The sequence below is a fragment of the Aquarana catesbeiana genome, linkage group LG12, assembly GCF_042186555.1.
Source record: "Aquarana catesbeiana isolate 2022-GZ linkage group LG12, ASM4218655v1, whole genome shotgun sequence".
Taxonomy (NCBI): domain Eukaryota; kingdom Metazoa; phylum Chordata; class Amphibia; order Anura; family Ranidae; genus Aquarana; species Aquarana catesbeiana.
This window is the reverse complement of record NC_133335.1, coordinates 62,534,859-62,604,807: the sequence shown is the minus strand read 5'-3', so window position 1 is coordinate 62,604,807 and position 69,949 is coordinate 62,534,859. Positions and strand designations below refer to the sequence as shown.

Below are 69,949 nucleotides of genomic sequence, written 5' to 3'. Positions count from 1 at the left end.
CCATACCAGGCCCTTCAGATCTGGTATGGATATTAAGGGAACCCCACGCCAAAAATCCATACCAGACCCTTATCCGGGCACGCAACCTGGCAAGGAAGAACAAGATGGAGGAAGAAGAAGAACACCGAAGGAAGACCAGAAGAAGATGGAAGAAGAAGCAGGGAAAGAAGAAGACATTAATAAAGGAATTGTCAAAAAACGTCTATTGTCTTTTTTTAACATTTTTGACACTTTTTTGTGAAATGGTAGGGGTATGTTTGTACCCCATTACCAATTCACACGGGGGGGCTGGGATCTGGGGGTCCCCTTGTTAAAGGGGGCTTCCAGATTTCGATAAGCCCCCCACCCGCAGACCCCCACAACCACCGGGCAAGGGTTGTGGGGATGAGGCCATTCTCCCCATCAACATGGGGACAAGGTGCTTTGGGGGCTACCCCAAGGCACCCTCCCCATACAGAGGGCATGTGTCCTGGTACGGTTCAGGAGGGGGGGGCGCTCTCTTGTCCCCCTCTTTTCCTGCAGCCTGCCAGGTTTCGTGCTCGGATAAGGGTCTGGTATGGATTTTTGGGGGGACCCCACGCCATTTTTTTTTTTTTATTTTGGCACGGGGTTCCCCTTAATATCCATACCAGACCTGAAGGGCCTGGTATGGAATTTGAGGGGACCCCCACGCATTTTTTTTTTTAATTTTGATTCGGGGTCCCATGCCGTTTTTATCAATGAACTTCTATGTGTATTGCCGGACCGACAATTCATTATAGCTGCGAGTAGTTTTAAATTACTTTTTTTGCTTTAGAAATGTAATTTTGCTGTCAGACTGTTCTAAACACGGGAAACATTCGCCACTTTACAGGCATACTATAGACACCCCCCAGGTACAAAATTTAAAGGAATATTACACTTTTATTGTTTCACTTTAAGCATTATTAAAATCACATTTACCGAAAAAATTGACGTTTTTTAAAACTTTTTTCTGCATTGATACATGTCCCCTGGGGCAGGACCCAGGTCCTCAAACACTTTTTATGACAATAACTTGCATATTAACCTTTAAATTAGCACTTTTGATTTTTCATGTTCGTGCCCCATAGACTTTAACGGTGTTCGCGTGTTCAAACAAATTTTTTGCCTGTGCGCATGTTCTGGTGCGAACCGAACGGGGGGGGGGGTTCGGCCCATCCTTACTTTTTATTAACAAATTCCTTACACATTTCTTGTATAGCCCCCTAAATTACACTGGGATACTTGTACTCTGAAGGGGGCAGAGATAAGAGGTGTGTAGGTATGGAGACAAGGGGTGGTCCTATGGGTGGTTTTAGGGGTTGGTAAGGCGTGGCGATAGGGGAAGGGCGATGAGTTCCTGCACCTTTTTTCTGAGAAAAAAAAGCCCTGCTCATATTACCAGAAATACAGCTCCCCCCATCCCACCTCAACTGCCACCAGATAGGAAATCCAATGGGTTTCCAGTATGAAGGAATATGTGACCTTCTCCCACTGACATTGTAAAAGTCTACCAGTCTATCAGATAATCATTGCCAAGATTTTGGGTATTAGAGAGTAATTAGAAAACAGATAAGATTTAAGTGCCTTTCAACAACTCCAGCAAGAAGAATTGGAAGTAGGCACAGCTATAATAATCTGTTACTGCCCATAGCAAAACAAATAAAAAATCATACTTCGAATAATCACTTGTAATGGGTCCAAAATTAGCCTTATTCATACATAATAACTGTCCCATGATTTGACAAGATCACCATTGCTACAAGTTATGCTTATTCATCCACCACTGAGGTTCTCTGTTTGCTTCACAAAAAAAATTCTGCTGCACTTAAGGTTCTTAAGAGCACAGTGGCCTCCATAATCCTTAAACAGAAGACGTTTGGAACGACCAGAACCCTTCCTAGAGCTGGCCGTCCGGCCAAACTGAGCTATCGGGGGAGAAGAGCCTTGGTGAGAGAGGTAAAGAAGAACCCAAAGATCACTGTGGCTGAGCTCCAGAGATGCAGTCGGGAGATGGGAGAAAGTTGTAGAAAGTCAACCATCACTGCAGCCCTCCACCAGTCGGGGCTTTATGGCAGAGTGGCCCGACGGAAGCCTCTCCTCAGTGCAAGACACATGAAAGCCTGCATGGAGTTTGCTAAAAAACACCTGAAGGACTCCAAGATGGTGAGAAATAAGATTCTCTGGTCTGATGAGACCAAGATAGAACTTTTTGGCCTTAATTCTAAGCGGTATGTGTGGAGAAAACCAGGCACTGCTCATCACCTGTCCAATACAGTCCCAACAGTGAAGCATGGTGGTGGCAGCATCATGCTGTGGGGGTGCTTTTCAGCTGCAGGGACAGGATGACTGGTTGCAATCGAGGGAAAGATGAATGCGGCCAAGTAGAGGGATATCCTGGACAAAAACCTTCTCCAGAGTGCTCAGGACCTCAGACTGGGCCAAACGTTTACCTTTCAACAAGACAATGATCCTAAGCACACAGCTAAAATAACGAAGGAGTGGCTTCACAACAAAAAAACCCATGGCCATCCACATGTGCCCAATGTGCCCAATCTGTGCCAATCAGTACCCACAAATGGGCACTGACTGGCACCATTTTAAATCAGTGATGCCCAGCAATGCCACCCATCAATGTGATCAGTGCCACCAATCAGTGTCAACAGTGCCACCCATCAGTGTCCATCTGTGCCACCTATCAGTGCCCATCCATGCCCACCAGTGCCCACCTATCAGTGCCTATTACTACCCATCCGTGCCACCTATCAGTGCCACCCATAAGTACCCATCAGTGCCACCCATAAGTACCCATAAGTGCCCATGAGTGCGGCTTATGAGTGCCCATCAGTGCCGCCTATGAGTGCCCATCAGTGCCGCCTATGAGTGCCCATCAGTGCCGCCTATGAGTGCCCATCAGTGCTGCATACCAGTGCCACCTATCAGTGTCCATCATCAGTGCCCATCAGTGCCGCCTTATCAGTGCCCGTCAGTGCAGCCATATCAGTGCCCGTCATTGAAGAATAAAATCTACTTATTTACAAAAAATGTTAACAGAAACAAAGAAAAACTTGTTTTTTTTCAAAATTTTCTGTCTTTTTTTATTTGTTGCGCAAAAAATAAAAACCACAGAAGTGATCAAATACCACTAAAAGAAAGCTCTATTTGTGGGAACAAAATGATAAAAAATTTGTTTGGGTACAGTGTTTTATGACCGCGCAATTGTAATTCAAATTGCGACAGTGCTGAAAGGTGAAAATTGGCTTGGGCAGGAAGGTGCCTAAGTGCCTGGTATTGAAGTGGTTAATGAGGAAAAAAAATGAACTTTAATGATTTTAGCAAATGGCTGCAATATAACAAAGAGTGAAAAATTTAAGGGGTCTGAATACTTTCCGTCCCCACTGTATATATATATATATATATATATATATATACTATGCTACCAAAAGTATTGGGACATCTGCCTTTACACCTTTACACACACATGAACTTTAATGGCATCCCAGTCTTAGTCTGTAGGGTTCAATTTTAAGTTGGCATATCCTTTGCAGCTATAACAGCTTCAACTCTTCTGGGAAGGCTATCCACAAGCTTTAAGAGTGTGTCTATTGGAATGTTTGACCATTCTTCCAGAAGTGCATTTGTGAGGCAAGGCACTGATGTTGGACGAGAAGGCCTGGCTCGCAGTCTCCACTCTAATTCATACCAAAGGTGTTCTATCAGGTTGAGGTCAGGACTTTGTGCAGGCCAGTCTAGTTCCTCCACCCCAAACTCGCTTATCCATCTCTTTATGGACCTTGCTTTGTGCTTTGTCACATGACCGTGCAATTGTCAGTTAAAGTGACGCAGTGCCGTATTGCAAAAAATGGCCTGGTCAGGAAGGGCGCAAATCCTTGAAGTGGTTAACTTTCTTCATATGGGGGCCTCAAGTGTGACCCCCGACATAACCAAAGGGCCACACATTATATTCAGTGAATATAATGCTTCAGAAAGCTGATAGACTGCATACATGCAATACATAGTCAAAGGCTATGGGCATGCCGCAGATTGGGTACTAGAGGTTTAAATCATTTATCATATAATCCTTTAAACCCAGATGTGATTTATGGTAAATAATATTTTCAGTGGTTCTAATAATTATAGATAATTAGAGACCTCATACTTGTAAAATCATTGGAGAGACATTGCTCTATGCATAGTTTGGAAATATACAGTATTGTTATGTCATATTATTTAATCAATACTTTGGAAATGACGTAACAGTATAAATAAACCTTAGATTTGACACACATGCATAAAAATGTAAACCATTTCATGATTTATAGTGAAGTGTTTTTCAGTGGCTCTAATTAGGTCACATCACAAGCCCAACCCAACCCAAACCAACCCAAACCATTTCAGATGACAGGTTTTATGACTTGTAATGGTATAGTCACCTTGGGAGGTCACATAACACATGTGTGTCAGAAGGAATACTCTTCAATCCACTTAACCATCTCTGGACTCATGTCAACAGGCATTGTTTTCTTGTGTTTCCCATGCATTTGGAATGCACGTCAAACACAGGCCAGCAAAATCCCATTGACATTAATTGAGCAGTATGCATGGCAGATCAGAGGCTGTGTTTCACCTACTATGTGTTTTATTGCTCTACAGGACTGAGCTAAGTGCTAAGGCTCAGGTATAAATAAGATATTAACCATTGAACAAGAAAAAAAAAACCTTTTCCCTTCTGAAATGACCAGATGATACATTATTTTCTTGGAGTTGAATGGCCATAGTGGACTTTTTATTACAAAACCAATAAAATACGGTATTAAAGAGAACAGGCTCAATGCTTATATTACAATCAATGCATAACCAATGACACAGTCAGATTAATCCTGCCAGGTATAAGGTCTTTGAAGATCGATATAATTCTGAAAAAACGGTTGTATCTGCCACACCATAAACTATACGGTTCCCAGTTGCCATTACACAGCCTTGGAGACTAATTAACCACTTACTTACTACCAGATACAACCTAATTATAATCCAACATATTAATAGAAAGGGACACCCATACAATAAATGGTCTCAACCCATAATTCTCCACCATTTTGAACCAGCACTGCCTTCAAATGCCCAATAAGACCCTCTGCCAGTTGCTATGACAAAATTAAACAAACCCATAAAAACCCATACGCAGACTAAAACATAACTAAACTCCCACAACCCAACTTATATCCCTCAGCACTGCATAAAAACAGGAAGCTCCCACCAAAATAAAACAAGGGCAGGAGGGTGGGATAAAACTGTCTGATGTGTCACAAGCTCCAACTGAGCTCTGACAAGGCTCCCCTCCTCTCTACCCCTTACTGGACACACCCTTCGCCCTGGACCCTCCAATCCGGTAAGCTTGCTGTCCCTTTCAAAATATCACCCCACTAACCCTCCACCTCCTCTGCCAGCCCCAATCATGCTGGCTCTCCTCCTAGTTTCACTTATATCCAGGCCATTACTTTTCATCAGCATGTCCTATTGAGGTGCTAAGCTGTGTTTGCCATTTAAGCACATGCATTTGCATTTGCATTTGAATAGTAAGTACCAGTCAAAGTGAGTCCTTACTGATTTAAGGGCAGTGGTGGTCTACCGTCCTAATGCAAGTGTGGTCCCTGACATCAGCAAAGGCCAGACATAACATGCAGTGATTGTAATGCTAGAGAAAGCTCTCAGACAAGCAACAGGAGATGGTCAAAGATCACGAACATGCTATAGGAGTTCAACAAAATGGTGACAGTCTGCATACAGACACCGACTTATTGTTGCATAAATGTGTTCTGTAGAGAACTCCTCAGCCGCGTTTCACTTTTTTCGGGACTGAGTAGATTAACCACTTGACCAGCCAGTCCATAATATCCATGCGCCGGCCCCTGATGTCTTTGTGGGGCACTGGTCGCATAGATTTTTACAAGTTTTTTTTTTTAAGTACACGATTAGAGCCTAAGGCTCTAATTGGCTTTAAAAAGGTTGGGCTCGGATGCAGACCTCACCTACTTTGACATTAGCGAATCGACGAATCAACATTCGCTATTGTCTTCCTGCTTCACCTCCTGGCCAATCAGGAAAGGAAGCGGGTCTTAAGACCAGATTGGCAGAGAGGAGAGGCCGGGAGGAGAAGCCAGAAAAGCCGCCCCCGACGCCGCCCACGACCTGGATGGGGTAAGTATGGACCTGGCGGGGGGGGTTTGTTTGCTGCCCCCCACAAAAAAAATAATAATTCAGCCGCCACTGAAGATGTACCTACCTCCATGACCAGGCCATTTTTTTGCGATACAGCACTACAATACTTTTACAAAGCAATGCTGTACCCAAATAAAGATTATGTAATTTTTTTCCCCACAAATAGAGCTTTCTTTTGGGGGTATTTGATAACCTCTTTATTTTAAATTCTTTGTGCTATAAACAAAAAAAAGACAATTTTGAAAAAAAAAAAAACAATGTTTTCTACTTTCTGCTATAAAACATATCCAATAAAAATTGAAAACAATCAAATTTCTTTATCAGTTTAGGCCAATATGTATTCTGCTAAGTAATTTTGGTAAAAAAAATCTAAATAAGCGTATATTGATTGGTTTGGGCAAAACTTATAGCTCCCAAACTATGGGATAGTTTAATTAATTAATTAATTAATTAATTAATTTTCACTAGTATTGGCGGTGATTGGCATCTTATAGCAGGACTGCGATATTGCAGCGGACATTATGACACTAATCAACACTTTTGATACTTTTTGGGGACACTAATATAGTGATCAGTGCCAAAAATATGCACTGTCACTGTACTAATGACACTGGCTGGGAAGGGGTTAACATAAGGGGCGATCAAAGGGTTAACTGTGTGCCTAGATTGTGTTTTACTACAGAGAGGGAGGTGCTTTTACTAGGGGGAGAGATGGAATTTATTTCCTGCTTTGCAGGAACACAAATTTCATCCCTTCCCCCCTGTCAGAATGGCAATCTGCCTTGTTTGCTGAACCAGCCAAGATTGAAACAGTGTATGGCCTGGATAACAGAGGTACAGTTATCAAAACTGTTTAATTTCTTAATCTGCCACTACTTTGATTTATAATACAAAAAAGGGACAAATACTTTTTCTGTAAGCAATTTGCATAATAAATGTTGCAGCTATACTGAACATACTGTATCTGCACATTTTAAAAGTGCTCCTCAGTGCTTTTAAATTGGGAGTCCAGCGACCAATCTTTTTTTTTTTTTTTTTAGGTCATTGAGACACTTTGCTAATCCCAAAATAATACTCACAGTTTGGGTGTAATATTTCCGCCTCTGTCTGTTTTCGTACTGAAGAATAACTTAAAAAATGTGATGCTGGCTGTTTCCATCTTGCTTGTGGGCATGTGAAGCCCACAAGCATTGATTTCCTGGATACGGTGAATGCTGTTCATTCACAGCTTGTTCACACGCATGATCATTGTTTCCGCACTGAATCTTGGGAAGCCTGACACTAAGCTCCCAGGATACAGTGCGGCGCCGGGGAAAGGCAATAAACACGCCTACTCCCATGGGAGGAGAGACAGGAAGTGCCACAATAAAGTACAATATAAAGGTAATTGCAGCGATAAAAAAAATGTTCGTGCGGCATTTGAACATCTATGCAATTAACTGAAGGGGGTAAGAGTAAGTTAAAAATTTGAGTGGAACCCCGCTTTAAGCTATGAGACATTTTGAAGGTTACATTTCAGCACTTATGGCATTTACATAGGACATGTTAATTTGCTCAAAACACATGTGCGCTGTATTTGAATTTTTTTTGCTTTTTTTTTGCTTGGTATTCATTTCTAGTGTTATTAAAATGCACTGCAGTGCATTGTGATGCGCTACTGTGCATCAAAAAGTGATGCACAAAAATGCAAACTATTAGTTTTTTTGAGCACACACCAACACAGCACATTGGTTTGAACCAAGGACATAAGAATATTTGTTTTTTTCTTGTAAAGCATCCCAATGCGGCTGGTATAAAGTCACAGTTATGACACAACAGATGAAAGAGGCATACAGATATTACAATAGAGCCCTGGCAGTGGCTGAAGCCCTAAATGGGTCCCCAAAAAGCCCCTGGTTCCGGGCATTAGACATGTGCAGGATGAAAAAATTTGTTTAGTTTAGTTTCGTTTCGATTCGTTATTTAACTTAATTCGTTTAGTTAAATTCGTTGCATTCATTACATTCGTTTTCGGAATTCGTTTCGTTTCGTATTCGAATTCGAAAAAATTCGACCGCATTCGAAAAAATTCGACCGTATTCGAAAAAAACTATCAAATTCGAAAAAATTCTAACACATTCGAAAAAAACTGTCAAATTCGAAAAAATTCTACCACATTCGAAAAAAACTATCAAATTCGAAAAAATTCTACCACATTCGAAAAAAACTATCAAATTCAAAAAAATTCTACCACATTCGAAAAAAACTGTCAAATTCGAAAAAAACTATCAAATTCGAAAAAATTCTACCACATTCGAAAAAAACTGTCAAATTCGAAAAAATTCTACCACATTCGAAAAAAACTGTCAAATTTGAAAAATTTCTACCACATTCGAAAAAAACTATAAACTTCGAAAAAAACAATAACTGAATTTGAAAAAGTAAACTATATATAACCATTTTGCGAAATTTGAAATTCGTATAGAATGAAATCGAATTCCAATAGAAAAGATTAGGATAGAATAGAAAGTATAAAAGAATAGCATAGAAAAACAATAGATCAGAATAGGAAAAAATATAATATATTGTATTCTAAGCTTTTCTATTTGAATTCGAATTCATTCTGTACCAAATTCCAATTTTGGAAGATGGTTAAATATATATTATATTTTTTTTCTATTCTGTTCCATTGTTTTTCTATGCTATTCTTTTCTATTCTATTCTAAACTTTTCTATTCGAATTTGAATTAATTCTATGCGAAATTCGAATTTCGGAAGATGGCTTCTAAAATTAGAATTTCGTATAGAATGAATTCGAATTTGAATAGAAAAGATTAGAATAGAAATAGAATAGACTAGAAAAACAATAGAACAGAAGAGAATAAAATATAATATATATATTTTTTTTTCTATTCTGTTTCATTGTTTTTCTATGCTATTCTTTTTTATTCTATTCTAAACTTTTCTATTCGAATTTGAATTCATTCTATACGAAATTCGAATTTCGGAAGATGGCTTCTGAAATTCGAATTTCGTATAGAATGAATTTGAATTTGAATAGAAAAGAATAGACTAGAAAAACAATAGAACAGAACAGAATAAAATATAATATATATATTATATCTTATTCTATTCTGTTCTATTGTTTTTCTAGTCTATTCTTTCTACTCTATTTTAATCTTTTCTATTCAAATAAATTTTATACGAAATTCGAATTTTGGAAGATGGTTTTATATATATATATATATATATATATATATATATATATATATATATATATAAATATATATATAAAATATTTTTTCTATTCTGTTCTATTGTTTTTCTATTATTTTCTATTATATTCTGATCTTTTCTATTTGAATTCAAATTCATTCTATACAAAATTTGAATTTCAGAAAATAGTTATATAGAAATAGAATGAAATCAAATTCGAAAAGAATAGAATAGAAAAACAATAGAACAGAATAGAAAGAAATATTTATATATATATATATATATATATATATATATATATATATATATATAAATAAAATCATCTTCTGAAATTGGAATTTGGTACAGAATGAATTCGAATAGAAAAGATTAGAATAGAATATTTTATATTTTTTTCTATTCTGTTCTATTGTTTTTCTATGCTATTCTTTTATATTATTTTCTGTTCTATTCTAATCTTTTCTATTTGAATTCATTCTGTACCAAATTCCAATTTCGGAAGATGTGTGTGTGTGTGTATATATATATATATATATATATATAAATATATATATATATATATATATAGATATATATATTTTTTTTTTTTTTTTTTTTTCCTATTCTGTTCTATTGTTTTTCTGTTCTAGTCTTTTCTATTAGAATTCGATTTCATTCTGTTTCATTCTGTTTCTGTATAACCATTTTCGGAAATTCAAATTTCGTATAGAATGATTTCGCATTCAAATAGAAAAGATTAGAATAAAATAGAAAAGAATAGAAAAGAATAGAAAAACAATAGACCAGCATAGAAAAAAAATAAAAATAAAAAAAATATATATAAATATATATACCGTATTTATCGTCATATAACACGCACTTTTTTCCCCTTAAAATCAGGGGAAAATCATGGGTGCGTGTTATACGCCGATCCCTTGCGATCCTGAGCTGACAGATCTTCAAAATTGCAGACCGTGATTTGAAAATGGCGCCGAAATACACAGAGCCGGTCCTCGGCTCTTCTCGGCCACTTTCGGCTTCACTCGAGCGCCGCCCGAACCTAGCCGAGTGTACTCGGCTAGCTTCGGATAGCTCCGCTCACAGTCACGCCCATCCCGGGCGGTACTACGAGTGGAGCCGAAAGTGAACGAGAGCCGCCGAGAAGAGCTGAGGACCGGCTCTGTGTATTTTGGCGCCAGCGGCACCATTTTCAAATCGCGGTCGGCGATTTTGAAGCTCAGGATCGCAGGGAATCATAGGATTTTCAAACTGCGAGCTGCAAGGCTGCACTGGGGCAAGGCTGCACTGGGGCAAGGCTGCACTGGGATAAGGCTGCAATGGACACTGGGAAGGCTGCACTGACAAGGCTGCACTGACAAGGCTGCACTGACAAGGCTGCACTGACATGGCTGCACTGGGGCAAGGCTGCACTGAGAAGGCTGCAATGATGGGCATTTAAATGTAAGTTTTTTTCCCTTAAACTTCCCTCCTAAAAGTTTTTTTTTCCTTAAAATTCCCTCCTAAACTTGGGGTGCGTGTTATACGCCTCTGCGTGTTATACGCCGATAAATACGGTAATTTTTTTGTATTATTCTCTTCTATTGTTTTTTTATGCTTTTCTTTTCTATTATTTTATATTCTATAATAGTCTTTTCAATTCAAATTCATTCTATACGAAATTCGAATTTCCGAACATGGCTTCTGAAGTTTGAATTTCTTATAGAATGAATTCGAATTTGAATAGAAAAGATTAGAACAGAAAATAATAGAAAAGAATAGACTAGAAAAACAATAGAACAGAATAGAAGAAAATATAATATATATATATAATATATTATATTTTCTTCTATTCTGTTCTATTGTTTTTCTAGTCTATTCTTTTCTATTCTATTCTAATCTTTTATATTCAAATTTGATTTCGGTCTATATGAAATTCGAATTTTGGAAGATGTTTTATATATATATATATATATATATATATATATATATATATATATATACATGGTATATATATATATATATATATATGTATATATATATATATATATATATATATATATATATATACAAAATTATCTATTCTGTTTCATTGTTTTTCTATGCTATTCTTTTCTATTCTATTCTAAACTTTTCTATTCGAATTTGAATTCATTCTATACGAAATTCGAATTTCGGAAGATGGCTTCTGAAAGTGGAATTTCGTATAGAATGAATTCGAATTTGAATAGAAAAGATTAGAATAGAAAATAATAGACTAGACAAACAATAGAACAGAATAAAATATAATATATATAATTTTTTGTATTCTTTTCTATTGTTTTTCTAGTCTTTTCTCTTCTACTCTGTTCTAATCTTTTCTATTCAAATTCAAATTCATTTTATAAGAAATTCAAATATATATGTGTATATGTATAATATATATATATGTATATGTATATATATGTGTGTGTGTGTATATGTATAATATAAATATATGTATATGTATAATATATATATATATATATATATATATATATATATATATAAAACCATCTTCCGAAATTTGAATTTCTTATAAAATGAATTTGAATTTGAATAGAAAAGATTAGAATAGAGTAGAAGAGAAAAGACTAGAAAAACAATAGAACAGAATAGAATAAATTATATATATTATATTTTATTCTGTTCTGTTCTATTGTTTGTCTAGTCTATTATTTTCTATTCTAATCTTTTCTATTCAAATTCGAATTCATTCTATACGAAATTCCACTTTCAGAAGCCATCTTCCGAAATTCGAATTTCGTATAGAATGAATTCAAATTCGAATAGAAAAGTTTAGAATAGAATAGAAAAGAATAGCATAGAAAAACAATGAAACAGAATAGAAAATTATATATATATATATATATATATATATATATATATATATATATATATATATATATAACATCTTCCAAAATTCGAATTTCATATAGACCGAAATCAAATTTGAATGTAAAAGATTAGAATAGAATAGAAAATAATAGAAAAGAATAGACTAGAAAAACAATAGAACAGAATAGAAGAAAATATAATATATAGAATGAATTTGAATTTGAATTGAAAATACTATTATAGAATATAAAATAATAGAAAAGAAAAGCATAAAAAAACAATAGAAGAGAATAATAAAAAAAAATTATATATATATATATACATATTCTATTGCTTTATTATTTTATATTCTACATTATTGTTTTTTTTAGAAAAACGTTTTCTATTTTTTTTTAATTTGATTATGTTTTCGAATTCGATTCGAATATGTTTTCGAATATGTTTTCGAATTCGATTCGAATATGTTTTCGAATTCGATTCGATTATGTTTTCGAATTCGATTCGAATATGTTTTCGAATTCGATTCGAATATGTTTTCGAATTCGATTCGAATTCGTTCGTTTTTTTTTCGGATTCGTTTAAATTCTTTACTTTTGTCATTCGGAAATTCGGATGCATCCGAATTTCCGAATAATGAAAAATTCGTCCGAATTTCGATTCGGAACGAAACGAAATGCACATGCCTACCGGGCATGCAGGGTTCTATTATTAGCCCCGAGCCCGAGAGCCGCTGATCGGGGACCGATCTGACCTGAGCGCGACAGAGTGATATAGCAGGTCCCGCCTTCTGGAGCCTGCAGCGCCTATGATGGACGTCCCACTTGTCCAATGCGTGGACCGCCGGACATGTGACGTCCATCATAGGCACGGCAGGCTCCAGAAGGCGGGAATTACATGCGGCTGCCGCGCCACTGTAAGAAGATCCCAACTCGGCGCTCAGGCGGGCGGCTTTCCTCTCCTCTCCTGTGTCATGGCTCTGGCTGCCTGCTGTCTACTCTATGGGCGTGCCGCACACTACAGCTGAGCTGCAGGAGGAGGTTATGTAACCTGAAGTCAGGTAGGTCAGTGTATCATGTCAGTGTGGGCCAGTCTATGTCTGGTAGGTCAGTATGGGTCAGTTGGTCAGTGTATGTCAGGTAGGTCAGTGTGGGTCAGGTAGGTCAGTGTATGTCTGGTAGGTGAGTGTAATGGTCAGTGTATGTCAGGTAGGTCAGTGTGGGTCAGGTAGGTCAGTGTATGTCAAGTAGGTGAGTGTAATGGTCAGTGTATATCAGGTAGGTCAGTGTGGGTCAGGTAGGTCAGTGTAATGGTCAGTGTATGTCAGGTAGGTGAGTGTAATGGTCAGTGTATGTTAGGTAGGTCAGTGTGGGTTAGGTAGGTCAGTGTATATCTAGTAGGTGAGTGTAATGGTCAGTGTATTTCAGGTAGGTCAGTGTATGTCAGGTAGGTCAGTGTTTGTCTGGTAGGTCAGTGTATGTCAGGTAGATGAGTGTAATGGTCAGTGTATGTCGAGTAGGTCAGTGTGGGTCAGGTAGGTCAGTGTATGTCAGGTAGGTGAGTGTAATGGTCAGTGTATGTCAGGTAGGTGAGTGTAACGGTCAGTGTATGTCAGGTAGGTGAGTGTAATGGTCAGTGTATGTCAGGTAGGTGAGTGTAATGGTCAGTGTATGTCCGGTAGGTGAGTGTAATGGTCAGTGTGGGTCAGTGTATGTCAGGTAGGTCAGTGCGTGTCAGGTAGGTAACACACACCGCCACCCACCCACCCCCCCAGTGCTGGGCTCAGCAACGCCCCTGAGCCCTGGAGACATCTTAAAAGAAAACAAGATTCTGAAATTAAAAGTTAAAATTCATGCAAAACTAACATTTTCACAAAACTAAAACAGACCCAAAGATATTTATTTAGCGATTAGGATTAGGATTTATATAGCGCTGACAGTTTATGCAGCGCTTTATAACATTAGGGCAGACAGTACAATTATAATACAATTCAATACAGGAGGAATCAGAGAGAACCCTGCTCGTTAGAGCTTACAATCTAGGAGGGAGGTTCAAGTTATACAAAAGGGTAATAGCTGTGGGGGATGAGCTAATGGAGAAAATAGTGCAGTTGTTAGATGGAGGCAGGATAGGCTTCTCTGAAGAGGAAAGTTTTCAGGGATCGTCTAAAAGTGGATAAATTTGGAGACAGTCTAACAGATTGGGGTAGGGAATTCCAGAGGATGGGCGAGGCTCGGGAGAAGTCCTGGAGGCGGATATGGGAGGAGGTGAATGTAAAAATCATTATTGTTTTGCTAGAAAATTACTTAGATCCCCCAAATATTATAAAGGAAAATTTATTATCAAATACTTACCGTAATTTTCCTTTCCTGATGGACTCCATGGCAGCCTACGTGTGGGTTAACCCCGCCTCCTCTCCAATGCTATAGGACCCCATTCCCATAAATGAGCACTCACCACTAGCTGCTGCGTTCCGTAACTGGCCTATTCTTTGACCAATGGGTGGGAACTCCGTCTGCCATGGAGTCCATCAGGAAAGGAAAATTACGGTAACTATTTGATAATAAATTTTCCTTTTTCCTGACAGACTCCATGGCAGCCTACGTGTGGGAAATAACTAGCCAACCACACGGGTGGGTATGCTGAACAAATCATAATTTTAATTTGTCCTATCAACCGATAGGATTCTCAACCAAAGTTTACAGAAGACAGTAAAGCAGGCTCTATGCAGTAATGAGACATGAATGTGTTAATAGAGGCCCAAGAGGCCGCTTTGCAAATGGTGTCTAGAGCCACATGTCAAGCCGCTGCCCACGAGGCTGCCATTCCCCTGGTGGAGTGAGCTGTCACCGCCTCTGGAGGAGCCAGGCCCTTAGCCCTGTATGCTTGCTGGATGGTCTGCACTATCCAGGCCGCAAGTGTCCTGGCTGAGGCTTTCTTCCCTTTGTTGCTACCCGAGTGCAAGATAAAGAGGTGATCAGACCATCTAAAGGAGGAAGTAACTCGTAGATATTCCTTAATAGCTTCGCCTACATCCAAAGGGTGAGTTTCAGTGTATCCCGGAGCCTTGAAAGTAGGTAAGACGATCTCCTGATTCTCATGAAACACCGAAGAAACTTTTGGGTTAGAACCCAGCATAGGGATGAGAACTACACGGTCCGGGAAAAACGTCAAGAAGGGCTCTTCATGACCTAGTGATCCGATCTCAGAGACCCTTTTACCCGAGGTGACGGCTACTAAAAAGGCTATTTTTGCTGAAAAGTCCTTGATGGAGAGTGGGTTGGGCCCCGTGATACTGAGTCCAGAGATTGAGTCGAGGACAAGTGGAAGGTCCCACTTGGGGAACCTAGGTTTTCTTTGGGGCTTTAGCCTTGGAGCTCCACAGAAAAACTGCCGAATTAAGGGATGAACCACCCATGAAGTACCGGAGAAAGCCGATAAAGCAGATACCTGGATTCTAAGAGAGCTGATAGATAAGGGTAGGTCAAGACCAGTTTGAAGGAAGCTGAGGATATCCTGAACTTCCGGGTGTCTGAAAGACCTATGCACAGAAGAGCAAAATTCCACAAATTTGGTCCAGATTCTCCCATACACCTTATTTGTGCTAGATCTTCTTGAACTCATGAGGGTGGAGATCACTTAAGAGGCACAGCCAAGGGATTCTAGCCTCTCCCTCTCAAGAACCAGACCATCAGTCTCAGCACTGCCGGACAAGGGTGCAGAGGACTGACCCCTGAGAAAGAAGGTCTGGCCTGAGCGGGAGAGGCACTGGGTCTCGGAAACTGAGTTGGACAAGGAGAGGGAACCAAGGCCTGTTCGGCCAATAGGGAGCTATTGTCACCACTTCGACTGCTTCCACTCGGAGGCTCTGCAGGAATCTCAGGATAACTGGAAGTGGCGGAAAGACATACGCCCTCCTGAACCTCCACTGGTCCGTCAGGGCGTCTGCTCCGAAGGCCTGGCTGCAGCGGCCCCTGGTATAAAATTTCTTCAGCTTGAAATTGCAGAGGGAAGCGAACAGATCTACTTCGGGATTGATTCCCAGTGACAAGATCCATTTGAATGTCTGTACATGAAGGGACCACTTGTTGTTGTCCAACTCAGTACGTGATAGGAAGTCCGCTTGAGTGTTTTGGACTCCTGGAACGAAGACTACTGAGATGTTGGAAAGGTTCCTCTGTGCCCATGATAGAATTGGCTCAACTTCCCGAAGGAGTGTGGAACTCCGAGTACCCCCTTGCCTCTTCACATAAGAGACCGCTGTGGTGTTGTCCATCCTTAACAACACTGACTCCCCTTTCAGAAGGTGAGAGAAGGACTGTAGGGCACACCAGGTCGCTCGAAGTTCCAGGACATTTGAACCTGGGTCGGCGAGGCAGGTGTCCCACTTGCCCTGAGCAAGGTTAGATCCGCAGAGGGCTCCCCAACCGGTACCGCTGGCATCGGTTGTGACCATGACCCAAGAAATGGGAGCAATGGAGTGGCAAGTCAGAAGGTTTTTGCGCTGAAGCCACCAGAAGCGGCTGTTCCTCATTGTTGATGTTATGTAGATAACCTGATTCTTGTCCCCGTCTTCCATTGCTGTAGGAGACCTGACTGGAAGGGATGTAATCTCCACAAGGCCCATTTGACCATGGGAGTCGTGGAGACCATCGTGCCGACAATTTCCAGGCACTGGGAGGCTTTCAGGCGCGGGGGTGTAGGGCCCAGGAAATTCTGTCTCGAACAGTCGGGATTTTTTGTAGTGGAAGGGAGATGGTGTTCTCCACTGTGTCGAACTGAGCTCCTAGGTATATTAGACGTTGAGCTGGGTCTAGATGACTTTTCCCTAAGTTCAGGAGCCACCCGAAGCTGGAAAGGGTGGAGATCACTTGTTCCCAGTGAGCCAGCAGCTGCTCTCTGTTTTGAGAAAATACTAGGAGGTCGTCGAGGTAATGGTAAAGACGTACCCCTTTTAATCTTATGAGAGCCACTGTGGCTAGGAGAACCTTTGAAAAGACCCGGGGGGACATTGTCAGCCCAAAGAGGAGGCAGATAAATTGTAGATGATAGCTGGATGGTTGACAGGGTTTCCATTTTGAATTTCCCGTGCTCTATGAATGTAGGTCAGGTCTATGACTGGGCGCCAAGAGCCACTCTTTTTCTGGACTAGGAAGAGAGGGGAGTATATCCCCTTGAACCATTCGTCCTTTGGGACTTGTACCACTGCTCCCTGAGTCTTCAGAAGGTCCACATAGGACAACAACACTTGTCTCTGTTCCTCCGAACGAGGAAGAAGAGTGAAGACAAATCTGGGGGGAGGAGTACTGGAGAAGGTCCATCTGTGACCTGACGAGACTGTCCTTATAACCCAAAAGTTCGAGATTGAGGCCACCTAGACATGCCGGAAGAGGAGCAGATAAGCCCCCACCCGACCCACCTGGGCGGGCGCAATCTCAAAAAGACTTTGCCTGCCCAGATGTCTGGCCTTTAGCGGGCTTACAAAAGGATGCCTGCCCTCTGCTCCAATTTTTCCTGAATTCTCGGCCAGGCTTATATGAGCGTGCTTTCCTGGAGCGCTCCGGAGTGCGTTTTCTATACTGGGGTTTCTTCCGTCCAAGTAGATGCCTGTCCTGGGGGAGGAAGCCTGACTTACCACCCGTGGCCCCCGATATGGCATCATCTAACTTGTTGCCGAACAGTGAAGATCCCTCAAAGGGGATTTTACACAGGGTTGCTTGGAGACCGGGTCAGCGAGCCAAGGACACAACCATAAAGCCCGTTTGGCCGTGACCGATGACAACATAATTCGCGCCAATAGGCGGATCAAATCGATGGACGCCTCCCCCTGGAAGACTGCCGCTAATTTCAGTTCTGCAGCTGCTGAACTTCCGGCCAGCTCCTCCGAAACACCCTTAAGAAAGGAATCTACATTCTCCGTCCAGGCCTCCATGGCCTTCGACATGGCTGCTAGTGCCAGGGCCGATTTACAGGCCGTGCCGGCCAGCCCATAAATTTTCTTCTAATCCTGGTCTATCCTTCTTTCAAGACTATCCTTGAAGGACACCGCATCTTCCAAAGGGAGAGTAACATGTTTGGCCAGATGCATTAAGGCTGCGTCCACAAGGGGAGCATTTTCCAGATACTTCACCTCTTCTGACTTGAAGGGATATAATCTGGAGGTTTTATTTGACATGGAGGACTTCTTGTCCATCTTACTCCATTCCGCATCTATGATGTCTTTTAGTTCAGAAAGGAGCGGAAAATTTGAGCGTTCCTTCCCCAGATGTTTAAAGAACTTTTTCTGTTTGGCTGGGGGGGTGGAGGAGTCTTCCCACTTAAGGGCCTCCTTGATTGCCTTTATTAATGGTGAAACCATACTGAAGTCAAAGCCTCCAATGTCCTCTTCTTCCTGAGGTTCATCATCCGAAGAGTCAATAGAGGCAACGTAAGGCTGGGAAGTGCCCGGACCGTCACGGGCCTTGTCAGCCGGAGAGCCAGATAAAGTAGTAGACTGGCTCAACGTGTGGGGTGTATCCATCCCTTTCAGGGATTGTTGCACCACACGTTTTACGAGAGACTCCAAACGCTGGTTCTCCGTCTCTTTTTCCCTAACCGCACGGGCATAGCAACAGTCACACAGTAACTTGCCCTCCGGAACTCGTGTTCCACATCCCCAGCAGGCTCTCCGATCTGTGTGGCTGTCATGGCGGTGGGAGCGGTGTCTGGAGGAGGAATGGGAGCATCTCCTCTGGTGGTGGCTTCCAGACAGAGAGTCTTGTCTGGATCTTGAAGATGAGTGGTATTGTGGCCTGGCAAGGTCTCTGTCATTCTGGACCAAGATCTGAGGGTTCGATCTAGAAGGGCTGGAGAAAGAAAACAAAAAAGGGGGAGGGGGAGGCGAGACATAACATCAGAAAACGCAAGCATTTGCGACTGACCTCAACCCCTCCCCTCACAAGCACATACCTTGTGCGTGAGGGCTGGCCACTTAAAGGCGGTGACTTGTCCATGATTTCTGGACAAAGAGCGACACAGTACAGGTGGTCTGCAGACCAAAAATGCCCTGAAAAAGCCAAGGCACCAGTGAGGGGAATTATAAAATAATCTTGCCCCCAAAATAAATAAATATATATATATATATATATATATACACACACACACATGCCAAATAATATGCATATATTAATATTAATTTTTTATTTAATTTATGTTTTATTATATATTATTTATTTATTTATTTATTTATTTATTTTTTTTAAATCATATCCCAGGAAGAACAACATCAATGCATATTGCCTAGCATAGTAAGGCAGGCACTCACCTGAGCTAGACCAGGGCTGGGCTGGGGAAAACCGCTCCGCTCCCACTCACTGCCAGGGAATTCCCTTTATGCAGAAGCTAGTAGCAGAATTTAAATCCCCCGCCCGTGACGTCATCTCCCCCACCTTGCGCCTGCGCCGTGGGGCGGTAACCGTACTGCGCATGTGCGGCCGCCGAGCGATCCGCCGCTCTGCGCATGCGCGAGCAAAGCCTCGGTCCTGAGGAGGCTACTGCGCATGCGCGAGCAGCGAGGACGGCCGCACCCGGAAGTGCCGAGGCGAGCTGGAACGCACAAGCGCTTCAGCTGCCATGAGGGGTAAAACGGCTGGAAAAACGGCCAAAATAAGCCTCTAAACAATTTGGAAAGCTCTTTGAGGGGAAGACAGAATACATAGATAACAACTGCCATGGAGAAAAACGGACATTGTTGCAGACCCTGCCAGCCCTTGATGCGTCCAACCATCCGGCATACAGAGGCGACCATCCCTCCACCACAGGGGTATTACTCCAGCCTCTTAACGCTACTCGCCCGCCCGTGGCTGGGCCCTGAGCTGCACCGCATGAGGTATGCCACCATCTCGGATCCATCCGATCGGACACGAACATCATATGTAGGTCCATTGGAGGAGGACAAAAAAGGAACGCAGCAGCTAGTGGTGAGTGCTCATTTATGGGAATGGGGTCCTATAGCATTGGAGAGGAGGCGGGGTTAACCCACACGTAGGCTGCCATGGAGTCTGTCAGGAAATATATTTTTTTAGCAGAGACCCTAGGTAATAAAATGGCATTCCTTGCAATTTTTTAAATCACACGGTATTTGTACAGCAAAGTTAGCCCAATTTCTTGTATAATATGAAAGATGGCGTCACACTGAGTAAATAGATACCTAACATGTCACGCTTTAAAATTGCACACACTCGTGGAATGGCGCCACACTTCGGTACTTAAAAATCTCCATAGGCGACGCTTTAAAAATTGTCACAGGTTACCAGTTTAGAGTTACAGAGGAGGTCTTGCACTAGAATTATTGCTCTCGCTCTAACGTTCACTGCGATACCTCGCGTGTGGTTTGAACGTCATTTACAGTCTGGTCCATAAATATTGGGACATCGACACAATTCTAATCTTTTTGGCTCTATACACCATCACAATGGATTTGAAATGAAACAAACAAGATGTGCTTTAACTGCAGACTTTCAGCTTTAATTTGAGGGTATTTACATCCAAATCAGGTGAACGGTGTGGGAATTACAACAGTTTGTATATGTGCCTCCCACTTTTTAAGGGACCAAAAGTAATGGGACAGATTAACAATCATCCATCAAACATTTTCACTTTTTAATACTTGATTGCAAATCCTTTGCAGTCAATTAGAGCCTGAAGTCTGGAATGCATAGACATCACCAGACGCTGAGTTTCATCCCTGGTGATGCTCTGCCATGCCAGGCCTCTACTGCAACTGTCTTCAGTTCCTGCTTGTTCTTGGGGCATTTTCCCTTCAGTTTTGTCTTCAGCAAGTGAAATGCATGCTCAATCAGATTTAGGTCGGGTGATTGACTTGGCCATTGCATAACATTCCACTTCTTTCCCTTAAAAAACTCTTTGGTTGTTTTTGCAGTATGCTTCGGGTCATTGTCCATCTGCACTGTGAAGCGCCGTCCAATGAGTTCTGAAGCATTTTGCTGAATATGAGCAGATAATATTGCCTGAAACACTTCAGAATTCATCCTGCTGATAAAATCTGAACTATTATCTGATTATCAGCAGTCACATCATCAATAAATACAAGAGAACCAGTTCCACTGGCAGCCATACATGCCCACGCCATGACACTACCACCACCATGCTTCACTGATGAGGTGGTATGCATTGGATCATGAACAGTTCCTTTCCTTCTCCATACTCTTCTCTTCCCATCACTCTGGTACAAGTTGATCTTGGTCTCATCTGTCCATAGGATGTTGTACCAGAACTGTGAAGGCTTTTTTAGATGTTGTTTGGCAAACTCTAATATGGCCTTGCTGTTTTTGAGGCTCACCAATGGTTTACATCTTGTGGTGAACCCTCTTTATTCACTCTGGTAAAGTCTTCTCTTGATTGTTGACTTTGACACACATACACCTACCTCATGAAGAGTGTTCTTGATCTTCCGGGTCTTTTGGTGCTGCTGAGCTAACTGGTGCGTTCTTTCTTTTTAAGGATGTTCCAAACAATTGATTTGGCCATACCTAATGTTTTTGCTATCTCTCTAATGGGTTTGTTTTGTTTTTTCAGCCTAATGATGGCTTGCTTTACTGATAGTGACAGCTCTTTGGATCTCATATTGAGAGTTGACAGCAACAGATTTCAAAAGCAAATAGCACACTTGAAATGAACTCTGGACCTTTTATCTGCTCCTTAAATGGGATAATGAGGGAATAACACACACCTGGCCATGGAACAGCTGAGCAGCCAATTGTCCCATTAATTTTGGTCCCTTAAAAAGTGGGAGGCACATATACAAACTGTTGTAATTCCTACACCATTCTCCTGATTTGATGTAAATACCCTGCTCGCTATGGAGCTGGTTCACTCATCTCTGTAGCAGCTGCGCAAGAGTCCTGTGCATCTTTGGCTCAGTTTCAGGACTGAATTCAGGCAAAAATTTGGGCCTGATTTGTCCCTGAAACGGAGAACAGGGACGCACCGGACTCCTGCTGAGAGCCGCATCTGGCATCAGTGTGAACCCAGCCTGAAGAAATCCTATATGAGTTAAAGAACCTATTGGGTCCCTGTTTTCCTTTGGGATCTTTGGGGTTCTGTTGTTGCAGCAAATGTTTCCATTTCTCTAGGTGAATGGTAAAGAGAATTTTGTACTAAGGGATGGGGAAAAAAGACAATAGAGGTATGGCGTTAAGCCGTCAACTCCAACATTCATATTGAAACACAAAAATAGTAAAATAGTATAATTTATTCATAGAAAAATACACAGGGACATATACATATATGTACAAAGAAACATTATAGATCCCTAAGGGATCATGATAGTATAGCAAGTAAATGTAAACAAGCAATCAAGGCCGACATGTTTCGCAGTCAGTTAGACATATCTGCTTCTTTAAGGCTGAATTGCTTCTTGCTTAAATCAAAGATCTCATAGGTCATCTGGGGTGTCTGAATTAAGGGGAGACCAAGAAGAAATACACCAGCGGTATAAACCGCTTGTCAAGGAGCATGTCACGGTCATCGCTCACCAGAGAGACACCAAAAGCAAAGAAAAAGTCGATCTGAGAGTAAGAGCCATATCGTGAAAGCTATTCATATGATATGCTGGGGAGCAGGTACCTTGGGAGACCCAGAGCTGTATGACGCCAGGCAGGAAATGCACTGCACGGACTGTCGTCCACATTTGTCTTTTTGTTGGAACCTTTTTCACTGGATGCACTTGACTTCAGCAGTGTGTTTACTTATACCAGATTATATCCAATTTGATATTATCATTGAATCTGTGGACACTCTCCCTTTGACACCCAAGTGCCTTTTGTGTATGAATATCGTTCATGATATGGCTCTTACTTTCAGATCGATTGTTTTTATGCGTTTGGTGTCTCTGATGACATGCTCCTTGACACGCGATGTATACCGCTGGTGTATTTCTTCTTGGTCTCCTCTCAATCCAGACACCCCAGATGACCTATGAGATCTTTGATTTAAGCAAGAAGCAATTCAGCCTTGAAGAAGCGGATATGTCTAACTGACTGCGAAACATGTCCATATGTGTATGTGTCCTTGTGTATTTTTCTGTGAATAAATTATACTATTTCACTATTTTTGTGTTTCGATATGAATGTCTGGAGTTGACCGCTTAACTCCCTACCTCTATTGTCTTTTTTCCCTTTCCTTACTTTAAACCAGGGATGGCACTCCATGACAACAATTAGTCTTTTGTCTGGTGGGTCTTAAAATTATTTACATGACCCTAGCCTATTCTACTTTAGAATTTGGTACTAGTTGGATAGCTCTCACCACAATAAAAACATTATTTTGACACTAGGCTTCATGGACCTTAGAAGGGTAGTCGTGTTAGAACAACCAGTCTAATAGGCATTACTTATTGTATATAGACAGATAGTATTGTATGTATAGGCAGGACTCTGTACAATTTCCAATAATATTTTTTATTTAGGAAGTCACATAAACATAGCTACATAATACACAGAGAAAAGAAATAGAAATACAACATAATATAAATTAATAAGGTGCAATTTATTATCAGGCTCAGTTACATAGGTGTCTATATGCATGTCAGTGTGCATGGTGTTTGTTTAATTCCATCAATCTGATATAGTCTGTAGTGTTCATTTGATCTGTTTGATTCAGCTATGTGCCATTGTGTCTAGTACAGGTTGAAATTTTAATTTAGAAGAAAATCTTCCAACAGGTTGCTATGTACAGCACAGATTTTTTATTTATTTTTTTACTTACAAGCCTATTATCTCTACTATGCATAGAACAATTTAGTTCAGAACAGACACAGTACATTTTTATTTAATAAATTAAATATGAGAATTCCATTCCATACAGAGAGAATATTTTAGACATATATACATTTCTACACCATTAGTTTAGCTTATATCAAAGTCGAAGATGATGTACTTTTTCAAATGTGGATATAACCTTCCCATCTTGAAAGTCTTCTGTAATGGAGACAATCTTCAAACCTGTCAAGAGACGGATTTTATTAGTCTAACTTACCAATGACAATTACACTAGCCATGGTCCTAATATGTATATCCAAGAGTGTCTACAATCAGATTCTTCCTTCAATTTTATCATTTGAATGGAATAATAGAAGATAGAATTTTATCAGCTGTTGAGAACACCACAAACACTTTTCAGAACACAAACCTTTGATACATAAAGAATAAATGAAAACAATGCATTTACTATATTAAATAATCAAGTGAAAGAAAATATACCTAATTTGCTATATACTACTATATAGTGTCCAGACCCAAATCATAAAATACCAGTTTTGCTCACTTGCCTGAAGGGCGAAAACTGATTGTGAGTTTCTCTGGCCTTTTAACCCCAATCAGCCATGGGTTTATAGAACAGTAAAGTTCACTAAAACCAATGCATATCTAAGCAGGTAAAGGAGTACTAGTTACTAACAGAACATGTGCATTTTCTAATGCAGGCAAAGGATCAGCTAGTGTGCTGATAAAAAAAAAAAAACATATTCCACCATCCACACGAGGTGGATGGAGGAATCCTCCCCGTTGTGGCTGCAGCAGCTGATCGACAAAACTCTTCCACTGTTCTTCCTCAACAGAATTCAATCTAATAAGAGGGAATGGACAGCTTAAGTAGCACCCTCAGAGAATTGCTCTTTTCTGATATGAACTGTAGGTTCTTGATTGGCTTTTAGTGATTAAATGTAAGCTAATGATATAGGTTTTCTCTCCTCAAGAGCTGCTAATTTAAAGGATGCTAATAGCAATTTTTCCCAGAGAAGTAATACAGCTAACTTGATTATCTTTATAAAAGGTTTATGCCATAGAAGCTATAGACTACAGGTTGGCCTTTAGGCTGGGTTCACACCATTGTGAATTGGATGCGGAATCCTTGCATCCAATTCGCAATAGCAGATTTTGACCGGTTCTCTATGGAGCCGGTTCACATATCTCCGCAGTGGGCCCGGGCCCATTTGCACAAAAAATCTGTGCGTCTTTTGGTTCCTTTCAGGTCCAAATTCAGCCCAAAATCCAGGCTGAAATCGGACCTGAAACAGTGAACCAGCACGCACCGGACCCCTGCTGTGAGTCGCATGTGGCTCATATGTGAACCGAGCCTCAGTGAAGCAATCAAACCTTATACATTTATAGACATACATACATAGATATGGAGGCTATTAACAGAGTATATTACTATTTAAATAGGGTTTTTACAGAACTTATAAGGCTCCAAGGAGGAATGGTTAGGCCACAATAAAATAGTTTGCAGTGAATTATCACATTGAAAGATGAATAGGGCAATGAGGGGATGTTGCACATGTTTGGTGGCCCTGTCCCCACCTCACAGGGTTCTGGTCCAGGGTGCTCAGGGTCCTCTATTCCTTGTTCCATTTTCCCATCCACAAATATGCCAAAATTGCCTTACTGCACTGCCTGATCCAGGGGCTATTCTCATACCAACAAAAGCTGGCGTCCTATCTGTTCATAGCTGCAAAACAGGCGATAGCCAGAGCTTGGAAGAAAGCCTCTGCTTCAATTGCCATGGTGAAGAGCATTCGGCCCGACCTTATAATTAATGAAAAAATGTCTAACATCATGCATGATTCCAAATCTAAATGTCTTAAAATATCATTGCCCTGGTGGGACTATGCTCTCCCCACCTTGCATCCAAACAGCCTGGGTCTTTCCTAATAGCTGCCTTGCAACTAGCCCACCCTGCAGGACTTAACCTTTTTTTTACCCCCCCTTTTTTTTCTTTTTTCCCATTCTTCTCCTTAGTCTATCTCTTTCTCTCTCTCTGTTGCTGACACCGGGCTTGTGACGACCCTCTGTCTCCTGCTTTTTACGGAGGCCCTGGGTCTAGGGCCCCCCTCCTTTTTTTGCTGTCATGTGGCTAAATACGCCAGGTTTAAAACCCATTTTGTTTTCCATTAACTACCTACCCCAACTGGGGACATTCTGTGGAACTAAACACATTTTTTTCTTTGATGCAAACTAGTGCACCTGCAATATAGACTTTCCTTGATGGCCCTTGGGCTTGGGAGACATATGTGGACCTTCAGTTTGTTTCCCTAGGTTGCTCAGTGGACATTCATTGCCTACAAAAGTTATCTGTTCACGTTCTCCCAGCCCATGCCTTTTCATTATGATTGATATTCTATACCCCTGCGTGGGTGAAAGGTTGTCATGTTGCCATGCTCATTACAATAAAAATTATTGTACCAGAGAGATAAATAGACTACAGCTGTGATCACAAGAGTTATGTTTAGAGGGTTCATTAAGGCTTAGCTTTTGGGGTGGATTCATCATAACAGTATGTTTCTTAGTATTTCATTAAAGTGTATAATTTTTTGGGGGTGTGATCAATTCCTTTTACCTATATTTCAATTGTCTCAAAAGTTTCGATATCTTTAGCACCATAACTACTTGCACCCCTGTGCCAAAAACATTGCATCTATAATAAATGTATTTATAACAGTATAATAAATTGTACTGTATGTTGACTAGACTAGAACATCTTGCTAAGTCTTACACCAGGCCTAATAAAATGTAATCACACACAGTTTGGCCTGACAGTATTATAACCCCTTTCAACAACACTTCCCTCTGCAGTTTAGGGCCCAAATGGTCAACCATATTAAACTTTACCAGCAAAACTATTGAGTGCAGTTGGCAGCCAATTTAAGCCAATTTCAGTGTATTTCTGTTATTTCATCTATAGCTAGCGTTCATTATAAGACTTAATATTAAAGTGGATGTAAACCCAATTCATGGAATTTGAGCTGGGCACATATATCTGAAGTGTTTTCTTATCTCTCTTCAAAGTACTAAGTCTCGTGGCGTTCTCCTGCTCCGTTCTTCTGTTATCATCATGATAACTTCTGAGAAATTCTCTGTCAACTGTGATAAAACCAGGCTGAAATGCCATGTGCCATGGGAGGTTGCTCCTTAAAATAGATTAGCAGAGAGATGAACTATTTACAAAACAGCTCTGCAAGTCTCTGCCTGTCTCTGCCTATGTGGAGAGGGGGTGTGTGCCTTTCCTCCAATCAGCTTTATTGGCTGTGTGCCCAGACTTTACTTCCAGGAAGAGAAAATCTGTAACACGATGTGCACATTCTAAAGAATATATAAAGCTGAAGACAGCAGATATGCATGTAAAACTTATGTAGGGAGATTTGTTTCATCTCTGTGTAACATCTGAGGCTGTTCACTTCACTGGGTGTATGTGGGTCTATGTGAGGGATTACATCTACTTTAACTTCACTTACCTCTACTACCTGTCGACTGGAGCTTCGAATTGCTATTTAATGACAAAAAAAAAACAGGTTAGTGGGTCATGGATAAAACATACAAATAACTTAAATACACAACTCTATCTTCTCTAAGTATAGTTGAAAATGTGAAGTAATTACCTTTCTATCCCCCTTTATTTACGTGAGCTTTAGTTTTTGAAAAAATGCAAAAAGTTGTTGGCCACAGTAAATTGTGTGGCCACATTTGTTTTCATAGAGGTAGCCCATTAGTAGTGACTTATAAAGGCTATTTGTTCCTACTTACTGTAAATCTTCTCCTTCCATAAGCTGTTTGTATGTTGCAATTTCCATCTCCAGGCCAGTCTTTACATTTGTCAGAATCTTGTATTCATGGTTTTGGAGTTCTAGATCATATCTCATCTGAGCCAAGTCAGCTTGTATATTATTAATCAGTTCTTGAATCTCAGCAAGCTTGGAACTATAACTTTCTTCTGTCTCGCCCAGTGTGCCCTCCAGAGCTGATAGCTGAAATTTACAACAAATGTATTTCATAATCAAATAGATTTCTACAATATCTACCTTAGATGTAGTCATTGTTTGACCAATGACCCAAATACACTATAAGGATTTGTGCTAGAAATTTGTCCTTCTATTGATCGTTTTGGAGTACACTAAACCTTTGAACACCTTTCCTGTTTCAAGTTACTCAGCAATAAATTCTAAAATGACATCCAGTAGACTAAACCTGTATTGCTGATGTGCATGGGACTATGCATGTGACTGTCAGACTCTGTACTAGCAAGGAGGACCTGGGCATATCCTAATAGCCTATCTAGTGGTGAGCGATATGAAGTCATGTATTTTCCTGTAGACTCTTGATTGCCAGACAGCATACTCTTAAGGTAGTACTGGGTATATAAGGTGCTATCAATTTAAGTCATGGCAAGATGAATACTTTCAACTTAGACTGGATAGGCTATTGCAATTTGAAATCTGAGTTGTTGGTAGCTATGGCATACTGAAATTCATTAAGGTAAACCTGTGCTCAACTTAACACCTCTTAATAGGCATACTTGTAAAACAAACAGCTAAATGTGCCTGCACATATGTTGACCTTGAAGAGTTATGAAACCCTGGAAACAGTAACTTCAGACACTGTTGGTTGTTGCCTTCACTACCTTACTATTAATATGACACCATGATAGACACAGTTTCGAACTAAAGTAAAATGCCAGCGATGTGAGGGAACAAGGCAAGCATGTCTTCAGAAAATGAAGATGCAATTTGCATATTAAAGCTCCCAAGGCATTGGTGCTCACTAAATAGCCTTAAGTCCAGGAAGCCACCCTATTTTTGTTTTTATCTCTGTCATCTTGTCAGGGAAGGAGTCACTTATTATAATTATCGGTTCTGCTGGGGCTGGGGCTGGGCCCCAGAGGAGGAGGAGTCACCTCTTATCTGCAGAGCTCTGTTGGGCCCCAGAAGGAGGAGGAATCTCCCATAACTCCTCCCACTGGACCATCTCACTCTACTGCAGTAAATATGGGTGACCCATACATTGAAAGACAGTCTTGATATGGGCACATACTGTATATTAAACATGTATTTTTCTGTTTTAGTTGTACCATTGTCACAAAAGTGGTGCCATTGGAAGAATTGTCCTCTATTCCTGTTCTGGTGAGAACTTAATCTTAGTCTTCAACGCTTTGCCCAGCGTTACCAGGCTAAATACTTATGAACTATTATTGTCAGCTCTATCCAGTGGTCATAATGCAGTATTTTCCTGATCCAAGCCACTCTTATGGATGAAAAACATTTGAACTGGAGAGAAAATAACCTAGTATGATTCTGGCATTCACAGAGAATGAATACTCAAGCAGTTTCACAGAACTAATAGCTCTGCAAATGTTTTATAAACACACCACACCACATAGTGAATTAAGCCCTTCCTTTATGTATGTGTGTTTATGTTTGTACTGCCAACCTACAGTACTTAGCTGAGCCTGTAAGTCAATCTCCAGATGCTGTGTTGTGTGTCGCAAGTCAATGGCCTCAGATTTCACCGTTTCAAGCTGCTCAGCTCCTGACACAATCCGACTATTTAATTCTTCACTCTATGCAGATATTGGAGACAGAGACATCACAGAAATAGGCATCACATGTCAGGTATAAATTATAATAAAAATTTTACATTCAAAAACATATCCTCACTTGTGATGGGATAATGTCACTTAAGTATTGAACACTACAGTATGATATCATTCAACATAACCGCAGTCCCGCTAAAAATCAGTGAACGCTGCCATTACTAGTAAAAACAATAAAAAAAAAAAAAAAAGTCCATAAATCTATCCCATAGTTTGTAGACGCTATAGCTTTTGCGCAAACCAATCAATATAGGCTTATTGGTATTTTTTTTTACCAAAAACCTGTAGCAGAATACATTTTGGCCTAAATTGATGAAGAAATTAGATTTTTTTACATTTTTTATTGGGAATGTTTTATAGCAGAAAGTAAAAAATATTGTTTTTTTTTTTTTTTTCAAAAGCAGAGGTAATCAAATACCACCAAAAGAAAGCTCTATTTGTAGGAACAAAGATTTTACTTGGGTACAGTGTCACACGTCCGTGCAATTGTCAGTTAAAGCAATGCAGTGCCGTATCACAACAAATGGCCTGGTGAGGAAGAGCATAAAACCTTCCAGAGCTGAAGTTAAAGTACCTGTGTTGTTTTCAGGTGCCCCTATGCTCTAAAAAGGCTGTAAAATTATACCTGCACTTTATTACCAATACAGTTCAGTCTCAGATTTAATTTTTAAACCATTTTCTTTTGGCCTGAATATTTGTTCAGTGACAGCCCTAAACATACAAAGTGGCAATGAAGTTGATTTACCAAAGTCAAAAAGACACCTTGCATAGGAAGTTGCACTTTGCAAGGGAATTTCCCCCCCAAGCTTGAGTGCATTTGGTGAAGCTTTGCTGACTTCTATCATCCAATCCTGTGCAAGCAAAAATGCTGTTTTTTTTTGTTTTGTTTTTTTCTTGCTTGTGATTTTGGTATTCTTTACAAAGTGAAATTTCACCACATTCACTAAGCTCTGGGGAAAATGTCCTTGCAAAGTGAACAGCCTGTTTGCTTTTAGTAAATCAACCCTGTTATTTCTTTACATGCTTGTTTAGTTTATAAGAGGCTAAAGGGCAGAGGAATACTAGGCATATCCCTAATAATAGTTGACAACCCTGCTTCTGTTAGACACATAAGAACAAGACAATAGATTGCATAGATTTAGCACCGGAAAGTTTAGTATGATGGCGAGAAGTCATGAAATAAAATATAAATCATATCATTGTTTCCCCCTGCATGCTCTTCTAGTTAATGGGTTTTGTTGGACTCTTTATCTTCAATGCTTGGTTACACTGTGGTTATATTTGATGTTTTGCAGGTGCTTGGCAGGTAGTTCCAATCTCTGCCAAGTGTCCTTCAAATTCCAAGTCTAAAAGTACATACCAAGCCTAATATCTTTGTTCAAACGTCACAATTTAGGGGTTCGGCTAGAAATTGTTGGATCTGCAGTGTTTGGATTGCAGTTTTCATGTTCTGTGCCTTCTCCTGGTGGTCCCATCTGCTATGTCCAGCCATGGTCCAAATGTCAACCAAAAAACACACTATCCTGAATCTTCTGGATTCAACACAATTTGAGCAAAGTTTTAAAGGACCTTTAATAAAATTAGTATCAATTTACCTGTGTGAAAAACCATTTCTCTACATCATTTAGGTTCCTGTCCATCAAACTTTCATATTCATTTCGGATATCCGACAAATTTTTCTGGAGGTCCACAGCAGGAGCCATGTCCAGCTCCACATGGACCCTGGCACCTAGCTGTTCTTCAAGGTTCTTCACTTCCTAAAAAACAAAACCACTGTAGATGTGAATTACTATAGTTCAAATCAAGCAAGGACTCCATTATTAAAAAAAGAAAGATTAAGGGAAAGGGCTTTGGTGTGAGGAATCTAACATGGAAGGGACTGTCTCAAAAAATGGTAGTTTACACAATAGTGTAAAAAAAAAATCATAAATGGATTGGTGTATATAAATTCAATTGGTAAATATATGTTATTTTCTGCAGGAACCTACCTAAACACATAATTGGACAACAAACACAATGCAAATGTACAGTACATGCTTGTACAGGCTGAACCAGTTGAGAACCATAGCCAGTGACTATGTAACACAGTCAAACATTCAAATCTAGCATGTACATAAATAAAATAGCATTGGCTAACAAATTACACTGGCTTAGGTCTGGGTCACATATGTGACATCTCCTGCAAGAAGTTATCACAATGCCATAATACTTGAGTGCATAATTTTGAAATAATTTAATAGCAAATGATTGTTTGTGATCCTTGTGGCATAGGATTGGTAACTGAAATTAACCACTTAAGGACCGCCCTACATACATATACTGCAGCTGGGCGATCCTTAAGCGCAAAATACCTGTACGTGATTCCTGTCTTCGGCTCTGGGGCGTGCAGTGCCACCGGAGTCTCTCTTCCTGCAGTCACAGCATTTCCCCCACAGTTAACAAGCACCCCCTAGGAGCACACTTTACACTTTGATTGCCCCTGATGTTAACCACTTCCCTGCCAGTGTCATTTTTACAGTGACAGTACATTTTTTTTAAGACTGATCATTGTATTGGTGTCACTGGTCCCCAAAAAAGTGTCACTTGGTGACAGATTTGTCCGCCACAATGTCGCAGTCCAGCTAAAAATCACTGAACACTGCCATTACTAGTAAAAACAATTAAAAAAATAAAAAGTCAGAGTTTGTAGACGATATAGCTTTTGCACAAACCAATCAATATACGCTTATTGGGATTTTTTTTTACCAAAAACCTGTAGCAGAATACATTTTGGCCTAAATTGATGAAGAAATTAGATTTTTTAAATTTTTTTTATTGGGAATGTTTTATAGCAGAAAGTAAAATATATTGTTTTTTTTTTTTTTTCAAAATTGTCGGTCTTTTTTTGTTTATAGCGCAAAAAAAACCGCAGAGGTAATCATATACCACCAAAAGAAAGCTCTATTTGTGGGAAAAAAAGGACAAATATTTTATTTGGGTACAGTGTCATATGACCGAGCAATTGTCAGTTAAAGAAACACAGTGCCGTATCACAACAAATGGCCTGGTCAGGAAGAGGGTAAAACCTTCCAGAGCTGAAGTGGTTAAAGCTATCCTTTCTCAAGTCAGAAAAATTGCGGGTTTGCATTAACGATATATCTTGTCCTAATTAACCAAAACTGACATTTCTAAACATACCAAAAAACTGCATGAGATGCCACAAAGAGTCTTTGGTGTTGGTCTCAGCGGGGGGCATCGATAGTTTCAAGAAACTATTAGATAAGAACCTGAACGACTGCAACATACAGGGATATACAATGTAATACTGACATATAATCACACACATGGGTTGGACTTGATGGACTTGTGTCTTTTTTCAACCTCACCTACTATGTGTAAACCTCCTGTAGTGTCAGAAACTTAGCCCTGAGCAAACTCATAACAAGGTCAGTGCCAGTAGGATTGTGGAATACCATTTATATTTAAAGTTGGATTGTACAAATAATGCTGCAGCGGAGAATGGAGTATACCCATGAATGGACAGAAAGTGTGTCATTTGCAGGATTTCCAGATGAAAATAAATAGAAAAAAGTTTGAAAAAGGAAAGCTAATGAGACCACTACATCAAAAGATTGGTAAACTAATATGTTCTTTGTTAGGGAATTGTGTGATATTTGTAGATTGTCCAACAACTGGATTTATACCTCATTGTGGTTTTTCTTCAAAAGCAGCAGGTCTTCTGCAAGATGCTCGAGCTGAAATTCCAGATCACAGCGTTCAAGCGTCAGTCCATCCAGATGTCTCCGTAGGTCTACTACATCGGTTTCTATTGCTTGACGCAAACTGAGCTCCATGTTATACCTCAATAAATGAAGTGAACATAATTAGATAAAAGAACTTGAACCATGTTCAAACAATATAGAAGGTACCTTATATACTCAAGTATAAGCCGACCCGAATATAAGCTGAGGCACCTAATTTTACCACAAAAAACTGGGAAAACTTATTGACTCGAGTATAAGCTTAGGGTGAGAAATGCGCAGCTACTGTAAGTGGAAAAGAGGGTTAACAATGCCCATTTGCAGCCTCACTTTGCCCATTTGCATGCCTTACTGTGCCCATTTGCAGCCATAGGTCCCCCGAACTTCAAACTCGATAGTTAAGGGTTCCTAGATGCCCCCTAGCTGCAGCCAAAATTTGGGGTCTCTGGACCCAAAGGGTCCCGAAATTACATTGCTGCAGATTGACACAGTTGACCGACTTTGGGGCCCCGTATCTTGGGGCCACTTAGTGCTAGGAACCCCCCTGTCCATCTGCAGCAATGTAATTTCGGGACCCAAAATCAGTTCGGAAAATGTCAAGCACTTTTCTGCAGCAGAGAATGACATTTTCTGAACCAACTTTGGGGCCCCATATTTCGGGGCCACTTGGTTCTGGGAACCCCAGCTTTGGATATGTTGTAGTGCCAGTTCCTAGCACCAAGTGGCCCCGAGATACGGGGTCCCAAAGTCGGTTCGGAAAATGTCATTCTTTGCACCAGTTCAAAAGTGCTTGACTCGAGTATAAGCCGAGGGGGGCACTTTCAGCACAAAAAATGTGCTGAAAAACTCGGCTTATACTTGAGTATATACGGTATGTTAATGCAGATAATATATTATCAGGCTAATACTGTAAGATCAATTAATGAACTAACATTATTCAGAAATCATCAGCTGATGAAGAATACAAGGCTGTGCCTTCAAAACGCGTTCTGATTGGCCAGACAGCGTGTGGGCGGCTCCCCAGTTTGACAGCCCTGGACCACTCCCACCCAGAGACACACAGCTGACGTCTCCATGAACTTATCGAGGCTCCAGCTGCAGCTAACACACGGCACTTTTGGTCCCTCAATAGAGACTTTCTGGTAGTCCTCCTGTGCTCCTGTGACACTACACATGGAAGCTCCCATCTGCTCTAGCACTCTGCAAGTGCTCCAACATTTTTCACGCAAGTTTTTAGTGTTGTTTTATACTTATATACTGAGTAAATTCTTAATCTGTTTAAAGGACTGGTGCTTCTCTCTCCCTCCTTTGCTTTCCTTTTGTTCACAGTGATCGGGTTCCCCAGCCCGTGCCTGAAGCAGCCTTGCTACCTTTACAGCCTCTATTTAGAGACTTTTTTAGAGACTAATTTTTAGGGGTTCATCCCCCAGAACTTTCAGTCCACTCACCATTCATATGGTTGCACCTTCATGTATCAGCATGCAGATGCATGCCTTTTCATTTAAATTTTAAACTTTACTTTTTTTCATCAGATGGTTTAGCGCTGAACATTATACCAATATTGTGTATGTGTTTCCTCCAAGTGTACCAAATGCGCCTGCTCTTTCTACCAACCTCCTCTATTTATAGAAGCTGTACAATAGTTTCCATGAATGAAATGTGATCTATGAATAGAGGATAGGTGGATGGTCCACCTCCTTCATTCATATAGCACACTTCATTCAGAGAAGCTACAGTACAGCTGCTAATGCTGCGTACACACAATCGTTTTTCTCGTCGGAAAAAGATATGGCGGCTTTTGCAACGGGATTCCGCTCAAGTTTGCTTGCATACACACGGTCACGCAAAAGTTCGCTGAAATTACGTCCGTCAAGAACGCGGTGACGTACAACACTACAACAAGCCGAGAAAATCAATCAATCCAATGCTTCCGAGCATGCGTCGAATTGTTTCCGAGCATGTGTAGGGATTTTGCATATCGGAATTGCCACAGACGTGCCACAGACGATCGCATTTTCGGATAGGAACTTTTTCCAACCGAAAAATTAAGAACATGCTCTCAATTTTTTGCTGGCTGGAATTCGGCCAGCAAAAGTCCGATGGAGCATACACACGGTCACATTTTCCGATGAAAAAATCTCATCGGTCTTTTGCGGGCCAAAAATCTGACCATGTGTACGCGGCATTAGAATAGAGGAGGGTGGTGGAAAGAGCGGACATAGTTGTCACTGTTAATAAATGCCTATGACAGCTCCCTTAGCTCCATTAACCTCTGTCACACTAAAAAAATATGGCTATGGGGGAAGGGTGGAGCAATTGAACGAGAAAGCTAATCCTACAGACAGCAGCCGAAGGGACACATCTGATTGACTGTAAGTAACCTCCATCATGTTGTTTTTTTTTTTTGGCTTAACCTAGGGGTAGGGAAATAAGAAGTACAAAGGCTGTTTTGAAAGTAATGCAAAATTGGACATATCTTGTTTATTAACTTACATTGCTTGTTTGAATTCTGCTTGTAGGTAGTAATTCTTCTTCTACAGTAAAGCTTCTTCTTTTTCATTGCAGGTAAATAATGGATCCCAAGAAGAAGCCACAAGCTGTCATTGGCATTCTGACACCCACAATAGACTACAGAATGTTTATGAAGATGACACATTGACAAGAACAATGTCTTGTTATTGGTAACTATTGTCAATGGTGTCACCTCTGTAAACTTTGTAGCCTTCTGTGGATGTCGGACAGCCCGTACCCCTCTTTTAATCAAGAACTCAATGATGGCATGTTGCTTCTGCTTGGAATCCATTATTTACCTTCAATGAAAAAGAAGAATAGTTACTACAGAAGAAGATTTACTCTACCAAAATGTGCAATTCACACAACCTATGTAAGTTATGAAAAAAGTTATGCCTACCTTTGCGTTACCTTCAGTACAATCCTTTTACATTTCCTTCTGTTAAAGAAATACTCAACTGCAATAAATAGGGACTCAGCTTTGAGTGTGATCAATCAAACAGAAACAACAAAACATAGATGTTTGCAGCTTTAAAACACCAACTTTTTTTTTCACAAGCTTATCTTTTATACAAAATAAATAGAGCTTAGCAGTTACTTCTCTTGAATGACACCCTGGCTCCCTTCCTCCTAGGATTCATGTAACACTATTTGTTTACACTTTTTCCAGTAGGAACCCTGGAGAACTTCTATTGTCCCATGTAATTCCCAATGTATTACATTGCTTCTCTGGGCTGTGTTTTCACAGCCATCGAAGTTCTCATGGAAAAAGATCATTCTGCAATTGCTCTACTTATTTTGCATCATAATGTGTATAGCAGTGGTATTATTTATACGAATCTCCAAAGAGGATGTGCAGAAGTTTAAATCTTTGATGTTGCATATGGGTTGATGTGTGAATTTTTGGGGAAGTTTTCATAATTTCATTCCCTACAATCTTTTGTGGTCTACACTTACTTTAGTTGAATATTGTTGTTTGCTATTCATGAGGGAGCTCACATAGGGGTGCCATCTTTAGATGATGTAGAGAATATTCACTCTGGTGCTTGTCTTGTCTTGGTGCTTGGTCTCTTAATCCATGCAGATTTTTTTTGTCTTTTTTAATTCTTTACTTAAACATTTTTTGTACAGACAGACATGGGAGAAACATTAGCCGTTGCATACCAAAAGATATAACTCGCAATTTAAGTCGCACTGTGAGTGAGCACACAAAAGTCATATTCCATGTCATGAAACACCACTTATAGCAGGCAATTGTGTCTCTACCATCCTGACCATACTTCACTTTTCTTAACAGAGAATAGCATAGCAAATACAAAGAAAAGGAAAAGTGAGAAAGAGAGAGAAAAAAAAAGAGAGGGGAGGAAAAGGTAGGGTTTGGAGCCCCTACTCCTCCTTTACTAGCCCGGAGCCATATTCCCTAGAACAAGTATAAAGAGACCAGTAGAACCACTTTGTTACATTTCTTCTCTTTACTTTGCGAAATTGCGGTAATACTCTCCATGGCGTAAATATGAGCTACTTTGGTGAGCCACAGGGAGATTTTAGAGGAGGGTTCTGGCTCCACAGAGCTGGAATACAGGACTTTGCTGCATTTAGAAGGTAGACCAAAATGTTTTGTATTTACGTTTTGAGAGATCTGAGTGATGGAGAAGATATCTGGCTGGGTGAGAGCCCAAGTTGCAATCAGTGAGTTCTTGATAGTGCCTCGCACTGAGACCAAAACCCTCTGTAGTTTTTGTCAAGACCACAAGATATGCAACGTTGTACCTTCAGCCTCTCCACAGTGCCAACAGGTGGTAGGTCAAGGTGCCCACTTGCTGGAGAAAGCAATTAGCGCAGGGAAATGTTCTTGACGAGTAAGGTCAGTACAAAGACAAGGGGGTTGATTTACTAAAGGCAAATCCACTCTGCACTACAAGTGCACTTGGAAGTGCAGTCCCTGTAGATCTGAGGGGAAGATCTGAAATCAGGGGAAGCTCTGCTGATTTTATCATCCAATCATGTACAAGCAAAAATGCTGTTTTTTATTTTCCTTAAAAGTTCCCCTCGGATCTACAGCGACTGAACTTCAGTGCACTTGTAGTGCAAAGTGGATTTGCCTTTAGTAAATAAACCCCAATGCCTTCAGTGAGGAAACATCCTGGTATCATAACGCTCTCCCTCTAGCAGTACAGTCCTTGTGCACTGCTAACCACCACCCCTCCAGTGGAAGCCATCCTCCAATAATACAAGCCCAAGCCAAGCCTGGTGACACATTGTAAACACAAACTATTGCATTGATGTTTATCAGTGTCTACAAGAACTGTGATTATTGTTTACCACTAACCTGTATTCCAATTATATACCAAATAATTATATATCCTCAAGGATTGTGTGTGGTCTCTCCCTGATTGGGTACATTTATTCTTGGGCCTGCCTACACACATACACAAAATATACACTTTAAAACAGAGAGACAAATCATCAAATGAATGAATATGCCTAAAGGGAAAAAAAAATCATTAAAGTGATTCTAATAATCATTTTAGACATGATAGATAGGTACCGCATCCAAATCAATATGGAACAGGACACAAGAAAATGCTCTATGGAAGAGCTGGGATTTTTAAGGTGCCAGTGACTTAGCTCACAACATATAGTGAAAATCAATCAATTTATTCAGTATTTTACAATAAAGCACATAAAGAGACTTTAAAAATACTGGATAATTTCATGTTTGATATCCACATTGTAAATTGGTTACAATTGCTTGTCATGGTGCAACAATCCTGACATGTTTCACCATTCAAACGGCTTCGTCAGGAGATGTGTGCTACCACATCAGTTTCAGAAATTGTTAAGCAAACACTGATCCAAAAACTATTCCTCAAACAGAGGAGAGGAGGAAGACGTTTTATAGCCACATGAGCCACAGAGGAAGGAGCTGTATATTGATAGACCACAGGAGGGGCAAACAGACCAAGCAAAAAGCTTTAAGATCACCCAGAGGTATGCAGCGGGAAAAAACAAAAATCTTTAACCCGATCCTCGGTCTAGTAGCCAAACCCTGAAAGTGACACCAAAAAAAAGGAGGTATTCAAGCTGTAGTATTTCATATACTTGTCTACAGGAGCTCCATCCACCACGCCCATGCCCGTAGCGGCCCCCGATACTCTACTATTCTAATAATCATGGCACAGAAGCAGAAGTAACAAGGAAAAACAAGGATTTTTTTTAATTTTCATCCTGATGCTTTCAGATGTATTTATTGCAGATACTGAACACATTGTAAGTTAGTTCCAGACTTCCAGTCTGCAGGATTCCGGCTTCCTTAATTATAGTTTATATCACCCAGTAATGGCTGGGTGTTTCTATAAGAGGTATGAAGAATAACATAAACAGAAACGGATAAGCTTTCTGACCAAACTTTTATTGTTCCATAGAGGCTGTAAAAGATTACAAAACTGGCGATGCATTTGCTTAGGATGACACTGCCGTATTGAATACAATATTTTATCTGGAAATTATTTGCATACCAAGCTTGTTTTTCATCATTAAGGAAATAACTGGCAAAGCATTTCTTCCCAAAGCCATAGTAGCCATTGACAATAGATGATAACAGCATAGTCCAACAAGGTTTGAGTCAATGAATACTTTCTGGTCCCAATAGACATTGAAAGTGAAGTCTACCAATCCGTTGTTCTTCCAAAATAACACTGAGCTGACAATGAAGTGATTGGCAAATGAATGAATCATAAAATGATACATATATATTGTGACAGTGAGAGGCCCTGCCACTATGAAAATCTAGAAGAAAACAACACAGGATTGCATTAATATGAGGTCCTATACTGTCATTTCTGTGCAGAGACAGCTATGTTTTTGGTTATCTCTGGATTCTGTAGTCCTAAATTGGGGCATGGGGCTTGAAGAATTCAAAGTGTCCTGGGTGGGAAGGAACCTTTAATCCTGTGTCTGGATTTTACCAGGTGCCAGTAGCCTGTGTGAGTACACAAGTGTGCAGGGTCATTATATACTCAAGCCTAAAAATAGCTTAGAGCTCCCAGTGTGGAGACAGACCCCTACATTGGAGACACAAGGTCTCACCCAAGGGTCAGAGGAGCACCAGTCAGGAGTCAAGAGACTGAAGATCTCACCCAGGGGTCAGAGCTGCCCAGCCAGGAGCCAGGAGGTCTCGTTCCAGGAGTCAGGTGGGCTACTTTTAGGGTGCCAGAAGAACCCCTATCTAGAGGCCAGGATTGGGCAGTGCAGCAGGGCACTGTGACTAAAGGCTAAGAGAGCCAAGCTAACCAGGGGAGCAGGACAGTATGGACTGAGGGATTGGTAAAAAGAGCAGCGGTTGATGCACATGGAGAGCGAAGACTGGCCCATGTAGTCTGATCCAATAGAGGAGCTACTGTAGCTCAAATTGCTGAAAATAAATAATGTTGGTTTGGGTAGAAAGGTGTCAGAACACACAGTACATCATAGTTTGTTCTAGACCAATCAGGGTGCCCATGTTGACCCGTGTCCACAGCCAAATATGTCTACAATTGGCATGTGAGCATCAGAACCAGATCATGGAGCAATGGAAGTTGTTTGAAGTGTTGGATTGACCTCCAAAGATCTCAATCCAGCTAAACATCTGTGGGATGTGCTGGAAAAACAAGTCTGATCCATGAGGGTCCCTCCTTGCAACTTACAGGACTTAAAGGATCTTCTACTGATGGCTCGGTGCAAGATACCACAACATACCTGCAGAGGTCTAATGGAGTCCATGCCTCGATGAGTCAGGCTTGTTCTGGTGGCAAAGGGAGGAGCTACTCAATACTAGGTGGGTGATCATAATGTTATGATGGATGATCATACTATTATAGCTGACTTGTGTATATACAGTATATATATCCAGACTTTTCCAGTTCTGGAGCAAAACCATCCATATTTACTTGGATACCTGGCCTGAGCTCCCAGGCGTCTTTTATCCTATAAAACAGTATACTTAAAATAGCCTGGTCATATGGGTGAAGAGTCCATGTTCCATCATATAATCAGGACATTGTAGCTGAACACTTTTAGAGTGTCCAGCTCCAGTGCCCCGATCATATTGATAGTCTTTTCCATGGAAGATTTACTATTTCTGTTGCAATTTGTTTGCTAAAGCACTGCATTTCAAAAACAATTGTCTTATTTTTATCTAAAATACAATTTTTCCATGCCCTATTATTTTGCCGTTCTGATGATCTCCTCCAACCCTTTTCATTCACTTCCTGCCTATATATGTACAAAGAGCAAAAAGAATGGGACTTTACATAAAGTACATGAGGGATAAGGTTATATATTTAATGATTGTAATGAACATATCTATGATATATACTATATTATTTTTTTACACATTAGTGATTATTGGTATTTGTGTTTCATATACAATAAAACTATATATATATATATATACATAGATAGGTACCTGCACAGTTGGAAATTCCTCTAATACCTAACATTAAAGAGGGATGAGAGAATACACTAAAATAAAAACTTTATTATACATGGATGGATACACAATTCAGAACAGTCCATAAAAAATGAGCAAACACATAATGAATGATGGAACCCAAGGTCTTTGGACTAGGGTTAATTGGTACAATAGATAATATGCTAATGTAACACATAATTGGAACATGACATCTGTTGGCTCAATGCGTTTTGTGACTTAGCATCACTCGTCAAGAGCAAGCGTGTAATGTGTCTCTGCAATGACATAGATACATTTTTAATTGATCCAGTAAATTCCCAGATAATTAGGCAGAAAAAAAAGGGGGGGGGCAGAACCCCATCTGGTACTTACAGGGTATCCATGTACTGATGGTATGGTACAGTAGGTCATGCCTCCCCCATGTAAGGGAAACATCTCCCACGGGAGCTAAGATGGGGTGCTCCGCGACGGACAGTCCACACAGGCTCCACCCAGGATGGACAAGCATCAGGCAGTGAATGATGCTTGTCCATCTTGGGTGGGGCCTGCGTGGACTGTCCATCATGGAGCACGCCATCTCAGCTCCCGGAGAGACGTTTCCCTTACATGGGGGACGCATGACCCACAGTACCATACCATCAGTACATGGACACCCTGTAAATACAGATGGGGTTCTAAACCCCCCCCTTTTTCTGCCTGATAATCTGTGTATATACTGGATCAATTAGAAATGTATCTATGTCATTGCAGAGACACATTACATGCTTGTTCCTGACGAGTGATGCTAAGCCACGAAACGCGTTGAGCCAACAGATGCCATGTTCCAATTATGTGTTACATCAGCATATTATCTATTGTACCAATTGTCTCAAGTCCAAAGACCTTGGGTTCCATCATTGATTATGTGTTTGCTCATTTTTTTATGGACTGTTCTGTAAATTCCAACTGTGCAGGAACTGTGAAGAAATTACACATTGCTACTGCTGCTGGCTGCTGTAAAGTAGTGAGTATACAGCTTGTATAACAGTGTAAATTTGCTGTCTCCTCAAAATAACTCAACACAGCCATTAATGTCTAAACCGCTGGCAACAAAAGCGAGTACACCCCTAAGTGAAAATGTCCAAATTGGGCCCAAAGTGTCAATATTTTGCGTGGCTACTATTATTTTCCAGCACTGCCTTAACCGTCTTGAGCATGGAGTTCACCAGAGCTTCACAGGTTGCCACTGGAGTCCTCTTCCACTCCTCCCTGACGACATCACAAAGCTGGTAAAAGTTAGAGATCTTGCACTCCTCCACCTTTCATTTGACGATACCCCACAGATGCTCAATAGGGTTTAGGTTTGGAGACATGCTTGGCCAGTCCATCACCTTTACCCCTCAGCTTCTTTAGCAAGGCAGTGGTTGACTTGAAGGTGTGTTTGGGGTTGTTATAATGTTGGAATACTGCCCCAGTCTCTGAAGGGAGGGGATCATGCTCAGCTTCAGTATGTCACACTACATGTTGGCATTCATGGTTCCCTCAATGAACTGTAGCCCCCCAGTGCCGGCAGTACTCATGCAGCCCCGACCATGACGCTCCCACCACCATGCTTGACTGTAGGCAAGACACACTTGTCTTTGTACTCCTCACCTGGTTACCGCCACACATGCTTGACACCATCTGAACCAAATACGTTTATCTTGGTCTCATCAGAGCAAACTGTTTGTAGGCTTTCTTGTGCATCATCTTTAGAAGAGGATTCCTTCTTGGACAACAGCCATGCAGATCAATTTGATGCAGTGTGCGGCTTATGGTCTGAGCACTGACAGGCTGACGCCCCACCCCTTTAACCTCTGCAGCAATGCTGGCAGCACTCATACATCTATTTCCCAAAGATAACCTCTGGATATGGTGCTGAGCACATGCACTCAACTTGTTTGGTCGACCATGGCAAGGCCTGTTCTGAGTGGAACCTGTCCTGTTATACCGCTGTATGGCCTTGGCCACTGTGCTGCAGCTCAGTTTCAGGGTCTTGGCAATTTTCCTATAGCCTAGGCCAAACCTTTTGTAGACCAACAATTCTTTTTTTCAGATCCTCAGAGAGTTATTTGCCATGAGGTGCCATGTTTAACTTACAGTGACTAATATGAGAGAGTGAGAGCGATAACACCAAATTTAACACACCTGCTCCCCATTCACCTGAAACTTTATAACACTAACGAGTCACATGACACCGGGGAGGGAAAATGGCTAATTGGGCCCAATTTGGACATTTTCACTTAGGGGTGTACTCACTTTTGTTGCCAGCAGTTTAGACATTAATGGCTGTGTGTTGAGTTATTTTGTGGGGACAGCAAATTTACACTACTTTACATTGTAGCAAAGTGTCATTTCTTCAGTGTTGTCACATGAAAAGATAGAATAAAATATTTACAAAAATGTGAGGGGTATACTCACTTTTGTGAGATACTGTATATATACATATCTAGATAGATAGATAGATAGATATCTAGATAGATAGATAGATAGATAGATAGATAGATAGATATCTAGATAGATAGATAGATAGATAGATATCTAGATAGATAGATAGATAGATAGATATCTAGATAGATAGATAGATAGATATCTAGATAGATAGATAGATAGATATCTAGATAGATAGATAGATATCTAGATAGATAGATAGATATCTAGATAGATAGATAGATAGATATCTAGATAGATAGATAGATATCTAGATAGATAGATAGATAGATAGATAGATAGATAGATAGATATCTAGATAGATAGATAGATAGATAGATAGATATCTAGATAGATAGATAGATATCTAGATAGATAGATAGATAGATAGATAGATATCTATCTATCTATCTATCTATCTATCTATCTATCTATCTATCTATCTAGATATCTATCTATCTATCTAGATATCTATCTATCTATCTATCTATCTATCTATCTATCTATCTATCTATCTATCTATCTATCTATATACACAGGGGGTCCCCGGGTTACAAACAAGTTAGCAAGTTAGGGATTGTAGATTTGTTTTTAAGTTGAATCTGTTTGTAAGTCGGAACAGGTACATTTTTTAAGTGTAGCTCCAGCCACAAAAACTATTTTTAAGCTTTTTGGATAGCATAGGGAAGGGTTAACACCCCTGTAACATTTGTTTTGCTGTGTGTGCCCCTGTTCAGAAGATTTCTCCTCACTTTCTGTCCCAATGACAATTGGATTTTGAAAATTTTGGGTTGTTGTGGAAACAAGCCTTGGTGATAAAGCATCAGTGGAGGTACCTTTTCCCCATAATAGCTCTTACAGGAGTGAATTTCCCTTCCTAGGGGTAGATTTCCTCTCACTTCCTGTTGTCTCCCTCTGTTTGTAAGTAGGAGTCGTTTGTAAGTCGGATGTTTGTAACTAGGGGACCCCCTGTATATGAGTTTTATTGAATATGAAACATAATTACCAATAATCAATAATGTGACAAAAAATAATATATTATATATCATAGATATGTTCATTACAATAATTAAATATATAACCTTATCCCTCACGTACTTCATGTAAAGTCCCGTTCTTTTTGCTCTTTGTACATAATATAGGGATGGAGGCTAATGACCACGTCATTACCTCATATAAAGTCCCATAACCCCCCCCATTAGTATTCTATATATCTATCTATATATAGATATATATTTATATATATTTATATATAGATATATATATATTTGCCCCTGCATTAGCTGCCCATTTTCACTCTGCATCACGTTCCTGATGGTGACAAAGCTGGAGCATGCCTGTACAATATGTCAGGGTCTCAATTAGGGGCTCATGTGACTAGTTGGCAATACAAGAGCACAGTTGAACGTTGTCACGAGATAACAAGATAATATGAAGTAACTTCATGGTAGGATCCCTTGGTATTATTTTAATGATGGATTCAATTAAAAACACCAAAAACACCTTTTGAAATTATATAAAACGCTGACGTTTATTTACGTTTTTAGAGATAGTTTTGTCTCAGATAATCTTCATCTTAATTTGAACATAACAATTACCTGCAGTGCTTAAAAATGACATATGTTGCAATATTAACTGCCTGCTGATCAGAAACATGAACATAACCAATGCTTACAATAAACAGCGGTGCATCTGCCACTGGACCTGCAGTGCTGGATGGGATCAAAGCTTCCATTTTCATATAGCTAATGCTCATATCATCATGACAATCCCACAATGGCATCCTGTCTGCATCTTTACCTGCAAAAGTGCAATCCTGGCCAAGGATATTGAGGCAGATACAGTCCAAGTGATACCTCCCTTATTATTATCAGTAGGGCACACCGTTTAAGCCATTTTTCTAATCTCCCAATTGGCAAGATACATATTTATTTGTGAAGAAATTGGTAACTTAATATTTTCTTACTTGCTTTGTAGGTCATCACCTGCAAGACGGGCATTGTCTATGTGCAGAAGAACTTGAGTGTTATCCATTCTGGCATCAAATATCTGAAAAGGATTGCACAATTTGAAGATTAAAGCCTAACTCTAAGCAAGTACATATGCAGTCTTGTGCACTATGTTCTTCAATAAGTGTATTGTCTTTATTTTATATTCACTTTCAGTAGAACGCAAAAATTATAAAATGGCACCCAAAGGGAAGGTATTTAAAATCAAGTTGGTCAATAATCTACTGTACTGTACTTGACACATCTGTGTAGAAAGCCTGACTGCTGGTAGAAATGTTACTTGAACATCTGTGGATAGTCATATTTCCCGAATGTTAATTATCTGTGTCAGTGTCTAGTTAGCTAGCTTACACAAGCTTTAGAGCCTGTGTTGATGGGCATTTTGTTTGCATCAGAACTGCTTCTTTCCCTGTAAAGTCAATAGAAATAAAGTCAATAAAGTCAGAAGGAGTTCAACTACATGTTGAATATACCTATCAGAAAAAATTGCATGCATCAGAAAGCAAGCTGGATTTGCCCATTGGTAAAAGCCCAAAGCTCACAGACACAGGCCCTAAAGCTGGACACATATTTTGATTAAATGGTCTGCACAGTTTTCCCATATAGTGCAACAGCCTACCAGAACAAGCGGTTTCCATTTTTATTCAATTAAAAAGACACTTATGCCCCGTACACACGATCGGATTTTCCGACAATAAATGTTGGATATGAGCTTGTTGGCGGAAAGTCCGAACGTGTGTATGCTCCATCGAACATTTGTTGTCGGACTTTCTGCCAACAAATGTTGGCTAGCAGGTTCTCAAATTTTCCGCCAACAAATGTTTGTTGTCGGACTTTCCGATCGTGTGTACACAAGTCCGTCTGACAAAATTGCTCGGAATCAAGTACGAGCTGGAGATATAACTAGCGTTCATAATGGAGATATCACGTACGTCTTGTACATCACTACGTTCATAATTGTTGGCTAACATTTGTGTGACCGTGTGTATGCAAGACAAGTTGGAGCCAACATCCTTCAAACAAAAATCCACAGTTTTGTTTTTCGGAAAGTCCGATCGTGTGTACTGGGCATTACACTTTGCAGGTTGCTGGTAAATCTATTGGACATTGTACAATTAGATTGTAGCGTATTTGATACATTTTGGCAGCTAACCCATTCAGTAAATACTGTAGCTTACTTTAGCGCAATTTACTAAATATTAATCATGTGCCCACTAATTTACATGGAAGTTCATTGATTATTAAAATTGTTTTGCAGTACATTTCCACTACACAGTTTGTATAGAAATAAATATGGTACTGTTTCTGTGGGCATCTAATTGGTTTCTTCTTGAATGTGCCTCTGTTAAGTATATTATAGAGAAATAAAACGGTAACTCCTACAAAGGTATGTGACCACTGTGAGTAATTATGTGATTCATACCTCTCTCTGAAGCTCCTCAATGCTCTTCAATTTTTTGCTGTAGTCAGGCAATTGTTGAGGTGCATTTTTTTCATACCACTCTTTGATCTTCCTTTCCAGTCGTTGGTTTTCTTCCTTCAGTGAGGTCACCTTCTCTAAATAGGTTGCCAGTCGGTCATTTAAAGACATCATAGTCTCCTTTGAATTCATACTAAATAGTCCATCATTCTTCCAATCGCCATAACTTTCAAAACTATTGATGTTAAAACCCAAACTACGCTCTATACTTCCAGATTCAAATGTTCTTCGAAGTCTTGATTCACCGTAAAAGCTGATGGACTTTGGAGAGCTCTTGTTGCTCACTAAGGACAAATGCCTAAATAGCTTTTTTGGTTGACCACCAAATGAAGAGGTCCTCTTCAGAGATCCAGCAGTAGACCAAGCTTTTTTAAAATTGTAATTCATAATGAAGAGCTTGTTGGGTTTGGATAAACAAAGGAAGACTTGGTTGACTTGGTTGAAAAAATGAGCAATGCTATTTGTGCTTCTTTTATAAGAACTCTTGTGGGTGTCACAATGACTTTTTATGGGAATTTTACAGGCGTCTAGGTATATGCCAGGCAAATCTCCAGCTTCATCAAAGGTATTTTTAAGACTGATGGCTATTTTGTGTGTGAGTATGAACATCAGACAGAAATACTTGTCACGCCCTGTGAAACACTGTACTAAACATTAGTTTAGCACTGTTGACCTTAGAGAACAGTATACAATACATGCAGCATACTAGCCAATTATAAGGAAACTGTAACCCGAATTGGATATAATTACTAAATTGCTATAAGAAAATACCTGCTGCAAATAATTAGAAAATAAATCAATGGATTAGAAAGCACAGACCAAGCACAATTGTAAGGTTCACAGCTCCTGAGATGATACCTATCGTAGAATATAAGTCATTACAGGGAGCAAATAACCGTTAACTTAAACAACCTTACAGTAAACAATGAATATAGAAACTGGCCAGACTAATGCCCAGAGACTACACTAATAAACGGACAATGATAATAATTGAGAACAGGCAAAAACCTGCTAAATTCAGTAGCAAAACTTGAGCTCCTAAAGTGGTCTTAGGGAAAGTGGTCTAGATGGAAATAAAATGCCTTTAATACTGTCCTTAATAAACATGCTAGTTGCCTGGCTGTCACTGGTTTCAGTACTTTCTGAGACACTGTTTAAGAACAAAGCAGGTCTTTGTGTACAAAGGTTTTAACTGTCAGGTCAAGGCTAAGCCAATAGGTTTCTGGGGCTCTAACAGGCCCCCTTAATCAGGTTTTAAAATTGCTGTTAGGAATATGACTGATCTTGGGCTTAAATGAGTTCATACATTTTTTTTATTGTTTATAATGTTTATTTGCCAATAACATAGTCCCATTGGATACACAAGTTAGCTTCAAATAACCTGTCCACATGCATTGACTTCCTCTTTTGGTGTTTTTATGATAAAATATACTTTTCATGGCATTTGGTTTGGTGCTTCTGTTTTTTTTTCCTGTATGTTTTCATGTCTGTGATCTTCTAACCCAAAATAGTGATACAGTTTAAACTGAACCGGGGTGCTGCATGCCAGACAAAGCAATTGGTTTACTTAGTAGTATACTCATGGCTAAGGACTTTCCTTCAGCACCAGATGACAGTGATCAAGCCTGGCAACTGGACAGTGCTTCATCGTGGGAAAGGGGAGATACTACCCCATACCTAGAAGTACCCAGCACTTTGCTTCTATAGGCTAATGGAGTTCAGTATAAGCAATGGGTGGAGGGCATTTAAAGTGAAACTACTGCCAAGAAAGCTGCCATCTTAGCCTTTGTTTGATCTGAGGTTGTCATGGTGCTGCCCACGTGATCAGCTATGACACCAGGCATTTGATGATTGGATTGTTCAGTAAGGAGCCAACACAGGCACTCTAGTAACTGTAACAATTATCTGTAAAGGGAAGGTAATGCCCTGTACACACGACCGGTTTTGCAGTCAGAATAAACTCTGAAGGTTTTTACGACGGAGTTCCGACGGAATTCCGCTCAAGCTGTCTTGCATACACAAGGTCACACCAAATTGTGACCGCCCAGAACACGGTGACGTACAACACGTACGACGGGACTAGAAAATGGAAGTTCAATAGCCAGTAGCCAATAGCTTCTGTCTCGTACTTGCTTCAGAGCATGCGTTGTTTTTAGTACGTTGGAACAGCATACAGACGAGCTGTTTTTCCGATTGTAATTTGTTCAGTCTGAAAAATATAGAACATGTTCTCTATCTAAGTCCGTCTGAATTTTTCGACAGAAAAATTCCGATGTGACATGCACACGGTTAGAATATACGATGAAAAGCTCCCATCAGACTCTTTCTGTTGGAAATTCCACTGGCGTGTACGCGTCATAAGGAGAGCTTTACCTTCTCTTTACTATACATATTGGCATGATACCCTGAGTCACTCCACTAATGTGTGTGTAAAATCTATACTCAATTCCACACTTACTTTTCTGCTTTATTTTCTTTAAAGGCATGCCTTGAATATAGGATTTAGTTCTGTTTTAAGAGAACCAGCATCAGTGTGTTCAATAATGTATACATAACCTAGACCTAATATTGGACCACAAAAAAAAAAATCTCTTTGAATTTTAGCATGTGAGCCAGTATATTGGGGGTAGGAAGTCTCCCCCCCCCCCATCCTGTTGTGTGAGATGGTATTGTGGGAAGTCAAACAAAGTTACAAGAACCTATACAATTTTATATAAAATGTGAACCTTATAGTAGATCATTTAGTGTCTTTGCAGGTACGCCTATTAAAATGTATGTACAACCAAAACAGCTAGTGTATGTTGATTTTTGGCTATTTTTGTGCTATCAAAGAGATTTCTCTTCACTTCCTGTCTCAGAGACACAGTAGAAAACACAGAAAAGTAAGGGGGTTTTTTGGGACTTTAAATGAGACATGCAGCTGGGAAGGTGACACAACATGGTAATAATATGAATGTCTGATAGTTGCACCATAAATGCGACCACATTGTGTTGCATAGTAATAATTACATAAACGGTAAGTTATAATAAATCCAATCTTCAGGAGCAGATGCAATGTAAAATGTCTATAAAAGATATTAAAAATATTAAGGAAGTTCTCAGGGGCTGATCACAGGGCAGGTAAAAAAAAAAACTGTTGTAACATGATCCCAAAGTAGTAATGATAGCCAAAAACCATAAAGGATTACTTACAAGGAACCTATGTAGGACAAGGAACCTATGCTCCTGAAGATTGGAAAGATCCATGAAACGCGTAGAGCTCTTAGATGCTATTCACATTAACAGCCCCCCCTATACTTCTATCAGATTACGCCGTTTGGATTCCACCAACTGCTATGTTACTATTTTACTGTGAAGACACACAACTTCAAAATTGAATTATTGCTACCTCACCGTTGCGCTCCACATTGTGCTGCTATGTTGATGGGTCATCTTCATTATGTTGGTTCATACTTAAGGAACAATTTTTCATATGTCATACTCTTTTATTCTGTATACATGCAAGCTATGTGGTCTTTAATGTGGTCCATTCACCAGACATTATAAATATTACGATGCAGTCATATGCAAATATTAGTCTGATGAATTTTTACTATGGTACCATATCGACCATAATAGGCTGCTATGCCATTATGTTGCTTTATGATGTTTCAATAATATACACCTTACTATGGAATAAAGTTTCCTGGATTTATTATAACTTACCGTTTATGTAATTATTACTATGCAACACAATGTGGTCGCATTTATGGTGCAACTATCAGACATTCATATTATTACCATGTTGTGTCACCTTCCCAGCTGCATGTCTCATTTAAAGTCCCAAAAAACCCCCTTACTTTTCTGTGTTTTGTATATGCATTTTGGGGATGGAGGTACATTTTTGAAATGTCCTCATTTAAAGTCCCATTTAGCTAGTTTTTCTTTTTTCAAAATATTAGGGATGGAGACATGCACGCTACCTTTTATAATTTTTACTGTTATTGGTGGCATTCAGTGTAAGTGCTATTTAGGCTTTTACTTTTTCAGTAAGGTTTCCAATTTTACTGTGGATAGGATCGTAGGTTTTATCATAACGTTTATTATTTTGGTATCTTCCATCATTAGTACCTGTATAACTCAATACTTTTCGTTATTATTTTCTTCCCTCTTGGAGGCTTCTTCCCAGAGACAGGTATTCATTTAATACCTAGATTACCATTGACTCGTTTTTGCTTCCCTGCGGACAATACCGTGTGTGGGGGGTGTGGTCGGCCTTTGGGTGGGTTGTTTGCCGGGGTTCGCAATCCCGGGAGTTGCGATGCGTGCTGGGAGCCCTCCCCCTCCCCTGTCATGTGGGGGCTGGGGCGGACTTCCCATCACGCATCGACGCCACGTTCCCAGTGTCCTGCGTGTGATGTCGTTATGACGCCATCACGTTGACACTGTGTGCCGCCCATCTAAGCGTCTATAAGAAGCGCCAGCTGCGGGCTGGCTTGGCTCGGCTCCGACAGCTGTCACCCTTCTTTATTTTAGCCGCTCACGTGGCGTTGGTGGTTACCTACCGGCGGCGCTCTAATTTGTATTTCTTCCACCTAAGTGGACACACATTCCCTGCTAATACACCCCCTACCGGTGGCCACTTTGTCGGCATTTTGGTGTTCTGGGAATCTCAGGTAATACTATGGCCTCTTCTGGCCTCCACTATTGTGGTTACACTCTTTCCTATGGCACAGGCACATATATGCAACTCTAATTTTTCTGATTATACTCCCCCTGTTCGGTTATCACTTTATCACTTATTGGTATATTTTTCACTGTTCCCTCTGTTTTTTCCTTCACTACTGCAACCGCTATACTCATGGTTTAGTATGGTATTCACATACACTTTCTCAATCTCTAATATTCCACTTCATATTGCTTTCCTTTTATAGTCACTTTTAAATTTTCTTATCCTTTTAAAACTTTAAGATGTGATTCTCACTTTCAACAATTCTTTACAAAGTCGCCCTCTAGGTACCACCTCAGCTCCCGGGATTGCTTGATCTTTATCCCTGGCAGGCTCACACCCTCGGGGCCTTCCACTCACCTACATAGGTTCCTTGTAAGTAATCCTTTATGGTTTTTGGCTATCATTACTACTTTGGGATCATGTTACAACAGTTTTTTTTTTTTTTTACCTGCCCTGTGATCAGCCCCTGAGAACTTCCTTAATATTTTTAATATCTTTTATAGACATTTTACATTGCATCTGCTCCTGAAGATTGGAAAGATCCATGAAACGCGTAGAGCTCTTAGATGCTATTCACATTAACAGCCCCCCCTATACTTCTATCAGATTACGCCGTTTGGATTCCACCAACTGCTATGTTACTATTTTACTGTGAAGACACACAACTTCAAAATTGAATTATTGCTACCTCACCGTTGCGCTCCACATTGTGCTGCTATGTTGATGGGTCATCTTCATTATGTTGGTTCATACTTAAGGAACAATTTTTCATATGTCATACTCTTTTATTCTGTATACATGCAAGCTATGTGGTCTTTAATGTGGTCCATTCACCAGACATTATAAATATTACGATACAGTCATATGCAAATATTAGTCTGATGAATTTTTACTATGGTACCATATCGACCATAATAGGCTGCTATGCCATTATGTTGCTTTATGATGTTTCAATAATATACACCTTACTATGGAATAAAGTTTCCTGGATTTATTATAACTTACCGTTTATGTAATTATTACTATGCAACACAATGTGGTCTCATTTATGGTGCAACTATCAGACATTCATATTATTACCATGTTGTGTCACCTTCCCAGCTGCATGTCTCATTTAAAGTCCCAAAAAAACCCCTTACTTTTCTGTGTTTTGTATATGCATTTTGGGGATGGAGGTACATTTTTGAAATGTCCTCATTTAAAGTCCCATTTAGCTAGTTTTTCTTTTTTTAGAGACACAGTAGGTTGTAAGATGATCCCCACCCCCCTTCCTAGACAGGTGTACCCATGTACCCATTGCTAGATTTCCCTACATCCTCGATGACCATTTAAAAATGTCTTGATTTCTCATCATTATTGTTACTGGATACAATTATCACCAGGACAAAAATAGATGGTTAAAGCAGACTATGTTATAAAATCCTGACAGAGGTTCTAACCTTTCCAAGCTAATAAAAAATGTTAGATTTACAGACACTGGGGGTGTTTATTCATAAACAATTTACTATTCTCACAGCTGTCATGAATAATCCACTCAATTTGTCTAATATATCTATTTCTTGAGATCAACAGCTCCATCTAATGGCCATAATGTGGCATTTTCCTAAAATACCTCAGTAAGGAAAACACTACATTATGGCCACTAGCTGAAACTTTTAGGGTTGGCATTGACTGCCATTTAAAAGAAACACATACAAAAAAAGGAAACAATGGCAAATATTCAGTGGTAATCAAGATCAGTGTTTCTCAACTCCAGGCGCCCTAACGGGTCATGTTTTCAGGATTTCACTCAGATGAAACGGCTGTGGTAATTACCAAGGCAAACTGATCAAATTACCAACTAATGGCAAGCCTGAAAACATGACCTGTTGGGGGGCCTTGAGGACTGGAGTGGACAAACACTGATCTCGATAACATTAGCCTAGACTGATATGTAGGCTTTCCATGTTATACACAGGCTTTTTAAATAAAACTAAAATGCAAGCTATAATTTTTGTTCTTAACAAAAACCTTAACAGGCTAGTAAATGTCTGTGTGGTAAGTTATTACCTTAGAAAATGTAAAACAAACACTTTAAAAAGCTTTTTCAATTATGGCAATGTATAATGGGAGTCTATGCCATCATCCTTATTTATGCTATGGGAAGAGTAGGCCTGACACCTACACAAGGCACATAATTATTTTATGGGGTGAATCAGTAGTTAGCTTTAAGTTAGCTTTAACGCTTAGTAGGAAAAGATTATATTGAGGATTAAAATGTGATAGCAAAGGAAGTGCATCCAAAAGTGATACACTGGGGTTGATTTGCTAAATGTGTAATGCATATCCACTTTGCAAAGTGAGATTGATGAATGATAAAGCTGTGTTCACTATGAAAGCCCAATTATAGTCAAGGAAAATTAAAAGAGGGATTTTTGCTTGAACGTGATTGGATGATTAAGTGCCGGTTCACACTGGGACGACCTGTCAGGCGACTTAGCTGCCTGAAACAATTCAACGCATGCTCGGAAGCATTGAACTTCATTTTCCCGGCTCATCATAGTGTTGTATGTCACCGCGTTCTTGACGGTCGAAAGTTCAGCGAACTTTTGTGTGACTGTGTATGCAAGCCAAGCTTGAGCGAAATTCCGTTGGAAAAACCATTCAAGATTTTTCCGACGGAAATTCCACTCGTGTGTACGCAGCATAACAGTGTAAATTTGCTGTCCTCTCAAAATAACTCAACACACACACCATTAATGTCTAAACTATTGGCAACAAAACTGAGTACACCCCTAAGTGAAAATGTCCAAATTTGGCCCAATTAGCCATTTTCCTCCACCGGTGTCATGTGACTCGTTAGTGTTACAAAGTCTCAGGTATGAGTGGAGAGCGGGTGTGCTAAATGTGGTGTTATCACTCTCACTCTCTCATACTGGTCACTGGAAGTTCAACATGGCAGCTCATGGCAAAGAACTCTCTGAGGATCTGAAAAAAAGAATTGTTGCTCTACATAAAGATGGCCTAGGCTATAAGAAGATTGCCAAGACCCTGAAACTGAGCTGCAGCATGGTGGCCAAGACCATACAATGGTTTAACAGGACAGGTTCCACTCAGAACAGGCCTCGCCATGGTCGACCAAAGAAGTTGAGTGCAAGTGCTCAGCATCATATCCAGAGGTTGTCTTTGGGAAATAGACGTATGAGTGCTGCCAGCATTGCTGCAGAGGTTGAAGGGGTGGGGAGTCAGCCTGTCAGTGCTCAGACCACACTGCATCAAATTGGCCTGCATGGCTGTCGTTCCAGAAGGAAGCCTCTTCTAAAGATGATACACAAGAAAGCCCACAAACAGTTTGCTGAAGACAAGCAGACTAAGGACGTGGATTACTGGAACCATGTCCTGTGGTCTGATGAGACCAAGATAAACTTATTTGGTTCAGATGGTGTCAAGCGTGTGTGGCGGAAACAAGGTGAGGAGTACAAAGACAAGTGTGTCTTGCCTACAGCCAAGCATGGTTGTGGGAGTGTCATGGTCTGGGGCTGCATGAGTGCTGCCGGTACTGGGGAGCTACAGTTCATTGAGGGAACCATGAATGCCAATATGTACTGTGACATACTGAAGCAGAGCATGATCCACTCCCTTCGGAGATTGGGCCTTAGGGCAGTATTCAAACAAGATAACGACCCCAAACACACCTCCAAGATGACCACTGCCTTGCTAAAGAAGATGAGGGTAAAGGTGGTGGACTGGCGAAGCATGTCTCCAGACCTAAACCCTATTGAGCATCTGTGGGGCATCCTCAAATGGAAGGTAGAGGAGCACAATGTCTCTAACATCCACCAGCCCCATGATGTTGTCATGGAGGAGTGGAAGGGGACTCCAGTGGCAACCTGTGAAGCTCTGGTGAACTCCATGCTCAAGAGGGTTAAGGCAGGCTAGGAAACTAATGGCGGCCACACAAAATATTGACACTTTGGGCCCAATTTGGAAATTTTCACTTAGGGGTGTACTCACTTTTGTTGCCAGCGGTTTAGACATTAATGGCTGTGTGTTGAGTTATTTTGAGGGAACAGCAAATTTACACTGTTATACAAGCTGTATACTCAGTACTTTACATTGTAGCAAAGTGTAATTTCTTCAGTGTTGTCACATGAAAAGATATAATAAAATATTTACAAAAATGTGAGGGGTGTACTCACTTTTGTGAGATACTGTATTTTCTTTTATTTGCATTTGAAAAGGACAGAGCCAGCTTCTAGGATAGAGTTGACATCTAGATGCCAATAAAGTATCCAATCTGAGTAAACATAGATTGCCACCTTCCCAAAGCCTGAAAGAAGACTACTAGCCATTTTGGCTACAGGAATCAGCAGGGGACCTTTACAAAGCCCGGAACTGTCTGCCACTCTTCTATAAATTGAGAAGAATGGGATATGAACAGCTTGATTTCCCCAAAGCCGGTCCCTCTGACTGGGGAATCCCCACATGGTTTCCGACATGTTTCTGTCAAAGGATAAACTTTGGTAAAGTTTATTTCTGTTTTTATCCCTTCTTATTTTCAAAGCGAATTGCCAATTGTGTATGTCTTTTTGTCTCTTTTGTATTTTTTGTAATTATTTTTTCTTTGTATATATTTTACGCACTGCTCACTTTTGGGATATTAAATTATAAAATTAAAGTGATTGTAAAGGTTTGTTTTATTTTTTTAAATAAAAACATGTCATACTTACCTGCTCTCTACAAGGGTTTTGCACAAAGCAGCCCTGATCCTTTTCTCCTGTGGTGCCCTGGCGGCGCTCCTGGCTCCTCTTCTTCATCGGGTGCCCCCATGGAGAGCTGCTTTCCCTGGGGGCACGTTCACTAGTCCTGCTGCTGCGTCAGTTGACACAGACAGCAGGACTTGGCCCTGCCCTCCGCTCCCGTGTCACTAGATTTGATTGACAGCAGAGGGAGCCAATGACTCCTGCTGCTATCAAGCTATCCAATAAGGACGGAGACAGTGGCTTGAGTCACTGGGCCCCTGCTCATCGCTGAAAAGGACAGGCTGTCAGAAACCATGAATCAGACTGAGATAGAAGTACAGTTAAATCACACTTGTTTAATAATAATAAAAAAAGGAAAACAGTGTAAACATAGTCAAAACATAGCCAGAGTTCAGGAATCGGAACGGATAGTCAGACAAGCCAAAACGTCAGGGAGCCAGAGAACAGCGCAGTGGAATAGCAAGCAGGATCTGGAGCCATAAGGAATGTCAGCCAAGCAAGTCTTTAACAGGAACACAGGAGAGCATCTCTAGAGATGTGACCAAGGTAAAGGCAGAGAGCATCTGGGATGGACAGCATAAGTAGGCAGGACTGACGAGCAAGATATCATCAACAGGTGAGTCACTGTGGAGAGAAAGGAGCTGGCAATTAGCCAACAGCTGAGGGGCCAGGTTTGAGAAGGAAGGGCTGAACCCAGCCCTGACACAGGCTCAGGTAAAAAAAAGGGTGCTCTGGGGGCAGCTGCAACGCAGAAGGTTTTTCAACTTAATGCATTAAGTGAAAAACCTGGAGACTTTACAACCCTTTTAATAAGTGACTTCTGTGTACTAAGCTAGGGCTCCTATCTCTGGAGAGATTGATGCATTGTAGTGGCTATGTGCTAAGTCCAAGTTCATTGCCAATTTGCATGCAATTACACTGCATGTTGGCAGATTGCATGCAGATTGTAAACTAGCAGAACTGCCAGACGGAGATCTGTGTGGGCGTGGTGGCCCAGCAGACCAGTCTGCGGACAAACTGCTGGGTGGTGGCAGGATATCGTTTGTTGTGTGTGTGGGTGTGTGGACAGTGGGAAGAGTGATTAACACAGGGTTTCTAGCTTGTAGGATAGCTGGAGGAATCCTAGAATGGTGTACTAATTGCTAGACTGCTCCCCAACCCTTAGAGTTCACCAGATTGTATGTGCCTGCGTGTGGGCAGCCAGCTGGATTAGAGTGGAGTCTTCCCCTAGTGGTGGCCAGAGGTAGTGTGGGGTGTGAAAGTGTATCACGGCCAGTGTACTGACAGCTAAGCCTGACATGCAGAAGGAAGGCCTCTGGTACAAGCCCATCTCAGGGACCACCGATGTTGTAACAGTGGCCGCGAGAGCATGGTGGGCGCCTGGATCGTCTTTTTGTGGTGGATGTGTTACCAGGATGGACCATAAGGTCAAACTGTAGGCTATGGCAGGCCATGGTGGCAGCAGGCAGCAGGGACCAGGCAGGTGCATGCGGAGCAGAAGAGACACAGGATGCGTGTCAATCCCTACCTATGACGCTAAGTCTATCGTCATCAAGAATGACCTGAGTTAACGTTTTCTTTTTTTCTGTTTTGTTAGATTTTCTATTTCTGGATACAGTTTTGCATCGTATACTATATCATAGATAAGATCATATCTTACCAAGAACTTGTAGCATAACGTTAAATGTTGAAAAATTTAATGTTTTATACTTGACTTTGTAAGTCAAATTTGAGCTTTATGGAAATGCTTTTACGATATGGTTGGTTTATATCTCATATCATTGTGTACTGTCGACCTTTTTATCTCAATAAAAATGCTTAGTAATAAGTTCCTTCTTCTTTCCTCTTATGCCCAGTCACGGACCATGCCCTGGTTAGCTAATTTCCCATTAAAGTACACATCCCCCCCCAACTCCAAATCCCCCCTCTCAGCACAAATTTCCCCCCAATCCCCCACCTCCTAGCACAAATCCTTCCCCCACAAATTTCTCCTCTGAGCACAAATACCCCCCCCCCCCAAACCACCCCTACTAGCACCCCCACTAAAAAAAATAAAGAAAATCCCCTCCCCCCCTCTACCATATCACCTCTTTTAGCACAAACCCCTAATACCCCTTTCTAACACAAATCTTCTCTCACCCCCCCAACACAAATCCCCCTAAATCACCACTCTTAACACATCCCCCAAATTTACCCTCCTAGAGCAATTCTTACCCCTGTCACCCCTCAAATTCCCCCTCTCAGCAAAAATCCCCCCCACCACCACCTCACATGATACCGGTGACCAGGGCTGCTTCCCATCCTGCCCACCCCTTGTCCCGTCCCTGCTCAGGGCAACCTAGTAATCTGGATACCTCCTGCAAGGGAAGTCCTCCACATGCATTCTGTTGTCTGTACGCTCATATTTTATTACTATGGTGCCTTGTTGACAGACATTAGTTTTCTGCCTTAAAGTGGTTGTAAACCTAGTTACACCACTTGTACCTACAGGCAAGCCTATGAGGCTTACTTGTAGGTATTGCAAATATCTCCTAAACCTGCCCGGTTTAGGAGATATTTACCATTTACGCTTGCGCCGACGTCCCGCGCGCATGTGACGTCATTGCGGCTCCAGCCAATCACAGTGAACCCGGAAATAACTCTGGGAGACATGTCGCCAGGCATAGCAGTGTATGGGAACCACTGCAACAGCTTTGATCTCAGGTAAGTGTTTCATAATGAGCTAGTATGAGATGTATACTAGCTCATTATGCCTTGCAGGTTTTTTTTTTTACTTTATTTCTGTGAATATAAAATAATGTTGAAGTACAAGTGTTGACTTATCGCACTTTTTGGGTATGCTAGTTAGCCCCGCCTACATAGTTGTCCTGCTGCACCCAGGCTTCAGAGCCTCTGCCAGTGGCCAGCCAATCAGTAAGCACTCCATCTGTGTAGCTGTCTCACCCTCCTACATTGTGCCCACAGCAAAGACAAAGACAAAGCAAAGAATTTATCAGCAAAGACACTTCTTTCACTGACCTTGACTGGCAAGGAATGTAAGTTTCAGCTACAGTTTAAATGCAGTTAAGAGTGCCTAAGGCCTTTGCAGCAATTTGTTAATTAAATTACATTCCCCAGGCCCTGTGGAGCTATGTACTGTCACTCTATGTGACAGTGGCAAAGGGCGGAAAAGTCACATCCATCTTCTGTCGCATACAACATTGCCCCAGGCCTTATTGTGATGATCTTATACTGCTTGTTTGACAATAGCAAACCCAGCAACGCAATCTGAAACTGTAACTGAGCCAATTGTTCATAAATAGTTCATTTTTTAATGCTAATTGCACGATGGAAGCAACCTCATAATGTGCATTTAAAGTGATTGTAAACCCTGTTATACCACTTTTCATAGTGTGAAAAAAATTTTCACATTGTGAAAAAATTTTTAGGGATACTTTTTTGGCTGTAGGCGGAGTCTTCTTATAATTAGGGGGCGGGGCATGCGTTTGTGGGTGTGGCACTGGGGGAAATTAAAAATGCGGCGCGCGAAGAGCGCCGCGGCGAAAAATGGGCGTGGTTTACGCGAAATAGTGGGCGTGTCTTAAATGGGCATGGCTCAAAGAGGTTGTGGTTAGAGTCTGAGATGAATGAGGGATGGAGAAGGAAAGGGGGGGAGAGGGATGGAGGGACAGCAGCCAAAGATCCTACACAACAATAGAAATATGTGTATTCTAGAAAGTTTAACAATCAGCAGATAAAGATACTCCAAACACCTGGTGTTAGCGCTTCAATCATCCCAGCAACTTGATTGTTATGGTGTCAGGATGATTGAAGCCCATTATTTCTATTATTACATTGTAATATAAAATTAAATCATTCAACTCACCATAATGCCGAATCAGTGGGATCCCTGAGCGTGTCACCTGCCACGTCGCCTGCCACCAGCAGAGTCCTTGCTTGCATCAGGTGCCCCAGCAGAGTCCGTCCTTGCATCAGGTGCCACCAGCAGAGCCCCCCCTTACATCAGATGTCTCCAGCTGTGCCCCCCTTACATCAGGAGTCCCCAGCGGAGCCCCCGTTACATCAGGAGTCCCCAGCGGACCCCCCCTCACACCAGGAGTCCCCAGCGGACCCCCTCTCACATCAGGAGTCCCCAGCGGACCCCCTCTCACATCAGGAGTCCCCAGCGGACCCCCTCTCACATCAGGAGTCCCCAGCGGACCCCCTCTCACATCAGGAGTCCCCAGCGGAGCCCCCTTTACATCAGGAGTCCCCAGCGGAGCCCCCCTCTCATCAGGAGTCCCCAGCGGAGCCCCCCTCTCATCAGGAGTCCCCAGCGGAGCCCCCTCCTCACATCAGAAGTCCCTAGCGGTGCCCCCTCCTCACATCAGAAGTCCCCAGCGGTGCCCCCCCTCACATCAGAAGTCCCCAGCGGTGCCCCCCCTCACATCAGAAGTCCCCAGCGGTGCCCCCCCTCACATCAGGAGTCCCCAGCGGAGCCCCCTCCTCACATCAGAAGTCCCCAGCGGTGCCCCCTCCTCACATCAGGAGTCCCCAGCGGAGCCCCCTCCTCACATCTGGAGTCCCCAGCGGTGCCCCCTCTCACATCTGGAGTCCCCAGCGGACCCCCTCACATCTGGAGTCCTCAGAGGACCCCCCTTACATCAGGAGTCCCCAGCGGAGCCCCCCCTCACATCAAGAGTCCCCAGCAAACCCCCCTCACACCAGGAATCCCCAGCGGACCCCCCTTACATCAGGAGTCCCCAGCGGACTCCCCCTTACATCAGGAGTCCCCGGCGGACCCCCCCCTTACATCAGGAGTCCCCAGCGGACCCCCCTTTACATCAGGAGAGTCCCCAGCGGACCCCCCCTTACATCAGGAGTCCCCAGCGAACCCCCCTTACATCAGGAGAGTCCCCAGCGGACCTCCCCCTCACAGCAGGAGTCCCCAGCGGAGCCTGGTCTAACAGAAACCAGCTCCATCTCTCCCTGTACCTCATCCTCAGACACCCATGCAGTGTCTGTGCAGCTGACACACGGGGCGGAGGGGCGGCGGCGACGGCGGCGGCAGATAACATCCTTCTTATGTTCAGTGGAGAGCGGGGAGGGGCCGCCAATCCCTGCAGCCAATAGGCACACTGAAGAGAGAAGCCGATTGGCTGTCCCTCTCCTCTGCACTAAACACAAGGGGGAATAATACTCGTGGCGGCGGCGGCCATGTTTTTGTAGCCGCTGCCGTTTTTTATCAAAAACATTCCTGATTTTCTTGGGACAAACTCAAAACCCCGGGAAAATTATCGTGACAGTCCTAAATCGGGACGAGGGTCCCAAATTTGGGATTGTCCCGGGAAAATCGGGACTGTTGGCAACTATGACTTTTACGTACAGGTAAGCCTATAATAAGGCTTATCTGCAGGTAATTTAAATATCTCCAAAATCTGCACAGTTTAGGAGATATTTACCATATACGCTTGTGCCAACGTCATCGTTGCATGAGCACTGAAGAAAGGTGCACGATCCTGCCAGTTCTAAAGGGCCCGTGCCATGACCGGCGGCTCCCGCACGCAAGCGCAGGAGTGATGTCACGTGACTCTGACCAGTCACAGAGCCATGGTCCCGGAAGGAAGATGGGTGAAGATGGATGCGGCCACCAGCGGGGACATGGCAGGCTATGACTATGACTATGTGATGCATACTAACTCATGACTGTTGTATAACAGAGGTAACTCTACCACCACTTATATACCCCAACCTCTTAACCTTACCTTATTAATTGAGACCACACCAAGGTTGGAGTTAACAAGGCCGTAGCAGCCTAATTTATTTAAACAAATATATATATTCAAATTAACATAAAACATTGAAACATCTGTTAATCAACCCATCAATCTCCTAGCGTTGGTCTTTGCAGGAACTTCATAACCATCTGTGGAAAAACAATACTGCACTGCGGTACCTCTCCAAGTGTATTAATAGGCCTCAAGCCGACATGCTGGCTCAGAGACAACCACTAACCGCAGTGCCCCCATTAACACTTTCCAGCTAATCTCCATTAGCTGGAAACCACCATCAGGACCCATAGCAACGATAGTTCCTGAACTCTTCCTTCTGAAATATCTTCCTTCCCCTGCAAAGACCAACACCCGCCACAGCACCCAAAGGAAACACCTTACCTATGGGTGCCCCTCCACACCCGAAGTGCTCTCTAAATACCCTCTTGTAATCCGAACACCCACATGTCAATACCCACCTCATGCAAATACACCCCATCTGCCCTCAGGTATCTCCATTTCTCAAACTCCAATTCCACGTGCCTAATAGCCAATCCCCCATGCCTAACCATGAACTTGCTCACATCCCTATTAATCTTTCTCCTGGCCCTACTAACCCTTTCCACCGACCTGGCCATCCGCCATGTTGTACGAGCCACCATGTCCGACCAAAACAATGACCATGCCAGGAAAGTCCCTCAATAACCGCCGCACATCGAATTTGATGTCCCGCGTAATGTCCAACATGGACCTAACCCCCAAACCGTTGCCGCCCACGTGCAAAAACGTCGGGCAGCCTGTCCCTTTTTTGCATACCGATACACTTCAGTAACAATCCTACCCCATAACATCCCAGGGACTCCCAACCACGAATACAGCCTACCGTCTATAAAAAACCATATGCCTGCCTTCTTACCCCACCTCACCCCTCCTGGCCCCCCAGAACACCTAGGAATGACCCATTATCCAGACCATTCCTGCCACCGATTCTGAAATTATAAGAGAGCAAACCCAACACCATGACCAAATAGTATTCCATACCACGCAGGGCCTAACATCAAACTCCTCCCCACCCTAATACTTCACAACCCAACCACAAGTTGAGGCCGAACTGCTGTCTGGGACCTCCTTGATTCCCACCACCCAATACGCTTTTACCGAATCCACATCCAGTCCACTTCTGGCTGCCTCCGTAGCAGCCCCTATCCAAAATGAATGAGAGGAAAACTCCTTCTCTACCCACCCCAATGCCCGTAAACATTTTCTTACAAAAATCATCAACAATATGAAAGCGCGATACAGTAGATCCATCTACATGAGGCACAGCAGTGATCCTGGCACTGGAGCACCTGTACTGACCTCCCTTTTACCCATTTGATCGGTCTTCGATCTACGCAAAAATAAAGCCAACCCATCATCTCCACATATAACCTCGTGACCCCCAATTCCCCCATGAACCTTTTTAAGGACTGACCAACTCCTCTATCCGAAACACCCCAAAGAACGCTAACAAAAAGGGCCACCTTGAACAAGATGGCCTGGTATTCAGATCAACACACTCCCCCAAATATGCTACCATACCCCGCATCATGACAAAGGTTACTGGTCTCCTGGCATCCCTGCGGGCCACCGATCGCCGGTAACTCTTAATCGCCCGTCTCACCCCAAAATCTTGTGTGAAATCAGGTTGACCTTGCAATTTGAATAGGAAAGCTAAACCAGCTAACTTCATATTCACAGCAGGAGTGGACACCCCCTCTTCCCTATGCCTCACCTGAAATACAACACCAGTAAACGAACTGCCAGGCCAGCTGACCCTTCACCAGCCTTTTGAACGAACGCCAGCCCTTCCTTCCATCCCCTTCAGATCCCTGAACGAAGCACCCCACAATTTCACCGCCAGCCCCACCGGAAACAATTCCAGCAACACTAAATTCTTCTTAACTCCCGCTTCAAGCCATGACCACGGCCATGGTCCAGCACTCCACTGACCCTGGAATAAAAAACCCCAAAACCCGTAGAGCCAACAGTATCTGTAATAATTTCCATGTCAAAATTGCTAACGGGCCCTAAAATCCATAGAGCCTGTCCGTGAAAGGATTCCCAAACAAAAAAGGCATGCCATACCCTCAAGTTCTCCCTGTGCGCTTTAACCAAGCGCACAACGCTCGTGGGAAACCTGATCCCGGCTGTACTTGCCAAAAACCAATGATAGAAAAACCCGCCCCCATTGGCCGAATGTGACATGCCAAATTCCGCTTACCCCCGAACGATTGCAGTACTCGCAGCTGACTTTGCGTAAACTAATCACACCTGCAATTTCCCCTTTTAAATTCGCCAGCTTATCTACCGACAACCTGCGTTCCATTGCACCCGAGTCCAAGACAACGCCCAGGAACGTGATGACCACGCTTAAACCAATCACACCTGCAATATCCCCTTTTAAATTCGCCAGCTTATCTACCGACAACCTGCGTTCCATTGCACCAGAGTCCAAGACAATGCCCAGGAACGTGATGACCGTGCTAGGCCCCCCCGTCTTCTCAGGTGCCACCGGAATTCCAAACCGGTCCGCTCTGTGTTCCCACGTAGCCAGGAGCCCCGCGCAGATTCTGGAAGAAGCTGGTACCATGCAAATGAAATCGTCCAGGTAATGGATGATCGAATTCCCGCCCGACACATCCCTTACAACCCCTCCCACAACTAAGCTAAATTGCTCAAATAGTGCACAGGAATACATAGCAACACATCGGTGGGCATTGGACGACGCAAAATTACTCATTCCAATGACACCCCCAGCAACCGGAAGCTATCCGGGTGAACTGGGGGTAGCCGAAAAACTGATTCCACCTCCACCTTCGCCATCAATGCCCCCTTGCCGTAATGACGCACCCAACCCACCGCAGCAGCGAACGATGTACTACTCACCGAACATGTCTCCTGGTCAATGGCATCATTAACCGACCCCCTTTTGGAAAAGAAAGTGGTGAATCAACCTAAATTTGCTGGGCTCCTACTTTGGCACTACTCCAAAGAGGAAACTACCAAATCAGCGAAACAGTGCAGACGGAAAGGGGCCCTCCATGCGACTTCCCTACTAAGTTCCTCAGAAACTACATCTGGCTGTCGCATGGCCGATCACAAAGTGCAAGACACCGTGGAATCACCTCTAAAATACATGGAATCCTAACGCCAGCTGTGAAACCTGAATCCCGCAACTGAGCCACTTTCCAATCCGGATACCTACCGAGAAAACAGCCACATCCTTTTCACCATCACTGTGGTCCTCCCTCTTGTGTCCAGCCTCTCCAGCACGACCTATTCCTTGCTTGCAACCTCTGGACGACTGATGAGACCATCTACCCCTGAACACTAGTGCTTGTACCGGCACATCCCTCTGAACGTGCAGGTCCTAGCATTGTACTGCCAGCATACCCCTTTTTTGTTGCCGGCCGCCTGTCCCTGAGCCGAAAGTCCACCGGCCTCCCCTGAAAATTAACTGGTGCGGAGCCCACGCAGCCGTCCTCAAGCACAGTCACAGGCTGATGTCCTTATGGTCCCATCTCAACGCCGGCCGGATAACTCTCCACTGACGAAAATGCTCAACATACCTCAGCCACTCCGTGCCCCCGTAAGCTCTATCCGCCCCCCCTATCAAATCCTAGTAACAAAAGAGTGCCGAACAGTATTCGGGGTTCTTTTTCCCCACTCACCCTTGCACTGATGGTAAAACTCCTGCAGCCAGTTGGCAAATGTCGTCGGGATCAACCGGTATCCCCTCTTCTCTCTGTCCTCCTTTGAATGATCAGGTTTAACCCTATCCAGGTTAAATTTTTGCTAACTGCAGCAGGGAAAAAATCTCCGCATACTCACCCTACCACATCTTTTCTCATACTTCAGGCTTCAAGTGTGCACCCAATGGCCCCTCATAGTAAACATAGACCTCGCATTTTGCAGAACCAGCTAGTCTGATGACTTCCTGTCTGCCCGCAGCTTCCCCCGCCACCACCACCTTGGTCGTCCCCTGCGTAACCCCACCTGTGTTACCTGTGACGGGCATGTTGTCAAGGCCGGAACTACCGGAGCTACCGCACCCCCCAGCAAAATGGCTTGGCCAACTACTCTTGCTGGTGGGACCCAGGCTGACAGCGGGGGCTCTATCCGCATGCCCCAACTTTTGCATCAATTCCTATGTCCCATCAAGAAAACCCAGTAACCCCGCAGCCCCCCCAGCTGCCTCAGCCACTGCCGTCCTTCCCGCCGGACCCATCTGTCCTGCCCTCTTGCCCTATGCTAACAGACAATCCCTCATGATATAAGTGTAAAGGTGACTTACTGGGCTGCACAGGAGTTGCCCCATCAGCCGACCATATGCTTTCCAACGACGTTGCACTGCACTGCTGGAGGGGGGGAGCAGCCTCTTCTTCCGACTCCCAGTTCTCCTGCCGACCTCTGTCCAGACCCCTCTTCCTCTTCTGATGAGAGCCCGCCAGGCATAACAGCACCAGCTGCCGATGGTTCCGCTGACCTCCGAACCCCCCCGCATTGGGTACCCGCTCACCGGCTTCTGGACGGCCTTACCAGGACCAGTGTGTGGGGCCTCAGTCCTGCTGGCCTCCGCTTGCCTGGAAGTCCTCCCCGGCTGTCCCCCACTGCTCCTCCTAAGGTCCCTTGGCGGTGCATAAGAAAGCCCGGGAACCCCTTTTGCTTTGTTCCTCAATGGTAGGCCTCAGGCCGACTGACGTAGCGCTAGGGGCGGGGCCCGTGCCCTCCTGTTTCCACCGCCTAGTAGGCCGCAATGCCGCCCCGGAGCCCCCAGACTGTCCTCCTGGTGACCTCCTGTGCTGGAGGGGAGACCGCACAGGACTCCCCCCATCCCGCGCTGCTGCCCACTAGGCCGGGGGTCCCGTCGGGAGTCCCTGACAGGGTACCCCCCAACTGACGCTGTGGCCTAGAGTGACAGTCCGGTGAGAAAATCGCTCCAGCGGCCTGGGCCTACACGCCCGATTGCCCTACCTCCCCCCTGTAATATCACCTGCTGCTGTTCGTGTTAGAATAAGCCCCAAAGTGTCCTGCATCCAACAGGAGACCCTGAAACGCTGCTTCCTCCCTGAGCTGGGCCAAGAGCTGCTCCACCTCTGATATGCTTCTGCTGAACTTTTCCCAAAACTGTGATGACTCATAGGGAGGGGCCTCCCTTTTATCTCCTCTCCAACCCCTCCCCCCAGCACCAACCTGATACACTCCCTCTCCTGATACTATTACCCTGTTTGCCCAGTCATGTAAGCCCTCCGCCTATGTCATTTCATTTGCTTTGCTCCGGGCTTTTCTTTATGCTTTTACTGTGCAGGGAACAAAAGAGGAAGTAAAACCCATCAGGGTTTACTTCCTCTTTGATTTAAAGCAGTGGTCAACCCTGTCCTCAGGGCCTACTAACAGGCCAAGTTTTATGTATTACCTTGGGGAGATGCAGACTAGAATACTGCAATCACTGAGCAGCAAATGATATCATCTGTGATGTATTGCAATTATCTTGCAAACTTGGTCTGTTAGTGGGTCCTGAGGACAGGGTTGATGACCACTGATTTAAAGGCCTTTATACTTTCATCGCTAAGAAGGGGATGTCAATGAGCTTGGTTGATGCTTTGCAGTGACCAGGGGCGGACTGATAACTCATGGGGCCCCCGGGCAATAGGAGATTATGGGGCCACACAGTATACACACACACAGCATACAATCACATAGTATACACATACATGTACACACAGTATACACAAACAGATGTAAGAAAAACACAGATTTATACATACTGTCCCTGGTTTTACTGAGGCTGGCAACCCTGATGGGGCCCCCTAGTGGCCCAGGGCCCTTGGGCAGTTGCCGAGTGGCTCAATGGTGAGGGAACTTGGCCGAAAAAGCTCCTACTTCATGCTTTTTAAGTAGGATCAAAGAGTGTCATGTTGTGATAGCCTTGCTAAAGCTAGCCATATACACACACTGTCCACTTTATTAGGTACACCTTGCTGGTACCGGGTTGGACCCGATTTTTCCTTCAGAACTGCCCTAATTCTTCGTGACATAGATTCAACAAGGTGTTGGAAACATTCCTCAGAGGTTTTGGTTCATAGTGACATGACAGCATCACACAGTTCCTTCAGATTTGTTGGCTGCACATTCATGATGCGAATCTCCTGTTTCATTGCATCCCAAAGGTGCTCTATTGGGTTGAGATCTGATGACTGTGGAGGCCTTTGGAGTACAGGGACCTCATTGTCATCTTCAAGAAACCAGTGGTGAGATGATTTGAGTTTTGTGACATGGTGCATTATCCTGCTGGAAGGAGCCATCACTGTACACTGTAGTCATAAAGGGATGGACATGATCAGCAGCAAAACTCAGGTAGGCTGTGGTGTTTAAACAATGCTCAATTGGTACTAAGGGGCCCAAAGTGTGCCAAAAAAATATCCCCCACACCATTACACCACAAGCAGCCAGAACCATTGATACAAGGCAGGATGGATCCAGGCTTTTATGTTGTTTAAGCCAAATTCTGACCCTACCATCTACATGTCGCAGCTGAAATCAAGACTCATCAGACCAGACAACGTTTTTCCAATCTTCTATTATCCAATTTTAGTGAGCCTGTGCGAATTGTAGCCTCAGTTTCCTGGTGTTGTCTTCTGCTGCTGTAGCCCATCTGCTTCAAAGTTTGATGTATTGTGTATTCAAAGATGGTATTCTGCATACCTTGGTTGTAACGAGTGGTTATTTGTGTTACAGTTGTCTTTCTATCATCTCAAACCAGCCTGCCCATTCTCCTCTGACCTCTGACATCAGCAAGGCAATTTTGTCCACACAACTGCGGCTCACTGCATATTTTCTCTTTTTCAGACCATTCTCTGTAAACCCTAGAGATGATTGTGTGTGAAAATCCCAGTAGATCAGCAGTTTTTGAAATACTCAGACCAGCCCCTCTGGCATCAACAACCATGCCACATTCAAAGTAATTTAAATTCCCTTTCTTCCCTATTCTGATGCTCGGTTTGAACTTCAGCAAGTCGTCTTCACCATGTCTAGATGCCTAAATTATTATTATTATTATTATATTATTATACAATATTTATATAGAACCAACAGTTTGTACAGCACTTTACAACATGAGGGCAGACAGTACAGTTACAATACAATTCAATACAGGAGGAATCAGAGGGCCCTGTTCATTAGAGCTTACAATCTAGAAGGGAGGGTCAAGTGATAAAAAAGGTAATAACTGTGGGGGGTGATCTGAAGGAGAAAATAAAAGTACAGTTGTTAGGTAGGGGCAGAATAGGTCTCTCTGAAAAGAAGGATTTTCAGGGATCATCTAAAAGCATAGTAGGAGATAGTCGGACAGATTGGGGTAGGGAGTTCCATAGGATAGGAGAGGCTCGGGAAGAGTCCTG

At 42.0% G+C, this 69,949-nt stretch overlaps 1 protein-coding gene across 1 annotated transcript; it reads right to left on the bottom strand.

The window, feature by feature from the left end:
• Positions 1-23,803: 23,803 nt before the first annotated feature.
• On the bottom strand, positions 23,804-47,880 carry LOC141114314 (keratin, type I cytoskeletal 19-like). Its single transcript, XM_073607926.1, has 8 exons — positions 47,248-47,880; positions 45,782-45,864; positions 33,348-33,504; positions 31,260-31,421; positions 29,506-29,631; positions 27,822-28,042; positions 27,533-27,564; positions 23,804-24,245 (listed from the first exon to the last, which is right to left on the bottom strand). Exons 1-8 carry the CDS (start codon positions 47,689-47,691, stop codon positions 24,160-24,162), a joined length of 1,311 nt encoding a protein of 436 aa, XP_073464027.1. The 5' UTR covers positions 47,692-47,880; the 3' UTR covers positions 23,804-24,159.
• Between the last annotated feature and the right edge of the window lie 22,069 nt (positions 47,881-69,949).

Coding starts and splice junctions, on each gene's coding strand:
- LOC141114314 (XM_073607926.1), bottom strand. CDS start 47,691: ATGAATTACAATTTTAAAAAAGCTTGGTCTACTGCTGGATCTCTGAAG. Junction 31,422..33,347: donor TGAAGAAAAACCACAATGAG/GTATAAATCCAG, acceptor TTTGTTTTTTAG/GAAGTGAAGAACCTTGAAGA. Junction 28,043..29,505: donor TACAGGCTCAGCTAAGTACT/GTAGGTTGGCAG, acceptor TGTAAATTTCAG/CTATCAGCTCTGGAGGGCAC.